At 38.4% G+C, this 72,089-nt stretch overlaps 2 protein-coding genes across 2 annotated transcripts; both read right to left on the bottom strand.

Annotated features, from left to right (window-relative positions):
* Positions 1-25,746: 25,746 nt before the first annotated feature.
* Positions 25,747-34,561, bottom strand: LOC104428608 (squalene synthase). The gene is made up of 15 exons (XM_039307741.1): positions 34,193-34,561; positions 32,690-32,732; positions 31,845-31,933; position 31,749; positions 30,814-30,889; positions 30,415-30,484; positions 29,696-29,839; positions 29,504-29,608; positions 29,166-29,312; positions 28,585-28,660; positions 28,136-28,224; positions 26,329-26,420; positions 26,171-26,216; positions 25,988-26,057; positions 25,747-25,891 (listed from the first exon to the last, which is right to left on the bottom strand). Coding segments are annotated over exons 1-15 (1,245 nt in total). The 5' UTR covers positions 34,388-34,561; the 3' UTR covers positions 25,747-25,889.
* A 17,297-nt stretch (positions 34,562-51,858) lies between these two features.
* Positions 51,859-56,224, bottom strand: LOC120290567 (peptidyl-prolyl cis-trans isomerase FKBP43-like). Its single transcript, XM_039306870.1, has 8 exons — positions 56,089-56,224; positions 55,747-55,814; positions 55,439-55,624; positions 55,007-55,202; positions 53,473-53,806; positions 53,074-53,178; positions 52,247-52,558; positions 51,859-51,967 (listed from the first exon to the last, which is right to left on the bottom strand). Exons 1-8 carry the CDS (start codon positions 56,222-56,224, stop codon positions 51,859-51,861), a joined length of 1,446 nt encoding a protein of 481 aa, XP_039162804.1.
* Positions 56,225-72,089: the final 15,865 nt, after the last annotated feature.

The following is a 72,089-nucleotide window of genomic DNA, read 5'->3' as shown; positions in this document are numbered from 1 at the left end:
ACTCTAGTCCTCGGGATATGGTGTTTGGATCGAGATAAAATGAATTTCTGAATTCTCATTGTTTTGACATGTTGTTCCATTATTGAATCCTTCTAAATTGATGCATGTTTATTACCATTATTATATGTGCTAATTTGGATTGCGTATAATTGGGTAGCAATAAGCTCCATAATATAGTTTAGTAGAACTTTAACTACTAAGTAGTCTTACTCACCCCTCGTGGGGCTAACATATTACAAAGTGATAAAATGCCGTTGCTGCCTGCGTCTTCCGGTACCTTCTATGGCATTCTCATCGATCTGCGATGGGAACAATCGAAGCATCCTGACCCTAATCTAATGGGACTCACTTTCATCCAGATACGGGTGATACTGATGATTGACATCGGCCTCCCCTCGGGTCCTGTGTATCAGGATTTTGTGATCCTGTATGTCTGGAGGGATGGACGTACCATGGGACCCCTGCCGCCACCACCAGAGGACAATGATGGAGGTTTCAGTGGGATAGAGTAGCGGAGAACGGGAAGACAGCGGTGACTTTTTGGACACCAGCACTTGAAGACAAATGGTGTTGTAGATGACTAAAGGAAAAGTCAATCATTTTTGGATATGGCCAATATAGAAAACTTTGGCTTTTGATGTACCAACAAACTTCGTCTCACAAAATATATGTAAATAAAGAGTGCCTGGTTGATATATGTGTATGTATCTAGTGTGCATCATTTCAAAGTTAGGAAAGGAGTTGATGGATCCGCTTCCACGGTAAAGTTGTGCAAGGACCAATGAAAAGCATGATAGACCCCAAACTTGTGGATTCGCAGAAATCCATTGGTATCAAAATAAAGGACATCCAGGATAAGGAAAGAAGTGTGGCGACCCTAACGAATCGGGGGTTGTCAGGGGGTGTCACATGCTCCTAGACTGATAGAGAATGGAGAGGATAAAGCTAAGTGGTTTCTAATTGTTTTACGAGTAGATATTAGGATGCAACTAATACCTCTTAATATAAGGGACTATAAAGAGTTGTATGAGAGAGCCCAAATAGTGGAACGTGAGTTAACCTGAGAGAAAACAAAGGTAGGACAGCAAGTAAAGCCAAGTCACTAAGGTGAACAAGAGAATTTTCATCATGATAAATAGCCATTCAATTTGGAAAATCATCCTGCAACTCCAACAAGAGACAAAACCTTGGAAATTATGGAGGAGCAAGAAGTAATTGAGTAATGTAATGAGGACAGTACTGGAGTAGTTTATGTTGTAAGTGTGGTAAACTATATGATAATGGATAATGTCATGTGTTGACACCTAAATTTTAGCAACCCAACCATTCATTGCAAAGAAAATTAGGAATTAGATTTTAACCTCTAAATAAAAATATTAAGTTAAATTGCATGTAGTTATTAGAAATATATTTCAATTCATTGCATTTGATTAGACCGGTAGTGGATGGACTTAAATGGATTCCTCTAAACTTAATAAAAATTGACGATGCCTATGGTGAAGAAAATTCAGCCAAGCCTATTAAGATCTTCTTGCCGAAATTTTTGAGAATGGTGTTGCCAAGTTGGAAAAATCGACTTTGAGAAAAAAAAAATTGGATAGAGATCTTGAGAATATGGCAAAAAAGGGAATCAAGATGATTCTCTAAGATAATCATATGCGAGAGATATGAGTTTGTTTATTGTTCTCATATATTGACTCTATACAAGGTGTTGTAAGAATAGTCAGCAAAAGAAACAACCTTTTCAATACGCAATAAATGAATTACCCAGGAATATACATTGAATCACAAGCAAACAATGGATGATATGACTTCACAATATTCCAAATACAATCATGAGGAAATTATTCATGTTTCACAATATTAATGTTGATTGTCTTCTCAAAAGTAATGGAATTGCCTTTTGTTTTTTGATGGAGAGAGGAGAAGAGAGAATAGTTTATCAAAACATTTTTATGCCATCAATTATATCGGTTATTTTTCGAGAAGTTATTTATATAACTTCCCTAAAAAATAACTTTCCTCACACCCTTTCAAAAGGTGTCTCTCTATCATATCACATTAAGATGAACCGGTGCATATTAATCGCACCCTATCATAGACGAACCAATGAAATATAACATCTCCCACTCAGATTTGATGGACAATATAAGGCATTCAATATTTATCTTGTCACACCCCAATCCTTGAACGTGTGCCCATCCCTCAGTGGTCGATAAATTTGCAACGTCTCAGGACACGTCACCGACCCATTTATTTTAATGCACATGCGAAAGAGAAACAATTATCTTTGACAACAACCAACACAGGATAGAAAAGCAGGAAACATATTCACAACCAAAACACTTTTATAAATACCCCGATTTATGTACAATACTAGTTTAAAGATAAAAGTCTACTCAAACAGAAAAGCCTACAAGTCCTCTGGGCATTCAAATCCCCAACTAAAAACTCTGAGGTCTCCTGGGGACTTGGGTCCACCACCTGACCGGTAGGAGGGTCAACTGTACCCTTGCCAAGAGCGACGTCTACTACCATAACTGGGACATCATAATCCTGTAGGGGACCCTCTCTGTGTCCATTGAGCCCGCGATGATACCATGCCCTAAATTGATGAGGTACCCTTTAAAGTAAACCCTCATCAATCCAGACGGTGGTCGTCACGAGTTCATAGACCCAGACCCCGTGGCCCCTAGGAACGAAGGAAATGAGTAACCAGCTCGGAAATCCTCTTGGGCTGCCCAAAACGTTTCGGAGGAACCGCCATCCAAGGACCTAAAAAAGATTGAGCCCACGACAAGGTGAGACAATGTCTTAGTAAGTTCACCCCCTAAACTCTGACTATGAAGGAAATATGCCTAGAGGCAGTCTACGCACACCAGTCAAAAGACTTACCTTGTCTCGGTTCCTTCCTACAAGTCAATGCAATTCATAATCTCAACCAATCAATTCAATCTAATCGATACTATCTATCAATTGATACCATCTATCCATTCAATCAATACCATCTATCAATTCATTGATACGATTACTGCTCACACAAGCTGAAATAAATGGTAGCTCGCACAAACTGATATAGATGGTAGCTCGCACAAGCTGATATATAGATGGTAGCTCGCACAAGTTGATATATATTATAGCTCACACAAGCTGATATATAATATTGCTCTAACAAGCTGACGATCATTGCTCACACAAGCTAACGATTATTGCTCTCACAAGCTGACATATCAAAGCTTAGATTCTGGAACATGACCCTCTCTCTAGCCATCTTGAGCATGGTGGTACCATAATCTGTATCGGTGGGGCACCTTTGTGAGTGAGACCCGCATTAACTCAAACCATGGACCTCACTAGCTCATAGGTCCAGCCCCTAGGGCTCCTAGGCAATGGAAAATAAGATGCATGCTTTGTAACACTCTTAGGTTGTCAAAAAGCTCATGAGCGGCCATCTAAGGACCTAGAATATTATCCCACAACGAGGTGAGACAACGTCTCGGTGAGTTCTACCCCCTAAGACTCGATTAAGAAGAAAATATGCCCTAAGGCTGCTAAGCACAAACACGAGTCGAAGGTCTTACCTTTGCCTCTATTCCTTCCTGCAAGTCAGTATATCTCATAGATACACAAATCACATCAACCAATCAAATTAATCAATCGAATCGAACTATCGATCAATCGACTCAGTCAATTACATGTCATCACAACCTTCTCTCGGTCGGCCCAATCAATACTATCTATAAAGTCTGACCACCTTGCGGACAGCTTACTATAAGTTGAAAATAGATAGTAGCTTGCCTCATGGCTAATAAATAGTATATTGTTCCTTCTCTAAGATGACATATAGAGTCATCGAGCTGATATGTATACTATTCCTTCTCTAAGATGACATATGGAGTCGTCGAGCTGATATGCATACAATTCCTTCTCAAGATAACATATGGAGCCATCGAGCTGATATGCATACAATTCCTTCTCAAGATGACATATGGAGCCGTCGAGCTAATATGCATACAATTCCTTCTCAAGATGACATATGGAGCCATCGAGCTAAAATGCATATTATTCCTTCTCAAGATGACATATGGAGTCATCGAGCTGATAAATATACTGACAATGCTTACCAAAGCTATGCAAACCTTACTTTGCTCATTGAAGCTATGCAAATCTTAATGCTCACCGAAGTTGTGCGAATCTTAAGGTATACTACCACTTTAAACTAAGGCATCAAGGCCGCAGGCTGATATGACATACCATTCTAATCAACCAATGATTTCTCAACTTTTATCATACCCAATAAAAATACTCGTGTGTGGGTACATGGTCAACCTTGGCCAAAATACCATAATTTCCTTTCCATAAATCCCACCATTTTATATGGTCCACCAAAATATTTTTGGTGTTGTAAACCGACGCTCGGTTATTTTCCAATAAATTACTTAAATTAAATAAATTTAGGAATAAATTTATAAAATACAAATCACACACAATCAACACAAATTAAAGCTCAATTAAATAAATATATCACACCATTGCAATCACCATAAAATTCCTATCACCAACTATCCCAGTCTAATTTCCTGAAAATAATTAATTAATTACGAAAATTAATTAAATAAAATAATGCCAATAAATACCAAAAATACATACTTAGGCCCGTAAAGCCTATTATATGCCGGAACAGACCCGGAAAAATTCCGAGACTCGTTAAATAAATATTAGAGCCTATCTACTTGCTAATCACGCAAGACTAACCACCTAACATGCATCAGTAATTAACTAATTCACTAAACAATTCTAATTATCCACTAACCGAGCTTAGTCTAAAATAAACAATCCTTAGGCGTCATTAACCTACTAAGCGAGGATTAGTGAGTTAAACTCACTTAATTAATGAACCGCTCGGTTCGAAATGACGGGGACGCCGCGGGGAACGAGAAACTCCAAAGGAGGACCAGCTTTTGGGGCTGAGAACACCTCCAAAACGGGCCAAAGATGCTGCTGGAAACCCACTAATTTTGCTTCTGTTCAGTGGCTAGTTGAAGTCGAAAAGGGCTACTCTTGGGCCGAGACAAGCAGCAAGGTTGGTCACGGGTCTAGGTGGTGGCGGTAGGAGTTCCGGTTGTCGCTCGCGGTGGTGGAGGAGAGCTGGATGGCTCTGGCACAGCTTGAGGCAACAGGGACAAGCGGCTGGACATCGAAGTCGGACGATGAGGTGCGACAATGTGTGCGGCACGCGTGCGGGGTGGAAATAGCGAACGACGGCGGCGTGCAACTCCAATGGGCTGCTGGCTGCTCCAATAGTCTCTCTCTATTTTTCTTAGCTCAAAAATGACACAATAAAGGGGAAGGAAAAAGCTGCACGACCGCTTGAAGGGGTAGAGGGAACCCGTTTGGATGAGGGGGGCCACCTTGGTCCCCTTGACCGGTTTGTCCCCATCTCCTTGGTCTCCCACCACCAGCTGGTCCCTTGGCCACAAATTAGACACCAATGCCCTTCTAGAAGCTCATTTGAAGTGGTCCATAAGTCATGGATGGGGGAGGCCATACGAATTTCAAGGATTTCCCCTCAAATTGGACACTAAAAGCTTCTTGAATCCACTCAATTTGACTTCCATAAATTCCAATATTAATTCCTCGATCAAATTGGTATTTTTCATCACCCACTAATCCTACTTGCGACCCAATTGCGTGATCAAAAATGATCCTAACATTTTCTGAACAAAAAACGGCCCTAGGACGACTTTTTCCCAAAAAGTCTCAGTTTGTAGAAAATTCTTCTGAGACTGAGTTGACGTTCTTAAAATCATTTGTGATATGACAGAACTTTCAATTTCTGAAATCAGATTCAAATTCGCGATTAATTTCACTCTGGCACGTTTTTAGCGTGACCTAGGCTACTGGGTAGCTTTCAGAAATTTTTAGTGCAAATGACTCGTGATTAATTTTCTTCGAGCCACAATGAACCCACTCGACACATTGGCGACTCTTGATTGTCGTGAAAATCTCGAGGATTCAAATACAGACCTATGGTACCAAAACGACAGAAAAATCAGTCTAGTGCCGATTGATGAGAATTTTGCAATTTGGTGGAATCACCCACGTTTAACCACACATTTCAATCGAACCGACCTATTTCTAATCTTTAAGCGATTTTTAACTATGCTGAAATGACCTCTAAAGATGAGCACAGTCAAGTAGTCGATTCCTGATCAAATTCTCAAGTCTATTGCATTAAAATTCCTTAATGGCTTCACCAAATAGTCTAATTATCTCAAGAGTGATCAGCTCTGAAAATAGTCCTATAAGCGCATCGATGAAAGGCCCGATCAATTTAATTGAAAGCATAAGTGGAAAATCCAGGATGTCACTACTCTTCCCCTCTTATAAAAATTTCATCCTCGAAATTTAAACCATTACAATACTTAAGCAAAAGGTGGGAGTACAAACGTCTCATCGACTCTTCGGTCTCCCAGATTGCCCATTTAGTGCCGTGGTGTTGCAAGGCCACTTTGACCAATGGGATGGTCTTTGTATGCAGAATTTGTTCTTTTGGATTCATGATATGAACCGGGCTTTCAACGTACGACACACGATCGTCCATGTCTAATTCCTCGAAATTAGACACGTGGGTCAGGTCAGGCTCATACTTCTTCAACATCGACACGTGAAAGACGTCGTGCACTTACGCCAATCTTGGCAACAATGCAAGACAATACGCTAGGGTCCCAATTCTCTCAATAATTTCAAACGGACCTACGTACCTCAAAGTCGGTTTTCCCTTCTGGACAAAGCGCGAAGTTCCCCTCATTGGTGACACCTTCAGAAAAACGTGATCACCAACTTGGAATTCCAAAGACCTCCGGCGCTTATCTGCATAACTCTTATGTCTACTCTAAACGGTCTTTAATCTACTTTTGATCACTACAACTACATCCATTGACTGCTGAACCAACTCTAGGCTTGTAATCTTTCTTTCCTTGACTTCATCCCAACACACGGGCGTTCTGCACGCTCTGCCATACAACGCTTCTAAAGGAGCCATCTGAATGCTCTGCTGATAACTGTTGTCGTAGGCAAACTCCATGAGATAAAACTGTTCTTCCCAATTTCCCTTAAAATCTAATACACAAGCTCGCAACATATCCTCGAGGTTTTGAATGGTCCTCTCAGACTGGCCATCCGTTTGTGGATGATATGCCGTATTGTATTGTAGCTTCGTACCTAAAGCACTCTGCAAGTTTTTCCAAAACGCGGCGGTAAATCTCGGGTCTCAATCTAAAGTAATAGTAACCGGCACTCCATGCAAACGAACTATCTAGCGTACGTATAACTCAACATGCCTATCCAAATTGAGGTCCTTTTGTACTGCAATGAAGTAGGCCGACTTGGTCAGTCTTCGACCACTACCCAAATAGAATCGTTACCTCTCGACTCCTTGGTAATCTAGTCACGAAATCCATCATGATATGCTCCAATTTCTACTCTAAGATCTCAAGAAGTTGCAGAAGTCCTCCTAGCTTGCAATGCTGAGCTTTGACCTACTGACATGTCAAACACTTGGCGACATGCTTGGCGATATCCGCCTTCATACCAAACCACCGGTAGTGTTGATGCAAATTCTGATACATCTTAGTACTACCAGGATGAATGATGTAACCGCTACGATGAGCTTCTGATAAAATATCCTCTCTAAGCTCAACATCGTCAGGTACAACCAATCGTCCTCGGAACCTCAGTGTTCCATCATCAAAAACCTAAAAGTCAGCTTTCATTTTATCTGTGTCCTCTTATAGAATCTTCTGAATGTCAGGGTCTGTTGGCTGAAGTAATTTGATTCTAATCTGGACATCCGGCTCAATTCTGAGGGTGGCCATAAGATTCGAAAGGTGGCCTACCTCAAACTTGAACACTGAATCTCGAGCTCTCTGGATTAAATTCCACTCCTCCACCAACATATGAGCAACTGAAGACTTTCAACTCAAAGCATCGGCTACCTTATTCGCCTTCCCAGGGTGATATAAGATATCACAGTCGTAATCCTTCAACAATTCCATCCATCGGCACTGTCTCATATTAAACTCCTTCTGAAAGAATAGGTACTTGAGACTTTGATGGTCTGTGAAGATCTGGAATCTTTCTCCACACAAATAGTGTCTCCAAATCTTCAACGCAAAAATAATTGCTACTAAGTCATGCGTCGGGTAATTCTGCTCATGAGGTCTCAACTAATGGGAGGCGTGTGCAACAACCCTGCCATGTTACATCAGCACGCAACCCAATCCTCGGAATGATGCATCACTATAGATCTCGAATCCTCCAGGACCATATGAAATGGTCAACATAGGTGCAGTAATCAGCTTTTGCTTCAGCTCTTGGAAACTACGCTCGCACTTGTCTATCCACACAAATTCCTCTTCTTTCTTCAGGAGTCTTGTCAAAGGCGACACTAATGTTGAAAACCCTTCCACAAATCGTCTGTAATAACCTGCCAAACCCAGAAAACTTCTGATCTTTGTCACAGTAGTCGGTCTTGGCCAATTAATCACTGCTTCAATCTTGAATGGGTCCACAGAGATTCCTTCGCCTGAAATCACATGACCTAGGAAAGCAACACAAGTCAACCAAAACTTACACTTGCTGAACTTGGCGTACAACTGATGAACTCTCAGAGTCTGTAGTACCATTCTCATATGACTCTCATGCTCTTCATCACTTCTTGAATATACCAAAATATCATCGATGAACACAATCACAAACTGATCCAAATATTCCTTGAACACTCGGTTCATCAAATCCATGAAGGTAGCTGGAGCATTCATTAACCCGAATGGCATTACCGTGAACTTGTAATGACCATACCGAGTACAAAATGCTGACTTTGGAATGTCCTCCTTCATGATCCTCAACTGATGATATCATGTACTCAAATCAATCTTTGAAAATATCGACGCTCCTTGTAACTAATCGAACAGATCATTGATCCTCAGGAGTGGATACTTATTCTTGATCGTTACTTGATTGAATTGCCGATAGTCAATGCACAAGTGCTGCGAAGCATCTTTCTTCTTCACGAATAGAACCGGCGCTCCCCAAGGTGATGCACTGGGACAGATAAATCATTTATCCAATAACTCTTGCATCTGCACCTTCAGTTCCTTTAACTTAGATAACATTATCCAGTAAGGAACCTTAGAAATTGGCTCTGTCCCGGGTGCTAACTCGATTACGAACTCAATTTCTCTCTTTGGCGATAATCTCAGCAATTCCTTTGGAAAGACATCTTGAAATTCTTGCACCACAGCAATGTCTTCCATCTTCAGCTCCTCAACTATCGTGTCCATGACAATTGCTAGGTAATCTTGACAACCCTCGTCTAACAAACGGGTTGCCTCTTGCGACGAGATTAGGGAAATGGAGGGTCCTCCTTGGTTCACTACAAACTCGAAGTTCTCACCCTTTAATGGGTTAAACTAAATCGACTTGCGATAGCAGTTCATCTTAGCTCGTTGCTTGGTGAGTCAACCCATGCCAATTATCAAATCAAAGTCATACATTGCTAGGACTAACAGATCTATTTTCCCCTCTTGCTCACCAATCACTAACTTGCAACCAAAACAACCCAAAGCAGACAACACCTTATCCTTCAACGGTATAGATATGCTAACCACTGACTCCATCAACTCATGACTTAATCCTATTAGCTTAACTCTTGGGGTCAAATAAAGCATAAGTAGATGGTCATTTAACGAAACCAATACATGTGAACGAACCTTGAGTGATGGCATACACCGTGCCTTGAACCAAATAAATTATGCGTCTAATCTAACCCAACGGTGGCGGTGGTGGATGGTCCTCTTGGCTTTTAGGACAATTCAGCCAAATGACCCTACTGGCCACATTCAAAATAAGCACCCATTCTTCGAGGGCACGAATTCGACCCTTGTCGCCTTCCGCAAAAGCGACACAATTCATTTTGCATCGGCCATGACTTGCCAACTCCACCCTTCCTGTTGGGCAAAACTTGAAATCTACCTCCAGTCATGGGCCTCTTCCCATGGCAAATCTCTTATTGATGTGAACTAAACCTCGATCCAAACGAGGTGACTTGCTTGCTCAGGCTTCTTTTGAGCACTATGCTCGACGGTAAATTTCTTGATAATCAATCAAATCGAACGGTACCAGTGGCTGCTTTAACTCTTATCGAAGGCCATTCTCGAACCTTCGAGCCTTCTCTTCAAGATCTTCAATCAACCTCGAAGAATACTAAGAAAGCTCCGCTAATTTGACCCCATATTGGTCAACGGTTATTGTCCCCTGACGGAGATGCTCAAACTCTTCCTTTTTCTGCTCTCTAGCGCTCCTCAAGAAATATTGTTCATTGAACACCCTGAGGAATGCGTCCCACAGCAAAACTACTCCTCTCGGAAACATGGTCTCCTTGGCAACTCTCCACCAGGTATTGGCGTTACCCTACAACTGATAGACTGCCAGGGTTACTTTCTTTGCCTCAGTGCACACCAAGAGTGCAAATGCCTTCTCCAGATCTTGGATCCAAAGAGACACGGCCTCGGGGTCTCCAGTACCTGTGAATCTAGGTGGGTTCAACTTCAAGAATTGTTCCACCAACTTGTGTATCAGTCTCTCTCTCTACACTACCACATTCTCAAGCTGAACCCCGGCAGGTGCAGTAACAGGTGTAGCAACGGGTGTGCCTCAGCAGCGCGGCAATGGCAGCAGTAGCAGTGGCAGCAGCAATAGCAGCTTGATTTTGTGCTTGATGTCCTATCACATCTCTCATGACCTCAAGTGCCTACATGATCCCTTCAATTCTGGGATCACCAGGGGCTGTTACCCCGGCACCAACAGGAGGTGGTGCTACGCCACTAGCACTAGCCTATGCTGACGCTCTACCTCGGCCTCTTTGAGTACTGACCCTAGTCGGCATCCTATCTCGAGTTACGACCCTAACGATTCTCTTATTAGGAGTCATCTGCTCCTGATCACTCATGACTCAGATTTCTCTACTGAAACCTATTTCCAATTCCACACCGAATTAGAAACAGAGTGATCTAAACAACAATCAATTCTACCAATCAGCTACCACAGACATGCACCAGCATGAATTTAAAGGCCATTCCTACTACTATCCCATAAACCATCGCACCTTATCACTCCAATCTCTAACATTTTCTCTAATATCACTTAAACGGGGATGTCATACCCCAATCCTGAAGCGCGCGCCCACCCCTCACTGGTCGATTAAATAGTGACGTCCCAAGATGCATCACCGATCCTTTCATTTTAGTAACGTATGCGGAAACATATAAATAATCCCAGACAATAAAAAATGGAATAGAAAGTAGGACCATAAATTTTTGAACCCGAAATAACACACATATATACATTGCACACCATAATGTATATAATACAATACAAACTATTAAAGTCGGGTTCTATTCAAGCCAGTTCAAAAGCAAAGTCTACAAGTGGGGGTAGGGGTTTCCGATCTACTCTGGGTCATCATCATCCTCGATCTCTCCTTCTTCCACGCTCTAGCTGAAGCATTCAGCAGACTACACTGAGGACTCCGGTACTACAATAGTTGGGTCTACTGCATCTACTATTGAACCTTGAGGAGGATCAGTTGTGCCCTTCCCAAAAGCGGCCTCCAGGATGTATAAAGGAATCTCATATTCCTGAATAGGATCCTCTCTCTAGCCATCTTGAGCATGGCGGTACCACGATTTGTATCGGTGGGGCACCTTGTGAGTGAGACCCGCATTAACTCAAACCATGGACCTCACTAGCTCATAGGTCCAGCCCCTAGGGCTCCTAGGCAATGGAAAATATGATGCCTGCTCTGTAACACTCTTGGGTCATCCAAAAACTCATGAGCGGCCATCTAAGGACCTGAAATATTATCCCACAACAGGGTGAGACGACGTCTCAGCAAGTTTTACCTCCTAAGATTCGATTAGGAAGAAAATACACTCTAAGGCTGCCTAAGCACAAACACAACTTGGAGGTCTTACCTTTGCCTCTGTTCCTTCCTGTAAGTCAGTATCTCTCATAGATACACAAATCACATCAACCAATCAATTCAATCAATCAAATCGAACTATCGATCAATCAACTCAGTTGATTACATGTCATCACGACCTTCTCTCAGTCGGCCTCATCAGTACTATCAATGAAGTCCAAACACCTTGCGGACAACTTACGCTAAGCTAAAAATAGATAGTAGCTTGCCTCATGGCTAATAAATAGTATATTGTTTCTTCTCTAAGATAACATATGGAGTCATCGAGCTTATATGTATACTATTCCTTCTCTAAGATGACATATGGAGTCATTGAGCTGATATGTATACTATTCCTTCTCAAGATGACATATGGAGTCATCAAGCTAATATTTACACTATTCCTTCTAAAGATGACATATGAAGTCATCAAGCTAATATGTATACTGACAATGCTCACCGAAGCTGTGCAAACCTTACTTTGCTCACCGAAGCTGAGCAAATCTTAAGGTATACCGTCACTCTAAGCTAAGGTATCAAGCCCATACGCTGGTATGGCACACCATTCTAATCAACCAATGATTTCTCAACTTTTATCATACTTGATAAAAATACTCATGTGTGAGTACACGGTCAGCCTTAGCCAAAATATCATAATTTCCTTTCCATAAATCCCACCATTTTATATGGTCCACCAAAATATTTTTGGCATTGTAAACCAACACTCGGTTATTTTCCAATTAATTACTTAAATTAAATAAATTTAGGAATAAATTTCTAAAATACAAATCACACACAGTCAACACAAATTAAAGCTCAATTAAATAAACAGATTACACCATTGCAATCAGCATAAAATTCTAGTCACCGGCTATCCCGGTCTAATTTCCTAAAAATAATTAATTAATGAAATTAATAAAATAATGCCAATAAATACCAAAAATGCATACTTAGGCCCATAAAGCCTAATTATATGCCGGAACGGGCCGGAAAATTTTGAGACTCGTTAAATAAATATTATAGCCTATCTACTTGCTAATTACGCAAGACTAACCACCTAACATGCATTGATAATTAACTAATTCACTAAACCGTTCTAATTATTCATTAAACCAAGCTTAGTCTAAACTAAACAACCCTCAAGCGTCATTAACCTACTAAGGGAGGATTAGTGAGTTAAACTCACTTGATTAACGAACCGCTCAGTTCGAAACGACGGGGACGCCGTGAGGAACAAGAAACTCCAAAGGAGGATTGGCTTTTGGGACCAAAAACACCTCCAAAATGGGCCAAAGATGCTACTGGAAACCCACTAATTTTGCTTCTATTCGATGGCTAGTTGAAGTCGAAAAGGGCTGCTCTTGGGCCGAGACAAGCAGCAAGGTTGGTCATTGGTCCAGTCGATGACGGTAGGAGTTCCGGTGGTGGCTCACGGCGGCGGAGGCAAGCTAGACAGCTCTAGCATGGCTTGAGGTAGTAGGGACGGGTGGCTGGACATTGGAGTCGCGAGGTGAGGAGTGATGGTGCCCGGGGCACACATGCGAGGTGGAAACGGCGAACGACAGCGGCGTGCAGCACCGATGGGCTACTAGCTGCTCCGGTGGTCTCTCTCTCGTTTTGCTAAGCTCGAAAATGGCACAATGAAGGGGAAGGAAGAAGTTGCACGACCGCTTGAAGGGGGAAAGGGAACCAGCTTGGATGAGGGGGGCCACCTTGGTCCCCTTGACCGGTTTGTCCCCATCTCCTTGGTCTCCCACCACCAGTTGGTCCCTTGGCCACAAATCAGCCACCAATGCCCTTCTAGAAGTTCATTTGAAGTGGTTCATAAGTCATGGATGGGGGGCATACGAATTTCAAGGATTTCCCCTCAAATTGGACACTAAAAGCTTCTTGAATCCACTCAATTTGGCCTCCATAAATTCCAATATCGAGTCCTCTATCAAATTGGTATTTTTCATCGCCAATTGATCCTACTTGCGACCAAATTGCGTGATCAAAACCGATCCCCAACATTTTCTGAACAAAAACACCCCCTAGGACGACTTTTTCCCAAAAAATCTCGGTTTGCAAAAAAATCTTATGAGACTGAGTCGACGTTCCTAAAATGATTTGTGACATGAAAAAACTTTCAATTTCTAAAATCGGATTTAAATTCGCGGTTAATTTCACTCGACGCGCTTTTTACGTTTTTAATCCACTCAATTTGACCAATATCGAGTCCTCTATCAAATTGGCTCGCCAATTGATCCTACTTGAACCAATATCAAAACCGATCCCCAACATTTTCTGAACAAAAACAGCCCCTAAATTTTTCCCAAAAAATCTCGTTTGCAAAAAAAAAATCTTATGAGACTCATTCCTAAAATGATTTGTGACATGACAGAACTTTCAATTTCTAAAATCGGATTTAAATTCGCGGTTAATTTCACTCTGACGCGTTTTTAACGTGACCTAGGCTATTGGATAACTTTCATAAATTTTTAGTGCAAATGACTCGTGGCCAATTTTCTTCGAGCCACAATGAACCCACTTGACACATTGGTGACTCTGAGTTGTCATGAAAATCTCGAGAATTCAAATACGGACACAGGGTACCAAAACGACAAAAAAATTAATCTAGTGTCGATCGATGAGAATTTTGCAATTTGGTGGAATCACCTACGTTTAACCACACATCTCAGTCAAACTGACCTATTTATAATCTCTAAGTGATTTTTAATCGTGCCGTAATGACCTCTAAAGATGAGCACGGTCAAGTAGCCGATTCCTGGTCGAATTCTCAAGTGTATTGCATTAAAATTCCTTAATGGCATTCCTAGATAGTTTAGTTATCTCGAGAGTGATCAACTCTAAGAACAGCCCTATAAGCACATCGGTGAAAGGCCCAATCAATTTAATTGAAAGCAGAAGTGGAAAATCCAGAATGTCACAGACGATGCCTGGTTACGCTAGAAGACCGCCAAACGTCGAGTAGGCCGTGCCCGTTGGGCCGTGATTAAAAATTGGAACGCATGTTGAGTGAAATTGATGCGCCGGATTATGGGACGAAATTGTGTGGCATGGAATGAGACAGGTCATAACGATTTAGTCTTATAATCAGGACATTTGTGTTTATTGAGAGGAAAGTGGTGGCGTTCCAATTGATTAAGTGTAATTATTGTATATGGTTGTGTATTTAAACTGTGCTGACCTGCAAGGAGGATCTGAGACAAGGTAAGTCTTTGTGGTTGTGTGGTTGTGTGGATAGGCGTATTTTCTTCCTAGTCGAAGTTTAGGGGGTGGACTTACTGAGACGTTGTCTCACCCTGTCGTGGGCTCATTCTTTTCAAGTCCTTAGATGGCGGTTCCTCCGAAATATTTTTGGTTAGTCACGAGCTATTACTGAGCGGGGTATAGACGTCCCCGTCCCTGGTAGTCATTGGGTCTACGAGTTGGCTGTGACCACTATATGGGTCGATGAGGGCCTACCTGAGAGGGTACCTCATTGATTTAGGGCGTGATTCCGCCGTGGACTCAATGGATACAGAGTCGATCCCCTCCAGGGTTTTGAGATCTCCGCGTGGTAGTCAAGGCCACTTTTGGCGAGGGTGCAGCTGACCCTCCTGATGGTGCTATGAAGGACCCGACGCCCCCGAAGCCTGTAAAGTCTAAAGGATGAGTGAACGTGTCCGACTAGTGGGTAGTAGGACAGTTTCCTTTTTTAGGGCCGATCTCTTGATAGGCAAACTAGTATTGTATATAAACCTAGTATGTTTATAAAAGTATGTTTTGGTTGTGAATTTGTTATCCTGCTTTTCTATCTCATGTCGTTTATTGTCAGGGGTTTTTTATTTCGCTTCCGCATATGCAATAAAATGAATGGGTTGGTGACGCGTCCTAGGACATTACAATTTTATCGACCACTGAGGGATGTACGCGCACTCGAAATTCGAGGCATAATAATGGGTCACACATAGAACCCTAAACAGACATAAGCTCAGTTCGGGTCTGGCTACACGAGCACCACCGATGCTGCTCAATTAACATAGGTCGCATTAAGGCTATTTCTAATTGAAACTTAGCCACAAACTCCAGTCCCATTACAGGTGTCGATCGTAGGTGATCTCAAGATATTCATGTCTAGTTAAGATGGTAATTAGATAGTCCTCTTAATTATCCCTTGTCTTCTTGAATTTGGATCAACTTAGAGTGAACAATTCTTGGAAGGCAATGAAATTTTCCCCTCCCGCATGCATAGGACAAGGAAGAACTTGTTGGGCAAGTTGTCTTGGAAGACTTGAACCTATCTTAGATTTTTGGAAGATAGCCCTTAAGGGCAATAAGTTGAAACATGTGCTAATATAGGGATATAGGCTTTAATAACCCTAAAGGTGGGACTTGCATAGCTTCTTGAAGATAAGTTAAAAGAGAACTAAAGTTTGGTGGCCATCCAAGAGGGGCTAGACACCACTTTGAAGAAGGAGGGGAGAAGGAACAAGTCTAGTTTGTGTAACTAGATTGGTTACTCTTAAAGCTAAGTAGTAACCGAACCTTGGAAGCTTGAAAGATAAACTTGGCCAAGATGAACCCCTAGAGTGACACTTGAAGGGTTGAGATGCAATCTTGCTCACCAAGCCAAAAACTCATCATTGCAAATTCAATAATTGAGTCTCACATTTAAGGCCTAAGAAACCCATTTCTCTCTCTTCTCTTACTTTTTCCCCAAGCTCATTTTCCCTATAGCTCTCTCCCTGTAACATCCTTGATTCCGGCCCCATAAGGATCGGCCATAAGGTCCTAAAAGGATCGATCATGGGCTATTGGCCATGGATCAATCGGTTCGATCGACAAGGAATCATGGATCGGTCATGGTCCAACCAATGGACTGATCGACCAATCACGAATTGGTCGAGGTATTGGCCCTGAATTTCCTACCAACCATACCGATGGGATAGGATCACTAGCTCATAAGATGACTTTTTTATCACAAGAATTGGTCACGGGATGATTTTGGATTGGCAGATGGTCATGGGTCGATCCGACTGATCGTAATTTCTAGTAGTGGGTGATTCCACCCGGTTATGCACCAATACATGAACAATCTGAATTGATCAAATGTGACCGTCTTCCGACCAAAAATGCATCATTCCCTATTTAATTCTTAGTGATCAGAATGGAATCTTGAATTGATGATATGATGTGGACATCGAGCCATATCAAGGAGGTGGTGCTAGGGACCCATTGTCTATTCCTACTGGTTCGATTACTCGAGCACGGGCCAAGCAATTCAAGTTGTTGACGTCATGGTTCGTGATCTTCGGCGTGGAGATGACCTTGGATCAAATCTTGAAGAATCTTGGAAATCTTGGCACAATTTGATTATCTTGTTTAGGTATATTCTAGAATATGACGCAATAGATTTCTAGGGTTGGTTTTAAGGTTTGTGTGGCAACTAGAAAGTCTATATAAAGGATTTGCCAAATTTCTTTGTGGACAGAGATATATTTTATTTTTGAAGAAAAGAATTGAGAGATTCTCTTTTACTGTTCTTTGAGGACTTGACCTTATCAAGATTCTCTTGTGGCGGTTGATTCGACTTATTGAGTGAGCTAGCAAATTCTTTCGCTCGTGACACTTATAATGTTGGTTGGTTGACACACGTTCGTCAACAGGTCACATTCATGCCGAGATTGCCAATCACAAGTTCAATTGGATCCGGGCCTTTGTAGAACGATCTTTCCGCAACGATTCACATCATGATGTCCGATCATGAATTGGTGAGGCACCGACCATAAACCCTACCAGTGGATCGAGTGCCGATCGGAATGAGCCCTGGGATAGACTTGGCTATTATGTCACTAATTCTAAGGTCCATGAGTGCCTTGACTTAGTGCTAAGCCATAGGTAGCCTTAAGATTGGCCTTGAACCGATCGAAGGACAATCGACCCTATTGACCGACCGATCGTCCAAAGAAACGGTTTGGGCGAATATGTAACGTAATGGCTGAACCTCAGTGTACGTGATTCGACTTTTCAAGATGTGCCTAATGATCCCTTCCTCAGCCTCGGAATCAACTTGGATGATAAAATTCTCTAGCCCACCTTCTTGAGGAAGGAAGACTGCCTTCTTGAGGAAGAAAAGGATAAAGCAAAAGAGAATTCTAGAATCTCTTCATTAAATGAAGGAGGATGAAGTGTCCAAACTAACCTAGGACCTAGTTGGAAACTTGAAAGATAAGGATGTCCAACAATTAATACTTTTTGACCAAGTGGGACGCCTCCTTTTTCCAACTAAGATTGCCACATTTGATTTTCGAAATTTCTGGACCTCTGCTATTTTCCAATTTTAAACAGATTTTTATAGTGCGAATTTAAAGAAACTTCCTTCATTAAATTTTTCTAAACATCTTGATCTAAAACATACTCAAATTTTATATTTTCAGAGGTGAAATGGTATGGAAGAGGGCCCAATCATTCGCTGTCCAGAACCTGTCCCGTGTAGTGAAAACGATGACTAGGTTGCCTTTTCGAATTTTTATAAAATCTTCCTTTTCAAATTTAATCGTTCTTATTTCATGAAATTTTTAAAGGACATCTTTTTTATAACATATATAAATTTCAAAGATTTTTGTGAAAAATTGGATTTCAAAATGAGCCTCTCTCTCCGACTGTTGAATCTGCTCGACGAACGAATTTTTGGGTTGTGTTCAGTAATTTACTGCTCTTTTCACAGAATGATTTGAACTTGACTTCCTTCATAAAAATGTCATTTAAGGCCTTATCTGCAACATATTAAAATTTTATAATTTTTTTAGCCCATTTGATAAGGTATTTGTGCTTATTTCCAAAATTTCTTGAAATTGTTTTCACCCCAGGATAAGAGGGCCATACGCCCAACTTGGAAGGGGAGAGGGTTGCACGTCCAACTTAAGTTGCAAGGATAATCTAGAGTCTTCTTAATTTAGGATAAGGATGCATCAAATCTCTTTGGACTCTAGTTCTTCAATGCCAAGTTGAGGTGTGCCTCAAAGGAATAAGCCATGATGCCTCCCAACCTAAAAACTTGGAGAGCAAGTTTGTGATATGAAGATATCTAGCCTAATGATTACTCAAGATTCAAACATTAAATGGGAGAGGCTTAGTCATTGGCTTAGGTGTCCCCATAGTAAATACTTGTAATTATTCCATAGTGACTCAACCCCTTAGGTGGACCAATGGAAAGTTGAGCAAGTGTCACCCCTAGGAACTAGACTTGCCACCCATCTATTTAGGTTGACACCTCCTCAACCTAGATTGTCCACCTACATGAAGATGATTGGTCCATTTGAAAAGATCATCATGAGGGGTTTGCCTAGAAATAAAGGCCTTCCCTCCCCTCATTTCCACACCACCTCCTCTTCCTTCCTCATTCTCTCGACCTCACCCTCACCATCGCCCTCTCTCTTTCTCATGGCCACACCCTCTTGCTCGTTCGCCAACCTGCAAGTTGTTCGGTCACCCAGGCTGTCCCTTGAAGTGGAATAAGTAGAACTTACTAATATTTGGCTAGGACGTTGTGTTACGCTATTCCGAGCGTGTGACAAGTCCTTGACTGAAGTTGATTGAATTGTTGTTGATTAAGGTTGGGTTGTGTTTGCTTGGATGGGTTTAGACTTTGTTCCTTGATTGAATTCGGTTCTTGTTTGTTGAGCTTGACTCATGCTTTGGCTTGAATTGCTTTGAAAGAAGTCCGATTTGTGTACTTGTTCGATATGCTTCAGTTATGCTTTGACTCAAACCGATTTGAAAAACATTTTTGTGAAATTTTGCTATTTCCTTACAAAACTATTTCCAATCATTTTCACAAGTGTATGTTCTAGTCCACACCCAGAGCTCTGAAAAAGGGTTTTGTCGGCCTTGATGTACGTGGGATCACGACAAATTAGTCCTTTCTTAGTCTTGGTGCGATATCAAGGTGTTCGTTACCAAGCCAACTTTGGTACTAGGTCAGTGAATATGTCACGACGAGCTAGCCCATTCATGGTCTTGGTGCGATATTGAGGCATATCGTTCCCGAGCCAAGTTTGGTACTAAGTCGGTGAACATGTCATGACGGGCCGGTCCTATCATGGTCTTAGTGTGATATCGAGGTATGTCATTCTCAAGCCAAGTTGGGTACTAGATCGATGCTCAAACATGTCAAATCAAGTCACGATCCTTGATTCGTGCTTGGCATGCTTAATGTCTCGATTTTGATAAATCATTTCTCACATTTACACATGGCACACCTTCGGGCCCTTGAACTAAAAGTGAAGATAAAAACCGGATTGTGATGCTTGATATATGGTCACACAATGGACTAATTTATAACCATCGATCGATGGATTTCGGCGACGTTGCCCAACAGACTCATCGTCGGAGGACTGCCGTCACCCTTGGATTAAGGGACATTGTCCGATTAAGTTTGGATGCTCGACGAATGCATAGACGGAGAACCACCATGCCCTTGGATTAGAGGACGTTGCCCAATGGATTTCGGATGCCCAATGGGTTTCGGAAAAGTCGATGGATTTCAACTGTTAATAAATTAACCTCATATGGATGAGTTCCTCACATTATGAAATGGATTTTGGTTATGCTTGCATATGAGTGAGGCATGAGTTCCTCATACTTTGGAATGTATTTTGTTTATGATTGTATAACATTGAGTGAGGCGTGAATTCCTCATGTTGTGGGTGAATATTGGCTTATGCTTACATACTATTGATTGAGGATTCCTCATGTTTCATCCAAGACAAAGCTTTTGTTTTGCTGTTGATCTGTCATCGACTAATGTTTTGGATGAGTTATATGCTTGTTGTTAGGCGAGGCATCCTTCTACCTAGAAATTAGTGGGTTTTACTTACTGAGTCCATGACTCACCCCATTGTTTTTCAAAATTGTAGGCATTGAGGTCTCCCACTAGTGCTAGAGTTGTAGTCTTACTAAAGGAGCTAAGGTTTTCCCGGCCTTTGGAGCATAGAAAATGTAGTGGTTGAAAATATAACGGCCAGTGATAAAAGGGCTTATAAATGTAACTGATATAATTGTATATTTGCAAGTGGTTGTTTTCCTGGCTGCTTATTGTTGTCCGAGTGTTGTTTGTAATGCTTCCGCATGTGCTTAATGAAAAGATAAAAAGAACGGGATGGCGATGTACCTAGGATGTCGCGAAAATAACCCCTACCACTCATGACCCTGGAGATAGAGTTGGGGTCGTGACACTCCCTCTCCCTCACTCTCACGCCTCCCTCTCTCCCCCTTGGTTCACCCCCCACCACCACCTCACATCGTGCCATCACCGCCCCCATGAGCCTCGAGCCATCCGTCATCCAACCCCATTCTTGTCTCAGTTCTACAAGTACATCCCCTAAACATTGGCTAGGCCATTGTGTTGCATAGTTCTGATTTAGGTTAGGTTTTGTTCTTGTGGTTTGATAGAATCAAGCCATCTTAGGTAGACTAGAGTCACGTACTAATTTTGTATGGTTTGCTCATGATTTACTTGGGTTATGAGGTTTGAGAATAAGCGAGACTCGCTATGTGATCGTCAAAGTCACAAGGTTTGTTGTTGTTAGTAGACGCAATTTGTTTATACATTCTTTTCTAGGTTTGATTATATGAAGTCATTGTTGTTATTGAATGAGGTCCGTTTATACGTCATTATCTAAATTTGGTTATAAGGAATTGTTGCCATTATTGGATATGGTTGTTTATGTGTTATCATTTATTATTGGTTGCAAGGTTTGGTTGTTATTTATTGGATGTAGTCCACATATTCGCCATAGTTGATGCTTGAAAACACGCCCTAACCCTCGAAGAGATTCGCATTGGTTTTTGGATATGCATGAAAAAACGCCGGGCCGAATCTCTCTCTTGGTTCGACAATATTAAGGCGTATCGTTTCCGAACCAGATTGAACTTTGGCCAATGCTTGAATGTGGCCGGTCAAGTCACAGTTCTCGTTTCATGCTCTGCATATTTTATCAACGTGGTTTTAGTAAGTCATGACATACACTTTGCTTGGCATGCCTTGACGCATTCATACATTAGACTAAAGAAAAAGATAAGAACTGATTGTGTGCTTAATTCGTGTGGTCATATGAGGGAAACAGTCGTCGATGGATTTTAGGATGATGCCCAATGGATTTCAGGTGACATTCGCAGAGATGGTTACAAAACTATGCCCAATGAATTTCTGATGCTGTGACCAATGGATTTCAAGACGTTGTCATGTCCGATGGGATAGGATAATGCTCAGTGTATTCCGAAAGAACCAATGAATTTCAATTATAAGTGTAATAAGTGGACTTGAAAGTTGTATGATATTATGGAGTGTTATGTGATTCTCAAGCAAAATTACATTTGAGCATCACATGCATACTTTTGAAGTTATTTTATGACACGTACATATTTTATGTGCTATTGTTTATGACGTGAGAGGCACATGCATAATCTATTTATAATTTTTTGTGACATGAGAGGCACGTGGACATTTTAGAAGTCATTATTATAGACTTGAGAGCCACGATAATATTTTAGAAGCTATTATTCGACATGCACGGATTATAGATGCTATTAATTGTGATTTTGTGAGAAACATGTATATTTTATATGTCATTATTTAGGGCTCAAGAAGCACGTGTATATTATAGAAGTTATTGTTCAGCCCATGTAGAATTTTTATGAGATATTTCATAGGTTCTTCAAAGTGCGAGTATTTTAGGTAGTTGAAGACTTCCCTTCATGTGCATAGTTAAGGCAAATAAAAGGTTTTACTATTGATCTTCCATCAACATGTTGACGTTGAGTTTTCGTATGGTTCCGATACGAGACATTCACCTGTATGAGGTTTATGTGATTTACTTATTGAGTTTTCAACTCATTTGTTGTTATTTCACCTTTTTTTAGACCCATAGGTATAAGTCTTCCTCTAATCTGTTATGGTCTTTCTATATAGATAGAGGTTGAGATATTGGACATAGAGGATACAACGACCAACATTATACACAAAAGGCACACCACTATGATGTGGGTGGATGAGCATATAGGGTATTTGGTTCCCCATCTATTTGAGGCATGGTTTGCATGGGTTGACGAGGAGGTCTTTGAGCCCCTCCGTGATTTCGACAATCCACTTAGTGGCCCCGATGGTTCAATGGCAAACCCTCCTGATGGCACTATGGATGACCTCAACTCCGACCCCAACTACAACCCCAAGCCCAAGCCATGAGGAGCTGGCTTCCTGATGGGAACCCTTTTTTTTTTTTTGTAGTCACTCTCATAGTGGAGCTAGACTAATCTTCCCCCTTATCCTTAATCGGAAAGGCCCAACTAAGTGGACTTGTAAATGAAACTTTTCAATGCTAATGAAGCAATATATAAGTTGTGTATTTGTGTACATGTTCTCCTCACTATCCGTTTATTGTTTGTTGATTGGGTGTTACAGTTGCATACTTTCGCATGTGCTTAATTAAAAGATAAAAGTAATGGAACAGCAACTCCTTCTGGAACATCCCAAATTAAATCCCGTGGATGTCGAGTTCCCACGACAGAGAAAAGGTCCAGGGCGTGACAATAGCCACCCAACTCTCCCTCCTCCTCTCTTCTCCTCTGTCAAGTGGCGGAGAAGGTGCGCCAAATGGGGCAGTGGGCGGCAGTGTGGCACCACACGGCCCACCCCCTCCATGCACCAAGGGGATAAGACCTCTTCTCTCTCCCCTCCTTCCTCATTTCCTCCGCCTTCTCTCCTCCTTCCCCCTCTCTTCTTTTTCTTCTTTCCCTTCTTCTTCTTCGGTCCCTCTTCCTCAATGCCTCTCCCCCACCTTGTTTCTTCCCCCCGCGAGCACCACCTCCATCATCCCTCACTCCGGCAACATTTTCTCCATCCACGAGCTCAAGAAGCACAGTGAGGAGCTTCGGAAAGCTAGCCGCACCTCCACCTTCCCTTTTTCTCGATCTGCGTCGCACAGTTTTCCGCCGTTGCGGCAAGTTGAAGTTCTATTGACCTGACGATCCTCTTGCATAGAATGAAAGATAACAAGAACATACTCTTGAAGTTCCTCTATCACACTTTGAAGGGTGAAAGAGGAGGATGATGCAAATCTTGACGGAAAACTTCAATATCATTTGACTGAAAAGAGACACGGGGGGAGATGTAGGAAGTTAGGATTTCCCAGTATACTTTCCTTTCATGTTCCAATGTTCTTGTCATTTTTTGATCTCTATATAACCCATTTATCTTTCTTGGTGGATGAACAACAAAAATCATTCTAAGATAAGTTGACTAATTTTACATTTTATTTGCATTGAATTGCTGGTAATGATTGTGGAAATCATCTTCCCTTGCAGTATATAAATGAGGATCATAGCCTAATTATCTACCAAATATTGTTTTAGGTGTAAATTACGCGTTGCATCCTGGCTCTTTGGCCTTTTGTGTGAGCTTGAAATTAGTCAATCTTCTCCCCTTGTTGCGCCTTCAAAATATGAAGTGTTTAACTCGGAAAAGAAAATAGAAAAAAATAGATATTTAATACGAATGCCTAGATACATCAGACAAAATTCAAAGGCGATTTGAGCAGTGTGGTTTAGCATGATACGGACTTTCTTTTCATACGGGTTTCATTGTATGAGCAGGAGGCTCATGCTAGAGGATTGATTATCTAATACTATTGATTTTTAATTTTTTTTAAACGCGATCATCTACTCACGTCGAATAAAAGCTTAACGATATGAAGAGTGGGACTTTAGTTGAGAAGTCAGGAAACAAGTCATCGTTTCCTGATGCCAAGAAATGCGTTCTTTTCTTCCCCATCCACTGCCGGCAAGAAGATTCTTTCACCAACTAAAGGAGACATATAGCCAAATATACAGTATATTAGTTGAGTGTTGGGTTTACACCCACAGGACATGGACTCAAAATAATTAAGTACAATAAATAAAAATTGTTCTTCCACGTGGCCCGTGCAAGGCCTATGGTTTTTCCGCATATTCATGTCATTTTTGTGGTCATGTTATTCATTGGATTTTGGTGTCTTATTTGATTTACGGGGAAGGGTGATATTTCATATTTAAATCACATCATTACCTGATTTAAGCATTCTCACTCGCCGCTTTTATGGATAACCATATCATTGCCTTGCAAAATGCATATGGGCAAAGTGATTTGTATGCATTTCTAGAGATTAGTCTAACCGAAAGTTCCATAGCCATGAAGGATTGTTAAGAAAAATTTCCAAGTACGTTAGAATGGTATTTCAAGCCATTTTACAAAAGATTGAACGTTCAAATGTGCCAAATACCTAACTCTAGTAATTCCAAGCCCCATGTGATAGCTTAGAGTATACTGAAATTGCGTCAAAATTCTACGAAATTGATAGAATAATTAAATATTAAACTATGCATTTATCTAACAGCTTAAGTTTTTAAAATAGTTGGCAGTAATCTCATACAAATTCTTGCAATGATAGAATAATTAAAGAATAAATCGTGTTTTCATCTAACAACAACTGTTAAATGAAGGCGCGATTTAATGTTTAATTATTTTATCAGAAACACTTAAAGCTGAGAAGAGATTCAGTGTAATATTGATCCTATAGCAGCTTTTATAGCTTAAGAGATATCATCTAATCCTGCATCGGCTCAAAGATGGATCTGCCGGGAGTAAGGGACAATTTGGTAGGTTGGGGCTGAAATAAAATTTTTGAAAAATGAGATGCATTTATTTCCCTTTTTTTGAAGGGGAAAGACAAACGAAATTCCCTTACAAAGAGCAAATTACAATCATATATAAAAGCATAACTCCTCAGTACGTACATGTGCATCTGACACAATCTCTATGACTTGCTGATGTTCCCACAAAGCTCCATCCTGCACAAGAGAAAGCAAAGGAATACTAGTTATAGGACAATGATAAGAGAAGTTCGTAGCAATCATTGGTCGCGTGTTATGCTGAAAGGAACTCACAGTAGTTACTTGATCTACTTCTTAAGAATTGAGCGAGAATTATTGCCAGTATAATGAGCAAAACAACGACCTGCAATTTAGACTCTGATCAGCAAGTGTTCTTTTTCTTTTGTTTGGGTTACTGCCCAGCATATTGGTTTTAGACCAGCCAAATAAATGCAAGATAAATGGCAGTAAACTCACCGGCACGAAACCATATCTGGGTTCACTTGGAAGGATGTAAGATTTCCTGTCAAAATTCATTATAAAAAAAATTCCTGTCAAAATTCATGAAAAGAAGTAATGTTATAGTGGAAAGAACAAATTCAGTATCTATATCACCGAGAGAGAGAGAGAGGAACCTTTTGTTTCGGAGGCCAGCATCTCTGCAAGCCTTCTGCGTAATCTCGATTCTGCTTAATGTTTTTGTAGCATTAGGGTCATTCTTATCAACCTACATGAGCCAAAGGCGTAACATAGTGAGCAATGTTTAAGGCCATATTTAACGAACCATAGTGTGAAAGACATGGAGATAACTGTGAAGAAAAATTTAAGATAAGGGGGCGCTGTCCTGCTCACTACAGATTCGAGATAGCTTTTACAATCTGGTTTGCTGTGTTCATTACCCTTTCTCTGCCCCAATTTAATCACCAAAGATTTTGCAGAGTAATGTTTGTTACAGATATTGCCACAAGAGACAATGTGGTCTCATTGCACAGTAATGTTTGTTACGGATATCATCAACAAGAGAACATGCGGTCTCATTCTTTTCTTGTTCAGACCCGCTAATACCCTCTCTCTCATTCTTTTCTTGTTCAGACCCGCTAATACCCTCTCTCTCTCTCTCTCTCTAAGTACATAATTAGAGCCACCAATGGTAGTTTTCAGAAGTTCTTCCTCATAATCCCTCAACATAGAACAAATTTTATCAATCAGATTTCCTTCTAGTTGCTTAAAGACAAGCATTTTTGCCTCCTTCACTGGCTAAGAGTAACATCCCCAGCATATTCCTGCTTCAAAGTTCCTTCTTGTCCCTCTGTTTCCACCTAGGAAAGCTTATTATCCTAGCTGCATATCTTTTGGCAATCCGTGAAAAAAGTAACCCAAGTAATTCTAATTTTTTGATAGCATTTATGATAATCTGCAAACGTCTTTAAATGGAAATGATGGTTGTATTTATCATGTGAACAATAAATGAACCAAGGACAACCATCCCCATTGCACACAACCTTGACTATTGTTCTGTCATTCTCTATAAAGTTGATTGATATCTCTATGCAGATCAATTGAGTAGTTAGTATCGGCCTCCCAAACTGTTTGAGGCCAAAAAGGTCATACTAATACCGAGCACAACGCAAGGTGATCGTGCACGTGTCGTAAGCGGGGTACCCACTTCTCCTGCTTTTTGCATGATCTCCTTCATCCCCATTACTTCCATGTATAAAGCTCCCACAGTCGCTTGAGTCAAAATACACTGATTCATTGCCACCATTTGCTATTTCTTCCACTAATCTAGATCTTTCCATAAATGTATCTCCTGCAGGTGGAACCAACAAGCAGATGTTTCGCTTTGTTCTCTACCACTCTCACTTCTCTCAACGTTCTTCTTCTGGAATCTCTGAAATATTTTCTGACAGCTGAAAACTCTTCATGTTCATCATCTAAAAGCCACTTTTCTTGAAAGAATTTTACTCCTTCCTCACTATCTGAACCGTCATTAAAATTATTTCTTTTAGCCTCTAAACAGTTTTGACTTACTTCCCCTTCATGCTTCACATGTATGTTGGTACTGCTATCTCTAACGAGAACTCCTAACGTGTCCCTCACACTGCAGTCATTCCCCACCAGTCTAAGACCAGCATTGAGGGGCAGCTTGGATATTAGCCCTTGCCTAGAGCTACATAGGGGAATTAGCCCTCTGAGAAAGAAGTATCTAGAGATACAGGGATTGGAATTGGTCCAATGACAACCCTAAGACATTGGAAAATTCGCCCTTTTAATTGCTGGCCATGTCCTGAGCAGGCCTTCAGCAGTTTGCTTCCAACAAATCAAGTCTAACACAGGTTATAAGGTCTAGTGCATTTTCAAGAAGAAATAACTAAAAATTAAAGATGATAAGTGCACGAGAATAGATTACAAGATGTGCATGCTACTTCTTGACTTTCATACCTTGGACTTCAGCATACAAGAAAAATCATAGAATGCACCATAAACATCAGCCATTGTTCTTGTACGATCGATAACTTTAGCAGTAAGACCTGAAAAGTATAGGTAGAGAAATGGAATCACTAAGGGACCATTATCTTGGAGCATACACAAAAGTAGAGAGAGTCATGGATAGACACTGCCATGACAAATGACCAATTATGAGAACAGGAAGCAAGGCCCTATGAATGGTCTCGAACTAATGAATGGTGAGCCGCACAAGCCATTTCCGTCTTGCCTCGATCTAGTTCTTCAGTAAACCTCATTATTTCCTCGTGTCTAATGGCTCAGTAAAACTATTTTACGAATGCCTAGTGCCATTGAAGTTCTTCAGCATGCCTAATCATTTCATCTAGTCTAGGATAGCTATAGTTTCAATGATGAAAGAAAATATCAGCAAATCATTTTCTTACCTCGCCTTATCTTCACTACGCCTTTGAAAACTTCAATATTGTTGTAGCATAAAGCTAATGTTCCAATTGCCATTATCTAGAAACAGTACAAAAATGTTGGCAAAGTAGCTTCTCCCAGATAATCAAAAGATTAATGGCATAGACAAGAAAATAGCAATCTTAAATACCATGAAAGCAAAACAACCATGTACAGAAAGTCTTAATGAAGAGCAACTTCAGCAAAAATTCATTATGGCAGGAAAAGTTTTCAGAATCAATGTGCGAAACCAATATTAGAGCAACCTTTTTCTTTAATGCAAACTAGTGTAGGATGCACAAACATGTGTGAAAGGGGAGAGAAGGGGACAATTTGTGTGTCTGAGCGCACGCTGTGCGTGCAAATGTGCATGAGAATGTGGGTGGGGAGTAGTGTACACAGTGAGCTCGTAGTATGTTCGTGAGAAAAACTTTCAACGGAGATCTTATTATAGAGCCGAAATTTGAATATCAATAGCTACCTCCTATATTTTTTAAAATATAGGAAGGCAACAACTTTTGGTTGAAGAGAAGCACAATGTTGCCTTGAAGAATTGACCATGTACCTGAGGAATGGCACAAAACCGGAATATAGAAGGATCCCCTAAAGCAGACATGTAGGTCAAACAGTCTTCAACATGTGTCAAAGCATTCGTGACCATATCATTCAAACATCGCACTGCCTTCTCTGAGTTCTCCTCACACTTCAAGTCCTATATAGATGGGGCCAATCACAGAATAGAGAAAATAAGGATGTGCATGCAACATGTTATTCAGCACTATAAGTGAATAATATCTCAATTCACCTACAAACAGGGTGAAGGAAAATCGACTTCATATAGCAAAAGGCTTGAACAATCTACTTAAGCACTTAATAGTCATTAATCATGTTGAAGAGGCACACCTCAAGTTTGTTTACATATTTGCTCCAAATTTGACGAGGCCAAAACATGCGTGACTTTGGAATCTCATTGATATCCTCCAAATAATCTCGAATAATGTTTGTTTTCTGATTTTTGCATTCAAAAACAATGTCAGAAATCCAAAAAATAAAAAGGTGGCAATACACATGAAACTTAGTCGTCTTTTTAACCACCTGTAGAAACAAACCCATCGAATTAGATAGAGAATCTGGTGCCAGATCTTCAGCTCCCGAAGCATGGAAAAGCTTTGACAAACCTAAACCAACAAGTCCTGCCACATAGTGGCAATATTCATCGTAATCATCAATTGTTTCCACCTGCGGTGAGGAAGAAATTAGTGTACTTTTTGTAAAATAAGTAATTGAATGACATATAAACAGATTAATCTCCACTCAAGCAGCTCTTCCGGAAGGTGCAAGACTACAACTAGCATTGAAATGCTTTGTGCAAAAGAACATTGCCAGCTCTTTTGATCAAACTTGTTTCAATCCAACCTGATCAGTTACCATAAAGCAGGCGAATAGTAGTCAATAGTGAGTTAATAAGCCAGTGGACCTTGGAAGATGGAAGAATGGTCATTTAGGCCAAATGATAAACTTCTAGATGCCCGAAGTTTTTTTTTTTTTTTTTTTTTTTTTTTTATAAGTGAACCCCGCAAGGAGTTGTACCAAAGAGCTAAGATCAAACCCTTACTCCAGCACGGTCATAGTAAAAGGCAGGATGGGCTACCCATTGGAGGCAAGGATTCTCCTCATGTGAAGTATATGCACTTGCTCAATATCGAACTAGTCCAAGCGCAACCAAGTACTGTAATCTTTGTAAGAGGCTTGGCTACTTGTTAAGGTAAGGTCTTGGAAAATATCACAAGTGTCACATAGCATAGATCACAAACCTCTTTGCAAATAAAGTTTGCCATTCCTACTCCCATCCTTTTAGTAATATCCTCAATAGCCTCTTGGTAACTGCAAGTATAATCAAAAGCCACGGTCTATAAAGCAAAATAAGTCAATTAACAACCAGCAGAAACAGTTTGCCAAGGTTGTGTTAATTGCAGGAAAATTCTAATTTCAAGTTTGCATTCCCATTGACAGAAAAAAACTGGTTAGAGAAACATCTGGTAGACAATGATATTATCAAGTATCAGTTGTGACATTATGATGTTTAGATATGTTGGTGAAGGAAACACATATGGTTAAGTGAGTGGCTAAAGATCAGCTAGAAGAAGAGAATATTCTGATGTCATAAAAGGCGTTCACATCAAGATTACAAAGAAAAATCGTTAGTTTGTAACCTTTTCCCTAGCTCCAGGAAAGCCATGGAAACATGATGAAATTGGTCCATTAGAACCTTGTATTCCTTTGTACCACCTTAATACGACAACAGAAAATTCAAGTCAGTGAACTCACTAAAGTTCTGGACCACTGAAATAGTCCACTCCAACTTCTTCTCAAATGAGGTAACACAGAGAAGTGGATAAGCACCATCTACAGATTCTCATATACTAAAACAGCAAAAGACTATAACTTACAATAATAAGAATTTCAAGGTAACAACAGTCGCAACTTAAGACAGCTTTGCTAACCAAGTTCTGCATGTCCCAAAATTTGCCAGTTGAGAATTAGTGGCATGATGGAACCTAAAGAGCTTAGAAACAACTTATTTCCCAACTTGACATTAGATATAATTTAGCAATATTTAACCCTATGCGGGGTTGTCCAATATCCCCATATGCTAGAAATATTACAAGAATTTGTCACAGCAAGAGAGCGTCTATCATACTTTAGTATTGGTTCGTAAAAAGTTAGTAAAAGAATGCACAAAAAAAGAAAAGTAGATGATACTATTTGTAGAGCTCCTCATGTAGAATCATAACATAGAGGCAAAATTTTGTTGATATATCTTGTTCTACGAGTGGCGGTGTTAAGAAAATGATTTCAGTCAATTTGAAGTCAATTCAAATAAAGTCACAGACACAACTACTCCTCTATGAAAAACAATGTGGCAAAGATGTACAATTGCTACAGGATATTGTTAAAGATAGAATCTCCAGGTAGCTCCGAAGACCATTCTTAATGCAAAATGTGGAGCACACCAATTATTTACGCATAGAGACACATACTTGTACAAGGAAACCGCTAAGAGATATGAGTCCAACAATATTTTTGTCAATATACATACAATTCATGTTTTCTGAAATTTTTGCAAAAGTTAGCAGAGGGCAGCAACACTTAAGCAAGCATTTAAATACATGAAGACCAGTCTTTAGATTACCAAAAACTTCAACTGGCAAGAAAGAGGTAACTGAATAGCATGTTTACTCACATGAAAATGCCACTCCTTATCATACACGTGCTGATGAAAGGCTTTCAGGATAGGCACTTTGACATCAGTAGGTATGCTTGTGTCATCCTCTGGAAAGGTTACATTAGAAGAAATAAGATTCCAGCACCAAAACACATACTACTGTCATTATGGAGCTGGAAGCGACTATTCAACACGATGTTAAAGAGAATTAGACAGGGGAACTAAGGACTAATCCTCAAAACTGATTTTTTATGGATTATTCAACAGATTAAAACTATAAGTCAATGTTTATCATCCAATAAATCAGCAGGGGCCCTAACAACTAGAGCATTAACATGCTTCACTTCCATTTATGATGGTCAGTGGTGATAAATAAAATGAAATCTAGATATGAATTACTCACTCTGACCAACATCATAATATTTGCATGAACGTTATCAGCATAAAAAGGAAACTCCAAATGCATTCACGCTATGGCTAGTCATTGACAGAAAAAGGACAGCTCGCGCAAAGTAGCCAACCAAAGGTGCTAAAGATAAGTGTTGCAACTTCCCATAGCTAAAAAAATACGGAATTATCGAGATTCACAGAGGAATAGGTTTTCGCCTTTGAAAACACACAGACAAGAAAATGTAGCCTCAAAACCTCCACTTCCTTTTCCTGTTATGTAGAAGTTTGATGGGAAAAGTAGAGCTGCCAACTGGATAGATACATTTGAAATCAATTTGATAAACGACTGCTAAGGTTTACTGTCCCCAAAATGAAATGACAGTAATATAGGACAGATGCACTATATTTGATAGACAGCATAATATCTTGCAAATGCAAGACAAAGAGAATAAATACAGAGTTATGGGACGAACCAACTGTATCAAGTGCTCGCAGGACCAAATAGAATATGCACACCTGCAAAAATGTGAAAGAAATTTAAACAGATAAAACACATTGCAAGAAACTAATATAATAATTCCACTGAAATCTGCATTGGCTACTAGTAGCATTTGCATCAACTAATCTAACAGTTCACAGTTTTGCATTCGGAGTAGCAGACAACAGAAGTTAGTAGGAGAAAGTATAAAAAGAAAACAAGAAGTAACCACATGAATCTATGGATGATGACAGCATTGACTTCAAAACTAATATCACGACATTCCAGCCAACATCATACTTAGATGCGGTTCATGTCATAAGAGCCTATATTACTTCCTATGACTTTTGAATTTCAACAGTTGTCTAGGATAAAGTAACTAGCTTCCATTGACCATGTAAAATTGGTTAGATAATAATATGTACTTCCACAGCTGATATTCTGATTTCTAGGAATAGACAAATATCAGGTCCTGGAGCTGGTTCACTAATACTTGTGTCATCTTCTATGACTAAATTGTTATTATATCCAGTTCATCAGAACTGTTAGATCCAGGTGCCACGTGTGCCACACGCATGCTATCAAACAGTATGAGTAAAGCCAGGGCAGCCAAGAAACATTCCAAACATTGACACATGATATATCCTCCCTGCAGAATCTCTCTTGAGAAAGAAGGAGAGAGAAAAGCCTATAATTTATTTCGCTAGGAATGCAGAAACAATAATACTAAAACAGCAAAACCCTTGGAGGAGGAGGAGGAGGAAGATGGACTCAAGGAACCTCCTCCCATCAACTAAATGCCAAAATCATGGAAACCTTGTGCTTAAGCTGATGAGAGAGAAAAGCGTAAGCTTGGAATACTCCTTCTAACGTCATGGTCTTGCATCAAGATCATGCATTGACCCTCTACTAGAATGCCTCATTAAACTGTTTCGGGGCCTTTTGGTAGGTAAGGGCACGCCGCTCAAGGCACAACATACAGAGAAATGTACCCGAATTCATCTTTGCAGAATATTTATGGTTCACTGACTTTATCTAAGCCGTTGTGCCGGCTGTCTTCGGCAGGTAGTCTAGAATTAGCAATTTTTTTCCTCTCTCATATTGCTCCTCCCATCATGATATGGCAAATTTGCTTACATTTCCTGATCACCGATGCACTGCTCACTGAGCCATAGAAAAATTTCTCTTGGCCCCAACAGATAAAAAAAGAAACAGAAAACAACTTCGTTCCCATTTAGCAGCAAAAGGCGGAGTCAATGCATCCAAAATTCATCACGGCATTGCTGAAACACCACAAACGGACATATTCAGCGATTACGCATCCACAAAAGCTCAAAAATGCTCATCCACCCTGATCCACAATCCTATGCACGTATCATCACCACGTCTCGATCGTCCAAATTTCTCGGAAACGAAAAAACGAAAGAAAGAAAGAAAGAAAGAAAAGAACGGACACCGACCCATCACGAGAACGTGGAGATCGAGAACCGGCGCTCACCGCATCACGGAGCTCGGTGCCGAGCTGTTGGATGACGAGGGCGAAGCTGCGGGAGACCTTGTGGAGCATGGAGTAGCAGAATGCCCAGTGGGGCTGCGGGGGGATCTGCTTCTCGGCATTGCTCGCCGCCATCTTCAGCTTCATCAGCGGGTAGAAATCCCCCGGGTGCCTCAGAATCGCTCCCCAGCTCCCCATTTTCCGTGTCTCTGTTTCTCTCTGTCTCTGTTTCTCTCCCTCTGTTTTTCTCTCGATGAAGTTGGAGATGGGAGAAAACAGAGGTTGATGAATTCCGGTCGGAATGACAATGCGGGGAGGTTATTGTACGGCCATTGGAAGCTGAACGGTCTGTGGAATTGGAACGAGCACTGCCAAATGCCCCCGTAAACGTAGGTGGGGGAGGGGTCGAATCGGAATGGCGACCGTATCATTTGGGGACAAACCAGACGGTTCCTCCGACAATGACTCGCGCCGAAACATGTTTTTTTTTATTTCCTTGTTCCCAAAAGCCTTGAATATGTGTATGGGATCATTGGCGTAAAACTTTTTTGTACCATCAAAATCCTTAAATCATATCTTTCGCAAACACCAATTCTACGTCAGCTCCATTTGCCCGTTTTGTCCACACAAGCCATTCCATCGAACTGGACGGAACTATGGCGAAAGTTCTTTTTTTCTCACGGCTTGTTCGTATAAGTATTGAGGTATTCATGACACGAAAAAAATAGTGGAGCATTGGGTCACGTTAAAGAAAGTTTAGGGTTTTTCATGATAGAGAGAGGATATATTTGTACCCATGAATAAATTTGAGGATCTTTGAATGGTAGACGAATTGTATTCTTGTCGCAAGGTACAAGTTTGGAAATTTCGTTTTCGAGATACTATTGGAGATGCGCCTTTTTTCTGATTGTTCTAATTGTGGACTGATTGATTCAATCAATTCATAAGATCAAATTTACAAATTATAGAATAGGAAAAAGCTATCTTATATATTCTTTCCTACTTTTTGTTTTTTCTTCCATTATAAATGGACTTGTAATATATGTACAAGAAGATACGGGTGGCTACAATTACATTCTTCCTCCAATATTAACAATTCATGGCATGGTGTCAAGAAGTTGCTCGTACAATAAAATATTAAGTTTTCATTCCTGAATTTTTTTTAGGATTGTGTGATCATGGTAAATTATCTAATCAATCGCATGCCAAATCATGTTCTTGAACGATGAAACCCATTTGACATGCTCTTCGAGAATCAACCAGAAATTCATCACCTAAGAGTATTTGGCCACTTATGCTTTATAGCAACTATGGCTTCTCGAAATAAGATGGATCCTTGTGCAATTCCACACATTTTTATTAGATACCTTTCTTTACAAAAAAGATATCAAGTTGTGGAGATATTACGAGGCATTTTTTTGTCAACCAAGATGTTATTTTTTATGAAGATGTATTTCCATTCTAGGAGTTGAAATCTTCATCTCAGTCATCTGTCACAACATCGACTACCGTCCATTCTCATTAGAAGAAGAATTTTTACATATCCCCAATATATCTTTATTGCACCAGAGTATATACCATCTATGCCAGCTATTTCTTCATCTTTGAATCGAGAAATTGGATCACCAATATTATCAAATGAGGGGAATGATTCACCTATTTCATTAGTGGCACCCCCACAACCATCTATTAATGATGCTTGTTTGTCGATTCCTAAACAGACTCATATAGAACCGCCTCGACATTCTAGACACCATGTTGGTCCCCCTACATGAACCAAGGTTTACAAATGTCCCACTTTGAATTCTCCAAGTACTTATTACATTGCATCATCTTATGTCTCATTTACTAGACTATCTCCAGAACACGTGTTATATTATTAGTCACCTATCACAGGAACAAAACCATCTTCCTATAATGAAGTGGCACGTGATCCACAATGGCAATAGACCATAGAAGCTAAGTTGTAGGCACTCATTGAGAATCACACTTGGGATCTTGTACCTCTACTTATCGATTAATTGCAAATGAGTACATAAAATCAACTACAAGGCAGATGGCTTCGAAGAACGTTTCAAGGCTCACTTAGTTGCCGAGGGATTTACAAAAAGGGAATGTTTCAATTACCATGAAACTTTGTCCCTAGTCACCAATGAAGTAATTGTTCGTTCTTTCTTATCCATTGCCGCATCTCATAATTGGCAACTACATCAAATGGGCATTCACAATACTTTTCTTCACGGCAACCTTTATGAGGAAATTTATATAGAACTCCCATAAGGTTTACAAATATTGGGGGAGTCTCAAGTGTGTTGTCTCCGAAAATCCCTATATAGACTGAAGTAGACTTCTCGACAATGACATGCAAAATTTACCATTGCACTCACAAATGCAGGTTTTCAACATTCCAAACATGATTATGTCTTATTTACCTAGACCCAAGTACCTCATCGATTTATCTATTGATATATGTTGATGACATATTTATCATAGGAAATGATGACTTGGCTATTGGAAAATTTAAATAATACCAGCATTCTATTTTCCACATTAAAGATTTGGGCCAAAAATATTTTTTTGGCATTGAGATAACTTGATCCGACAAAGAAATTTGTCTTAGTCAGTGGAAGTTTATTTTGGAAATTGTTTCAGAGGCAGGACTATTGGGATGCAAGCCCGTTGTCATGCCAATTGAGCAAAAAGCCAAACTAACAACACATGAATATAATGTGGGTTCATCATCATCTAATGAAGATGCATTGCTTGAAGATCCATCAAGATATCAGTGACTTGTAGTAAGTTGATTTACCTTACCATGACCAAGCCTGACATATTTTATGCAGTACATATACTTGATCAATCCATGCATGACCCCAAAACAATCTCATATAAATGTGGCATTGAAGGTTGTAAAATATTTTAAAGGATGGCCAAGACTTGATATACTTCTATCTCATAATTGCAACATGAAGATGACAACCTATTGTGATACAAACTACCCCACTTGTCTAATGACTCGTAGATCCATCACTAGTTTTTGCATAAAATTGGGAAAATCCTTGATAGCATGGAAGACAAAGAAACAAGTGACTACCTCATTATCCTCAACCAAGTTGGAATATTGAGCATGGCAAAAGAGTTTATGAAATAGTTTGGATATGGGGTCTACTATTAGATCTTGACAAGCAAGCAGATGGACCAAGTGAATTGTTTTGTGACAATGATGCTACACTTAAATTGATGGCAAATCCAGTACTTCATGAAAGAACAAAATATATAGAGGTTGATTGTCATTTCACTCAAGATAAAATCCAAGAAGGGATGGTAATAACAAAGGAGATTGAAACGATGGAACAACCTGCAGATATTTTAATAAGCCACTATATCGTAGACAACACATATATCTATTAAGCAAGGTAGGCGTCTTTGATATTTCTAAGCCGCCGGCTTAAAAGGGATTGGTGGAGATACTATTGATGATATGTTTTTATTGAGATTGTTCTAATTGGAGACTAATTGATTCAATCAATCCACAATATCATATTTACAAATTTTAGAATAGGAAAATGCTATATTGTATATTTTTTCCTACTTTTTCTTTTTTTGTTTTTCTTCCATTTTAAATGGACTTCTTATACATGTGCAAGAGGATACAATGAATGCAATTACATTCTTCCTCCCATATTATCAATTTGTGTCATTTTGATATTGCGGCAGATATAGTTTAGGGTTTTAGTGATACTTTTTGCTATATTTTTCATTTTCTCATTCTCTCATTTTTTGTCACTTCCCTTATGAGGCCCCTATTTTCATGAATCTTTATTTTTGCATGACCCTTTGTCACTTTCACTACAAACTGGTTTACCAAATGAAAAGAGGGATTTTTCTGGCCATGAAAAAGAATGGGGGATTAAACTTTGGGTTGATATTGAAGTGGCTTTAGCTCTTTGTTCAAATTTCGAGGATTACATGTTACTCAACACTTACTCCAATCTTCAAGTCCATGCGGATCATTATATATCCAGATTCTCAAAATCTTTCCTAAAATTGAAGTATTTCCATTTATTTTGGCAGAAAAGAAATGGGATTTTGGAAGTTTAATGTTAAAGATCTTGTTTGAGATAACCCTCACTTTAACTTCTTTTATTTTGTTTTTTTTTTTTTTCATAGTTTTATGGTTTTACGATTTGGTATTTATTAACGTGGAGCACTGGATAGAATCAATAATATATGACTATACGTAGAAACACACACCATATTCAGGACAAAATTTCATTTCTTTTTAATGGTGTGAATTTATGTTGATATGATATGGCCAGAGCATGACTTCTTTTTCACCTTCGAGAAAAAAACAATTTTTTTTTTTATTTTGGGGTGTAATTCTCGATATTGCGTCCCATCAAACGTGCCAGCAGTCAATTGTTCAACCCGCGAGAGTATGGTGTTGACTTCATTCAAGTAATCACCTTGCTTGTTCTAGCTGACAAAATAAGTCAAAGTTGACCAGAGGAAGTAGTTGGCTTTCAATTTGGAGTTAGGACCATATTCGCATTGGAATTATATGCTCTTTTGTAGTGCGGTTGGTCAAAGCCAGTGCATGGCTCATAGCTTGATGTGACTTAAATGAGGGGGTCTTAAAAAAAGATGCTTTGTATTAGAAAACATAAATTCACTAAATGGGTCAGATATTAACATTTTTAGATGGTCAAAAGCCCATAATAATAAAAAAATCATCTGTTCGTATCCGGCCAACATCGAAATCCTGGAAAACATTTCAAGTCCGATTAACCTCGAATCTTGGTGTCTAGGGAGTTATCAAAGGTTCATACTTGAAAGCCGCCTGAAGCCTGCGAACAAAATTTTTTTACGGAATTCCTTCTTAAGAATATCAAAGTTTGGAAGCCTGAATCTTATTGAGACAAAACTATAATGGCAAGAGAACAACTTATTTATTACTACAAATGAGAGTTAAATTATATATAGTATCTAAAAATGTGTTTGTGCCACGTGGCAAGCCATGGCTCAGAGATTGACTACTATGAATAGGAAGATGAGAGCACAAATTGGGGAAATCTATTATAACTCTCTCATCTTTTCCAAGTATAAAATTCTTTCTACTTATATATTCTCTTCTTCAAACCGCTACCCACTAAATCACTTGGGGATCCGCCTAAGGAAAATCCCAAGAGGCATTCTCGTTTTTGGTGTGTAGAGCCCATCTTGAACAAGATTGAGCTCATTTGAAGGTCATTGCTGATACGCGCATCATCGAGAAGTAAATCACTGTGAAAAAGAATACCTAGCGAAAGAAGAAAACTCAACATGCAAAAGGATGGAAAATTAGTAAACCTCTATCAAATGGCTTGTTTTTATATTTTTATTTTTATTTTTTGGGTAGTAGACTAAGGCTCCGTTTGGTTTAGCATTTCCAATGGGCTTTCGGCCCTGAAAGCCCATTAGGAAAAAATTTAGGTGTTTGATTCAGCATTCGAAGATGTCATTGGCCAAATGCTGGCCTTTGAAATGCAAGTCCACCTCTACTATTCATCTGTTAATTTCTTCTTCTTTTTTTAAACCGATTATCTTCCCCACACCCCAACCGTCGTTGATCGACAACAGAGTTTCATCGGATTTTATTTTTATTTAAAAAAATAAAAACCATTTTGTAAATGTTGGGTTCGCCTTTCTTTTTTTTGTCATTTTTATCTTTTGACAATCAATAGCCTAACTTTTTTATCAATACACTAGAATGATCATTAATTAACAAATATGATTAATACTACAATAATTAAAAAAAAAATATTCAAAGTTGAAAACAAACCTAAAAAAATCTTAGGCCAAAAGTTGAGCTTTGCATTTAATCTATAATCAAATTCTTTTAATATAATTTTTAAATAAATTTACTAATATATATCTTTAACATTACTCTCAGCATGAAAATGTAAAAGGTTATATAGTCATTGTTTCTTTTTTACAATTTTAAAAATACTAAAACTAAAAAACTTAATTTAGTCACACTAAAGGGCTTTTCAAATATATGTTTACCAAACAGTCTTGTATTTCCCTAAAGCACTTTTCAGTTATAATTTACCAAACAGTCTAACATTTCGGAAAACCCCTTTATCTCAAAGGTATTTGCATTCTCTCAATAGCATTTCCCCAAAGTCAAACCAAACAGGCTCTAAATAAATGGTGATGAAAAAATGACAAGGGCGAAGTAGCTGAGGACAAAACGGCTGCGATAGGGGAAGAGAGTTGTTCAAGGAAATAAGGATGGTTAATCGGAGGTTATTAGGACCAGATGGCTTCCTATGCTTGTTCGAACCCTATGATACAGTGGGAATGAGTAGTTTCGGATTTTGTCCAAGATGGAACCTAGGACTTACCCATCTAAATTAGTTTATTATTTTTTAATATAGAACCTACCCGACGTAATGAGTTTTCAAACGATGATAACACATACCTTTTGCATGAGTTTTCGGGTGGAAGAATTTTGCATTTTCGTAACTATGTATTCATTTTCTTGGCAGATCAGTCCTTCTTGGTCAGAGAGCTGACTCAGGCTCAGGTTCCAAGAGAGAACCAAAAGCTGCGCCATAATTTTACCGGGTATAACGGAGGTGGTGCCCAACACCATAGCCACTGAAATGGAGAAAGCAACAGGTGATAAGAGGGTAGAACTTGAAAAGGAGCTAATTGACTTGGTTAAATTCCATTAGTTGGTGGAGAAACATATAGGCAAACCAAGGCAGATCAATGGACTAAAAAGGGCAAATGGGCAAAACTACTGCAATTGATATTCCTGACCATACTGATTCTGGCTGCACCACCTTGACTTAAGAACAGATGCCTCTCTTGGCAACGTCAACAATCAATCAATTACTGCAAACTACAATAAAGTTATACGATCCTGAATTTTCTAATGCTAGTACAGCCTCCCAGAGTCTTGGCCAATCATCCTTCAACAAGAGCACAAGCTGCTCAAACATTATATCTCATCTTGAATATTCTGCTTCGTCACGTCAGGTCTTGCCCTGTTTTAGTGAGGGACGATCCCTTTAAGACTTCTATCTATGGTGACATTAAGATTCTGGGACCCAATTGCTGAAGCTGATACTTCTCCTTAAGTCAGTCCAATCGAGTCTTCCAAATGAAAAGAACAAAAGTAGGATTGAAGGTCAAAGAGATAATCTCCATCAAGCACTTATCTGCCTTAAGGATATGTTAATGATTTATTTGCAGGGCCCTCATTTTGCCCAGCTGCTTGAAGATTTGGTGTCAGTCTGCATAACTGAGTACGGTTTTGATGGTGAAAATACAACCCATGTGATTAATGATCCAAAAATAAAGAACATTGAGATATTCGTCGTGAAGATCCTGAAGCCTCTGTTATCCGAGCTTCTTGCAATTTCATCCTTTCGTGAGGCTGAGGTAAAAAGCAAATTTTCTCTTTCATAAGTCTTTTGCTGATTTCATGTGCTGTTTTTTCTAAGCTATGGCAGTATGTTCTTTTCAGGTCCTTGGTGATATTATGTTGATGATTACTAACAAGTTGCCCTGCCAACTGAGAAACTCTCATGAATCCTGGGCTACACAGATCTGCAAAAGCAATGGAATCAAATATTCCAAGTTGTTAGGAGTCTGGTATTACTAGCCTTTCAACTAAGCTCGCCTCCTGATGATTCGATCTTTGCTCAAGATGTTGCTATAGAGTTGTGCAAAGTTACAGGGTCAGCAATTGATGGTCCCGTGGAGATTTCTGAATTATATCCTGTTGTCGACAAATACACCAGCATTGCAGTAATCATTTGCATTCTGCAATCAGTTGAAGCAGTCATATGCGATGTGGATTGGGCCATTAGAAAACTGAAGGAACTTTCTCTCTCCTCTCAAATTAGAAATAAAACGATTGAAGGAGAACTTGCTCTTGATGTTAAATTGGTACTGGAGGACAATATGTTCTCTATGTCTGAAGCTGTAGTGAGAGTACTATCATCATTTGCTTTGAGATGACCTTGAAGGTTGAAGGGTAAGATTGCACTTCATCAAATTTTATTTTTTTTCGGGGGGTGGGGGGTGAAAGTTGTACCAAGTTATTTTGTTTAACTTTGTTTTTTTGTTGTGATAAATGTGTGCAAACCCTCAAGCAAATCATTTACTCATAATGGTTACAAGATTGTGGAAGCAATTGGCTCAAATAACAAAACTTCATATTGCCCCTAGAAGATCCAAGCAACTTTTGCCAAGCACTAGATTTCAAAAACTTGTTGAATTAACTTGCAAGTGACACAGTCCATAATTCTCTCATGCCCGTGAACCCATGGGAGTGAAGCTTGGGGTTATCAAGTGAAGAGCAAGGGTGCAGAAAGGATGAACACAACTGGTCCGTAAAAGTGTTGTCAGGACGGTTGGTGCTAAGAGTTATAAGATTGTGGCACCCCTCGACGGCCCCCGATCCATTAGGGTCGCCACAGTTCGCTTACCTTTCACTTTCCTTATTAACATGTTACTCCAATACCATTTCAATTGCAGCAAGTCCATGCAGCATAGGAGGTTTACACTTCTTCTTTTTTTTATAGGTCCCTTGCGCAATTCATATACGAAAGCACATCCAACAAACTCCCTTCCCTATATTCAGAAAACGATGCACACCTACTAAACATCTTATATAAGTTAAAGCCGAACACGTTTATTTGCATAAAGCATATGGACATCTTTAGTCAGTACATCAAAATGCCGTAGTCTTCTATACTCGGCTACACTTCAAAGGATGACCGACATCTTCTCCAACAGTCGAATACTTAAAGTCCATTGATCAGTATCGGCGTCCAAAAGTTTTATCCCTTTGCTATCCTCCTCCTTAGAATGTTATCTTTTCTAGTCTGAAATGTTATTCCCCAAAATGGGTGAGTACAACCACTCAACAGGTAAAGGAATCCAATAACCACCCAATGCATCATACAAGTCATACATGCATCTTAGGCATTACTTACCTTGAAGCCAGGCGTATACTATCATGCATCATCACCACAATCATAACACATACATGTGTATCATCATGTCATACTCATATCATCATCATCATGACATTATTATATCACACACATGTCATCATCATCATGACATCATCATATCACACATGTCGTCATCATCATGACATCATCATATCACACATGTCATCATCATCATGACTTCATCATATCACACATGTCGTCATCATCATGACATCATCATACCATACACATATATGCATGTCATCATGCCATATCATATATCATCATCATATCACATCATACATCATCATCATCATGCATATCATCATGCCATGGGTGATCATCACCATATCACATCATACATCATCATCATCATGCATGTCATCATGCCATGGGTGATCATCATCATCATATCACATCATACATCATCATCATCATGCATATCATCATGCCATGGGTGATCATCATCATGCATATCATCATGCCATGGGTGATCATCATCATATCATATCATGCATGGTTCAATTTCCACTTTTAACTTTCAATTTGATCACCACATCACCCTTCCTCGGATCATTAATTTCATCTCATATTTTACACTCGCATCCCATGCGAGAAAACCTCCGGCATTCAGCCATTCCAGGACACCGGGCATCTGCCCCCACATTCTGGGCATCTCGCATCTCAACTGACATCACGAGGCATTCCCCTCGGGCAAAGACCTCCGACGGGGCTTCCGACATTTACACTCCCTGGCCGGGCATCCCGCACCCCTACTGGCATTGCGAGGCATTCCTTTCAGGCAAAGACCTCCAACAAGACTTCCGGAATTATGTACCGACATACCACCAGGCCTCCCCTGGAATTACGTACCGTATACCACCGGGCATCCTGACACTCCCGAGGCCATCCGGCAATGTGTCTCTATACATTCCGGGCATTACCATCCGCCACAACAATCTCCTCATTTAACATTATTCATGTTCACCAATTTCGGTCTCAATTTAGCATGGCATAAGATGCAATGGCAACCAAAAATCATGTTCAACATTGAATTCACACCTGCATTTCAATTCATTGTCATGCATACATCAAGACCTCATCATACATGCAACATGGTACAATCATTCATGAAATATAATTTATGGAATTTATGCCAATTAAAATAATCCATTTATCATGCCCTTTTTACGTTTATTTAAATTCCAGCTTATGCCACTTTCAAAGATATTTAATTTAAATATCTATATGATTCTCAAAAATCATAAAATTTAGGGCAAGTGATAAACAAGACAATAGGATAATGATTTTGTGCAAAATACATGGCCAAATAGAATTCCACACAAATCCATAATTCACACAAAACAGCATATAATTTTCGGATGAAATCAGAATGCACAGTTTCCGAAACAATTTGATTAAAATATCCATACGACCTCCAAAAATTACTAAATTTTACCAAGTTATAGCCAGGACACTAAAGTACATTTTTTATGAAGACTTCCAAGTCAAATTTTTTTTATATTAATTTCTACAGTCTCACGAAGCTTCTGAATCTAACACCGAATCGTCCAGTGCATGCTTCTCCGAAATACTGAGTCTTCACCTACCTATTCTTATTATTTTCCTCTGAAATTTGGATATGTTTTACTTCAAGATGTTCTCTACAAGTTTCATGAAGAGATCCAAGTCAAATTTCCAAAGAAAAGTCACCATATGGGTCCATGAAGTCTCGGGTGTCCAGTACCACGTCTCCAGTCTTCAAGAATAAGTCGATTTCCTAGGCTATACTTGTTCATTTTACTTCAAATTTGAGTATGTTGTATTTTAAGATGTTACCTACAACTTTAATGAATAAATAGAAGAGATATTCTTAGTTCAAATCAACATGCAACCACAAATCCACCGAAAGGTCAGTGAAATCGTTCCAGATCTGGTGTCTCCGTAGGATGAGAGTTTAACCCCTTAAATCTCCATAATTTTCCACCAAATTTTATTATGTTGTATTTTAAGATGTTAGCTACAACTTTTATGAAGAAATAGAAGCCAAAATCGGACTCTAAACATGCATGCAAGCTCACACAACATTCTGACTCAAACTGTTCAAGCGAAAACAGCAACACCACTCAAGAACAAGCCATCCAAGCTTCGGTTTTTCTCTCCTAATCACCCAAAATTCGACATACATGTAACACACACACACGTGCAAGAGCAGCTAGAGGACTCCAACTTGCCTCTAGACCGAACGGACGACGGCACACGGCGGCAAGCACGGCGGACGGACGGCGACTCCTCCTCTTCCTCTCGGCTTCTCCTCTCTCGGCCACTCTCTCCCTCTCTCTCGCACGGTACCTCTCTCTCCCTTGGGCGAATGGCTAACCGGCCATTCTCTCTCCTCTCTTCCCTTTTTATCTCCCCCAAACCCCATCATTTGCAATCATGAGATTGCCTCACCAATGGCCAATGCATGCCATCTTCCTTTGTGCCACTTCTCACCACACATGCAAGATGGGCTTTGAACTTGGGCTTGGGCTTGGGCTTGGGCCTTCCTCTTGGGCCTCCTTTGTGGCCGACGGCCACACCTCCTTGGGCCTCAATGGGCCGGTCGACAGCCCCACCGTGGGCTCCTATTGGGCCGACTAGCTTGGCCCACTAAAGCTTAGGCCAATGGGCCTAAGGCCCATCCTAATAAAATTTAAATTTTCCCCATTTCATAATTTCTTCTATAAATTTTAAATTTTAAATTCCACATGGCCAAAGTCTTGTGACATTTTATTTAATTCATAAGGTGCATGGCCAAGCATAGATTATCATTATTAATCTATCAAATTTAAAATCTCATGAACATAAGCACAAATCACCTAATCTTAAAAAGACTAATGGCTAAAGCATTAAACCATAGGTAATCTCATTACCTAATTAGAGGCTTTAACACACCTTATAACTTGACTTTGAATTTTGGGATGCCACAAAGATAGAAGGATAATATTACTTAGGAGCTTTAAAAGCGGGATCAGCCTCCCGTGCACAAATTGGTCGGGAGTTGATGTCGCTTTCCTAATGAGGCTATGGTAGGCCAAAGCCGATTGTTGAGTCTAAAGAGGGGTCTCGCTCGATGGACTAGATGCCTGAGACAAGCTAGACGTGGTACGATCTCATACGAAAAGAGCTATTCGTCGTATTGTTCATTGGAACAACCATAGAAAGAAGGCTGGCTTGGTGAATTCCGTTCGCCAGGTGACGCACGGGTTAATTCGCGGCCAAGGAAATTATCGACCTATGACAAATGGTATCAGAACGGGGATCTCTCCAGTAGGTGGGTGATTTTGGGAAAAGCATGTGGTTTTCCCAGTCCTATGAGGGCAAAGAGTGATTGCGAGGCCAAAGGGGCTCAGATAACGTGCGGCTCTTGTCTAGCTTCTGAGATGGCAATGGGGGCATAGGAAGGAATTGAATTACTCGCTGAAGGGGAATAACGTTCCTGGATCAATGGGCAAGAAAAGGTCTACGATCACGTTTCCACCAAGAGGATCATCTGTTGGCTTGCAGAAATCAGGAGGAGCTTAGTAGGCGAAAAAAAGTGCTGCCATAGGGGTGTAGTTGGCTAGAGGTGCCACACTTGTCAGGGAGTACAAGTGATTGGAGATTCGCGAACAGCTTTGATTGGGAGAAGGAAGCAATGGAGTGCTGTGACTTATTCTGTTTGACAAGCGTTGCCATCTACGTAATTCCCAAGAAGTGGCACTGAAGGTTAGGGAAACGTAGGGAAGCGACAATACAGCCCGCAACGAGGGCGTTGCAGAATTGGATGGGGGAGTTTGACACGGTCCGTGATTCTCTCGTACCCGCGAATCCTTGAGAGTGAAGTTTGAGGTTATCGAGTGAAGACCGAGGGCACAGAAAGGATTAACACAACTGGGCCACGGGAGTATCATTAGGACAGTTGGCGTTAAGAGTTTTAGGATAGAAAGATAATATTACTTATGAGCTCTGAAGGCGAAGTTGGCCTCCCGTGCACAAACTGGTCTGGAGTTAATGCCATTCTCCTTATGAGGCTATGGTAAGCCGAAACCAAATGTTGAGCTTAAAGAGGGCTGCTGTCTCGCTCAATGGATTAGACGCCTGAGCCAAGCTGGGTATGATACAATCTCATATAAAAAGAAATATTTGTCGTATTGTTCATTGGAACAACTATAAAAGGAAGGCTGGTCTGGTGAATTCCGTTCACCAGACGCCGCATAGGTTAATCTGCAGTCAAGGAAACTATCGACCCATGACACAAGCATCTCACTTTTCAACTCTATAATTTTGTTGCTGAAATGCAGAAGGTGAGTACTCTATGTATTGCCACCCTATCCAGTCTCAAGCTCCAGTCATCATTTGCATTTCCTTCTCTTCTTTTTGAATGTTTTCTTTGTGTTTGAGTGATTTATGTGATGACTTAAGAGGCAGGAACAGCAAGAAAACACTAATAGAAGGAGAATTGTGGGAAAGATCAAAAGGGAAAATCGCTGCATCCCCGAGCTGATCTTTCTTATAGAAGATTATGAGAAGTATTAAATCCGACTTAGCAAGGTCACTAAAGCGAATTTGCTGAGGCATGCTAAGCACAGCACTTCCCGGGAGGCCACCAGTATAGTTGGGGAAGAAGACAATCCTGACCACGAACCTGGCTGTTCTCGTTCTGCAGCACATGAAAACGAATCATGCGATGCTTCTGATGAAGATGGAGGAGAGGAAAATGCCATGTCTCCGGAGTCGGGCTCTCATTTGTCTGCGGATGAATCTGTTTCTGACGAGAAAGGTAATTCTCTTCCCCTAGTCAAGAGGATGAGGAAAAATGATGAAGATTAGCTATGCTCTGTCAGAAATATACTGGGATAGAATGGCACATATTTGGCAGATCATTTTGTATGAAGTAGAGGATAGCGAGAGAAACAGAAGGTAAATTTATCAACTTCGCTCAAATACTATGTCAATAATTTCTTAGCACTTCAACAAGTCAATCTCGAGCTATGTTGGAGATCAACTTTTGCTTAGTATTAATATGGAGTCTAGTTTTTCTACCATTCTCAACTTTAGGTTTTTATCCATTCATTCATAGATATAGATACAGAAGATGCATACGACGTCAATATGACCGCATAAGCCTCTATTGCAATAATTACACTTTACCACAACTGATTCAGTTCATACACAATAGAGAACATTACCATTTACTGTATTTTAGACATCATATAATACCTAGTGGAGTAACCTGTGCTTGCACGGGTGGAATCTTTCTTTATTTGTTAAATGAGATCAAACATTAATTTTTTTAATTTGTTTGGAAATGGTTGGGTATATACACTTTTTGGCACCTTTTTCTTCAACTATTAATTCTTTACATTATGTAACTATACCATCACATGAAGGAGTGAAATTGAGTCAAGCTACTCAGTAGTAACTGGGGCTTAATTTCGTGATTACCTGAGGTCGACTAATATGATTTCTGGTCAAGTGAGCTTCTTTGAACGTCTTGTTGAGTCAAGCTCAAGCTCACTATACTTAGGTCAATAGGTTTGTGAACCTAATCAAATTTCTAGTATTCTTTTTAAAATATATGTTATTAGCAAAAGAAATAGACACATATATCTTCAAAATTACATAACATAACAGGATGATTGGGCTTGAGTTATTTATTGCTTGATATAATAGCGCCAGGCTGAGTGCAACTATTTTTATTAGTTTAAGTTTTTTATCTCAATATCTTTTGTCTATTTTTTTAGGTAATACTGCTTTTTTTAAAAAATTTAGCTTTTACTTCTGGTAGATTTTTTGTTTAACATTTAAATTGTTGATAATAATATAGTTAATTTATTAATTTCACACGAACTTTTTTTACGTGGTAGTGCTAAATTTTAGGCTTTCTTTTGAATAACCTTCTGTTTGATATCTACTTTTTCCTAATTATGTGATTAATTTATTTAACTTTCTAAAATTTAATTTCGTAAAGGATTTTTGATTTGATATTTTTAAAATGAAGTGTTGTTCATTTTTCTGTTTTCCCATTTAATATTATTTTGCTCTTTTCCTCAATCGGGGGGGTCTGGGGTTTTTATTGGCCACATTTTGTAGTTGTGCCCTAGACATATTGCCAAGTGGCAAAATTGAGTGAAAAGCCCACGAACCTTCAAAATACTATTTTCTTATAGATAGATAGATAATGTCTCATGTTTCATGGTGTATGATGCAGTTTGTTATTCTTTTCTTACAAAATAAGCTAAAGTTTGTAACCTAAGAATTAAAAGAAACCATCGATGAATTTGTATCTTTGCATTAAATATTGCACCTGGACAAAAACAAAATTATTCCTACCAAAATCTAATGTCCGGTAATCGTTAATATATACTCAGAAATTAAAAGATCTTTACTTAGTACTATTAACTCCAAATATTTTATTGATCATAAAAATAGCCGCTATTGCATAATCAATCTGGTCTATTCAAGTGGACAATAATCCGACAGGAGAACTTGTTTCAACCTAGGATAATAACCTCATGACTTGGTCTTAGTCAAGTATTGAAGAATAGAATGTGATATGATGACATAAAATACCATATCAACAATTTGATTTTGGAAGCTTTTATATTCTTGTGTTGTCGGTGCTCAATAATTGAAATTGGTAACCTTAAATTAAACGGTTGTCTCAATCTGGGCGCTTTTGTCAGCATTGTGCTTGTTAAATTGATTAAATATTTGTAGCCGAAAAGATAATTTATAACTTTTGTTATAATTTGTGTTTATTAATATTCATATAAAAAATGTAATTTATAAACCGAAAGAAATTTTGCCCCAATGAGGAATGTTGTTACAACTAGGTTCAGTATTCAGTTTACTAATAAAAGGAAAGTTACATTAGTAGCAATTACCATTCACTCAGTTTACTAATATTAACATAGATTATTAACCTATAAAGTGAAAATTAACTGCAAATTAAATTATTTACTATAGGGTAAATTACTTCCTCTTAGGTTATGTTACTACTTTGAAGATAAGTTTCTCTTATATGATATAGACAACTACTTGTAATTGTCGCAATGTCAATTACACCTATAATTAGTAATTTGCGTTTATGAACAAAAAATTCACCAAGGAGTAATTAACCGATACCATAGTAAATTACATTAAAGGTTCTCTTCCAACCAACTGACATTATTTACAATCTCACTCCTATCAAGAATTACTACATCTACCAACATGTGAAGATATTTAGAAGATTCTTGAAGCTTCAAGAAGGCTAAGGAACGTACCTCAAGCTAAGTTAGTCCACGTAAGATACCAACTCATTGAGATAGTGGCCTACGTGTTTGTGTCCAAGTGGTGATGATGTATCATGAATGGAACCTCTTCATGATTGTCCACGGATTACCCGCAATTCGGTCAAATGTGCTCATCTATGAGATATGCTATTGACATTACCATCTAAAGCATCTAGGAACAAATAATAATCTTTGGTTATTATCTAGTAGAACAACTTTGTATTCTATATTCATCGCAAAAACATTTCCTACTCTTACGATGAGTTTGAATTTAGACATATCACAAGTTTTCTCAAACTCTAATACAGGAATAACTTTAGTTCATATACATAGTTAAATTTAAAAAAAAAAAATCTATGGTTTTTACAGAATCTAATAACACCAGCCATGTATCACATCATCACATGGAACATATATAAGAATAATAATGACGAATATGTAGTCCAAAATCCTCAAAATTCATCTCGCAACTATAAGCTGATATCAAGTAAAAAGTTCAAATTTAACGGTGACTTTGGTTTCACAAACAAATCACAAGAAAGAGCGGTTGTTTCTTTCCCATCGTCTTTCTCTAGGGATGGAGATAGAGAGATTTCACGTTCTTTTTTCTTTCCCATTTGCCACGTTGTTCTTCCTTTTCTTCTTTTTGGATTTCTTGCGATTCTCTCCGCTTGGAACTTGCTCAACTTCAACGGCAGAACTCCTGTTCATCACAGAGAAGGAAATCCCAAATTTAGAGAAGGTGCATCGAGTACATTTTTTTCTCGTCATAAGGATTGTTTAACCACCTTCATGAGTGTCGATCCAACCAACCGGTGCTTGACAAGAGAATTAATACAAATCCGTTCATAAAAGCAAGCAGAAAGGTCATTGCTCAACAATTATTCTTTGGGCATGCACACTTAACTATCTGCATTGAGAAGCCATAACAATTACAGTTCCAAGATCCTTTCTATTTCTTTTCCAAAAAACCTAGAAGAGGCCAAGGGTAAATATGTCTGAGCAATGACCATTTTAAAATGTATCAATTGTGTTCGAAGCGGTGTTTATAAAGACTCAAGGGGTCTTTTCAGACATATTACTCAAAAAGAAAAATTATGAACTTTTCCTGAGGGCTTTAAAAGCAAAATCATATTATGAGAATGCTAGTAGAGTCTTTCAAAATATAAATATGTGCGGAGTCATTGCTAGTAGAGTCCTACAAACGGACGTTTTTCATTATTTCAAGTGGAGTCCAAACTCTGGTTGCTACATCACGTCTGAGATTACACCTAGGACACCCAGCTACATGATCAATGCATTCAACCAAATACCATTATATATATGTGAGTTTGGATTATGAAAAGCCAATAAGAACATGAAAACATAAAGCTACTCACTTCTGAGTTGGATCGTCGGCTTTTGGTTCTTTATCTTCCTGACATGCTTGATTTTGCATCTCTTCCTCCATGAACTGCAATTTCCTCTTTATTTTATTTGCAGAGCTGATTCCAATGTAACAAAATGTTAGATCAAATCATATGCTTCCTTGTCTATAGAAGGCCTTTTACTTTTGTTGAATAACTAAAACAAAAGTTTCATGTCTCACTATAGTCAAGAGTCCAGTCCTTAACTACTTATCTATGGTTTTTTGAGACGGTACATGACCTTTCAAACTGAAGTGGGTGTCAAGCTGAAGCATTTCCAGCATATAAATGACTTCCCTTATTGTGAAAAAAGTAAAATAGGTAACATATTGTTAAGTCTCAAATTCAGTCAATTACCTTCCAGGTTTGCCGTCAACAGCAGGAGACAAACTTTCAGAACATTTCACGGCAGTGTTTCCATCTTGCTTTTGCTTCTTCCTGGCAACATCTAGCGGTGTGTCCATGACTACATCTGGGATCTGAGTCTCCGAGTCCTTCGCAGAAGACATTTTCTTAAGTAGAGAAGATACGAAGAAATCTTCACCATCAGGTTCTGACGACCGGGCTCCAGGATTCTGATGGGGCAAGCTATTGTCCTTCCTTTTCTTTTTTTTGGACTTCTTGCAATTCTCTCTACTTAGAGCTTGCTTAATTTCAACAGCAGATCTCCTATTCATCACAGATAAGAAAATCCCTGGTAAAGTTCTATTTTTCCTTGTTATGAGGATCGTTTAATCACTTTCATTACTGTCTAGGCAACTGACCAGTGCTTGCCATGAGACTTCGTTTGCAAATGCAAGTAGAAAGGTCATCGGTCCACATTTACTATTGAAGTATTCATGCTTAGCTATCTGCACTAACAAGCCATAACAATAAGAGTTTTGCTCGGAGGCATCAAGCACAATCATTTTGAAAATTTTCTAGTACTTCAATCTTTCATCATATACATATGTGTGGGGTCACTGAAATTAATAAAAGGTAGGAAGTGGGGGACCTACAAATGGAGGTCTTTCATTATTTCAAGATGGGTCAAACTTTTGTTGCTACATCATGTCAAAGATTACATGTGGAATGAACCCTAGGACACCCAGCTATAGGATCAATGCTTTCAACCAAGCATCGTTATATATGTGAGTGTGGATAATGAGAGGTCAACAAGAACGTGAGGACATAAAGGTACTCACTCCTTACTCGGATCCTCAGCTTTTGGTTCCTTATCTTCCTGCCATGCTTGATTCTGCATCTCTCCCTCCACAATACGCAATTTACTCTTCATTTTCATTGCAGTGCTGGTTCCAATGTATCAACGTGTTAGATGAAATCATGTGCATCCATGTGTATCTGATTTTATAATATTTATAGGCAGGCCTTCTGCTTTAGATGAGTAACTAAAACATAAGTTCCTGTCTCACAATAGTCAAGAGTCCATTCCTTAACCACTTATCTTCAGTTGGACATTACACAAGCTATTCAAGTTGAGATAAGTGCGAAGACGAAGCATTTCCAGCAAATCAATGAATTCTCTTATCGTGGAAAAAGTAAAATAAGTAACAAATTGTTAAGTCTCTAATTTAATAAATTACCTTCCAGGTTCAATGCCAACAACAGGAGGCAAAGGTTCAGATGATTTCATGGTGGTGCTTCCATCTTGCTTTCCCTTCTTCTTGACAACATCTAAAGGAGATTCAATGACTACAACTGGGACATTTATTTCTGAGTCCTTCGCATAAGACTTTTTCTTAAGTAGAGAGGATACAAAGAAATCTTCCTCATCGGATTCTAACAACAGGCCCTCAGAATTCTGTTGTGGCAAGCTATTGACCTTATTAGATTCACTTTTTTCATGCTTTTTCCTAAGTCGTCGACGACGGTCTTTTCCCTTTCTTCCTTTCTTGTGGTTTGGTTTCTCCTCCTCTGCTGTTAAAAATTCACATTGCAAACACGCCATATAAACTTTCTCCTAAATTGAAGATGCAAAACTGAGCATAATGAGAGCAACCAACATATCTGTACTTGTCCATGTAATGCCATCATACGAATATAAGAAGGAAAATCAACTTGAAATTTCAAAATAAAGAATGCTAACAACTATAAAATAAAATCTGGCATGGTGCGAGATCCTACAACATTAATGAATTCATAAGAAACAGAATAATAATACAATATGACAAATCTATCACGGTGAAGGCCAAAGGAAAAAAACACCAATGACATCACATGAATATGAGAAGGAGAAGCAATTTCACATTTTAAAGTGAAGAATAATATTAGTTATATAAGATTATCTGGCAAGCACAAAAATAAAAGCAGAATCCTCCCACATCATATTCTTTCTCTATGGTCACATAATCATACAAATTGCTCAAACATCATAATCTTTCTCTATGGCACCACAGTTAAGTATATTTTGTTTGTGATAGTTGATACCATATTATTGATAAATAAATAAAATTGCCGACAGCAATTTTTTAAAGAAGGTCAATTTCTTCATACTACATCATTAATAATCTTTCTTTCTAAAATATAAAAGCAACAAGTTATAGGATATTGCCTTTGCCTCCAGAAACAAGAGTTACTAGAGGGTTTTCACTGGTCCTACTTTGATGCAGGATGCAAGCAACTCTGATGCAACAATCTTGAGCACTTAAGATAGAAAAGAATGAGCTCCAAATTTCATTTTACAAATGCATGGCTGGACAACTGGTACTTAGTTACACAAAATGGAAATTATTTAATGATTTATATTTCATTGAATCTGAAAAATGTGAAAGATTAGTTGCATATGTTGTTGTAATTGCTTCTCGGTGTCACTAATATCAAGCAAAAAGAATTCAAGCAATGTCGAGAATTGAACAAAGCAACCAACTCCAAGGACTTTAGATGCGTAACTCAACAAAGCAAAATGGTCTATTGTGTTGTTATGATATCGACATCTAATCACGATAGATTCCAAATTGTTCTTTATATAAAATCCAATTGATTTCTCAAAATTGAGCTTTTTTTCTTCCCTTTAGATATAAAGATTGAAGAGCTGTGCATACATAATTTTCAAAGTAGAAGCTCATCAACAAATGCCTTATGAGAAATAAGAAAAGAACATTGTTAAACTACGAGCACCTGATTTATTCAGCATAGGAGAAGGTGGAAGGAATTCAACACCACCATCATTGATAAAGCTATCTTCATACTTGTCGTCGTCCTCAGAAATATCTGTCTCAGTGTCTGCAATATCTTCTCCGTAGGACTCTCTAATAATCATTATAAAGGAACGGAACTCTAGAATGAAGCTTCTATATTTAGTGTATGAAACAGTCTAGAAAGTGAAGTCCGTAAGGACACTGATTAGTATCTCTCGACCTTTTAGCTCACCCCAACGTGTACCAATGTCTGCATGGTTAAAATGATGTAATGGTACCAATCGATCATCTTATACAATTAGAAAACAAAAATATATGAGAAATGAGATAACAGTAAGAAGGAATAATACAACATAACTCAACCAAGGATACGAGTCATCATCAAATTCTCGACCCTTTCGCACGTAGTAACCTGTGAGGTGAACACTGCGAACACCGAGAACAGAAAAATGACTTGCTGGGCTTCCTCGAATTCCAAATTTATCTGAGCAGATTCTTCTTTTCCCGGAAGCAAGGAGCATATAAATACAGGAGTCGCATTGCCCACATTGCATTGCACCGTGCTCTTGGTGGTGGCAACACCAGTCCCGAGTGTCCCCTGCCCAAAATTATGCACATCCAATTTAAGGTAATACCAATAAAATAAAATAAAAAACTGATGAAATCTGGACTTTTCAATGTTGCAATGAACCAAAATCAAAGAACAGAGAAGCGTTTTACCTGGGAGATGCGAAGCCTCGACCCATTTGGCTTCTGAGTATAAGGCTTGCCGGGTTTCACTTCAATCCCTACTCACTCAGTGGAAAAACAGAGCAAACGATATCATCACTCTCATGAAATAAAATCACAAACAAGAACAACCGATCGAAACATAAAAGGGTCGTATCAAATTCACAGGCAAAAGAATGTGCGAAGGAGAATCGGAACCGACCCCAAAACACCATTTTCTTGTTACGAAAAAAGAGGAACAAGCTAGACAAACTGAATCAGAACGGACTGAATGGATTTTAAGAGAGGAAGAGAGAGAGGGGACGCAATGATGCTTCGTCCACAAGTTCCAACCTGTGCGTGCTAAGCGAGGACCATCAACCATTTGAGAAGGGAAAGCATGATTCTTGAAAATTGCGGAGCATTTAATCTCCTCCGCAGCATCCCGATTCTCTTCGCGCTTCTTCTCTTGAACAAGAAAGAGCGCCATTTGAAGTCGTGACTCTTCGTTGGACGGACTATTTTAGAAAATGAAAATCCATATTGCCCGCCCTGTATTTCTCACAAATTCCCCAAACTCCCCCTATAATATTTTTGATCGCAAATAGCCTCCCCCCATGAGCATAATTTTGAGAGAGGCACGTACCCGCCCAGAAGACCCGAAACCAATCTTAGCTGATCCGAATGGACTATTAAAAGAACAATATCCATATTTGAAATAAACAAATTCCAAAGAAATTGAATTTTTTGGTTATTCAAATTCGACTCAACTAATCCGAAGAGAATCAAATGTGTTTTTTTGCTATTCATCTACAGGACCAGACTGACCAAAAAAGAAAAAAAATCTACAGGACCATATATGAATCATTGCACAAATAATCACATTTTGGTAATTATTTTATGGCGAACTTAACCATGCTTGCGTGCTCGTGAGAGGGAAATTTTTTACGGGGAACTTTCCAAATATAAACATCAATTACAGAATGTGGTAAAATTGGAAAATCTTATCTAATATGTTGCCCTATTAGTGGCTTGTCAAATAGATATAAGATAGGATTAGACAAAAAAAAAATGAGGACCTAACCTCGTAATTGATATGTTAATCTCAAAAAATTAATATATTTCGATTTTAAAATAGAAAATGAAAGCATCTCGAAGACTTCTTATGCATTGAATTAAATTTTAAGCTACAATGTACAATTTAAATTTAAAATTCTTGAGTATTCTCTTAGTTGCTTGACTCACACTTTGTGTGGGCTACTCGTCATATCTACTGATTGAATATTTTAATGTACATAACTAAAACAGTACCCAAAAAAATAAATTTAAAAATCGAGACGGTCTAAAGAGAGTAAATAATTATGGTTATTTCATCCTTGTATTTTATGGTACCAAATTTTTTGTTTTATTGTGCTTTGCTTTTATAGTGATAACTTTCTAACTTTCACTTCTTGGACATTAGAAAGTTTCTAAGAAATTACATTTTTCACTAAAATGATATCTGCATACTTTCATTAAATAATTATGGTTAAATCTTCAATTAAAAGCAAAACTAGTTTTCTTACCCGGGCTTTGCACGGCCTACATTTTTAATTTTTTTTCATATATAGAAGAGGTTACGTTTGAAGAAACAAATCTACAGACTCCACTTATTATAATAGTCATAAAATGCAATTAAAATTTTCTACTATTACATCATCATATGTCTATTACCTTGCTGGTTTACCAATCTTGTTTCTCTACCTTTCCTTGACTTACATTAAAAGAGAAAAACTTGGCAAACATTTCAAATATGGTGCACACGGAGAGCGCCATATGGTTAAGAGAGAGCTTTATACATTAATTGTGAAGACCCACTTTTTATAATTTGAGTAAGAAATAATTGTTAGAAGAATCTGACTAAAAATTCAGATCTATGTGTTTATAAAAGAAGCTTAAATAAACAGATATAAAGAAAGAGTAATTAATAACTAACAGATCGAAGCTCATGCTATTTTCACCTCTTGTAAGTTTTAGACACACTCTAAAATTTAATATGTCCAAAATTAGTCGTCATCAAGACTAAGATTGATGAAAGAGAAAAGATATATCTTTAACATAGATCAATCAATCTAATAATTTGTATCAATCTTTCCTAATTTGTTGTTTCTTCTTCTTTTGTGTTCAAAATGAAGAAGCCTGTGTTCATTGTTTTTTGTTTTTTTTTTTTCACAAGAATCGTCTAAGATTAGAGTACATTGATAAATTTAATGATTGAGATTCAAACTTAAAAGTATATTAACAGAGTACATTTCTTTTTATGAAAAAGGGCTAAAGCCGAACAAAAAAGTGTTACTATTGAGATCTTACTATCCCTAATCTATCCCATAAAATAACTCTCAAGTAAGTAGTACAAAGATTAAGGATATAAACGCTTGATGATCTTGAGATTAGCATATTTACAATGTCTCTCTAAAGTTCAATATGAAAAAATCCTTATAATATACAATGCTTTATTTAATTGTTTTTCAAGAGAATTCTTTAATTAAAGTTGTGAACTCTTTAGGATTATAATTTATATTTATTTATATACTAATTAACAAAGATCACCAACAAGGCGTAAACTCATTACAAAATATCTTGATAGAAAGCAACACGAGGACATTAGTAAGTAGAAGAAAAGAAATGAAGTCTATATGGACATGAATGAAATAACATAAGATGGTGGAATAAAACATATTTTTTATTTAAGTACGCTCTTATATTTTTATGATAATAGCTGCCTTTTGAATTTGTAATAAATAGCAGCTTTTACCCTTCCGGGAGTATTAATTAGTTCTCTTAATGTTATTTTCGTCAATTCAATAAATCCGGGAGTATTATATCCATTTAAAGGGTGTAAATAGCGTAAGCCCAATTTAAAAGAATTTTTTTTAAATGTAAGTGTTAGTTGCAAATTAAAATAAAATCAATGGTTTTTTTCCTGTATATTTGCTCTGAGTTGACTAAAAATATTAATTTGTATGCTACAAGACTGTCAATGAATGATCAATACGTGTATATAATGCGATTCCTTATTTAAATAAATTAGACATCATTTCCAAATTGGAGGAATCTTATTATAAAACTTCGTTTGAAACGATGTGGTAGAAATTAAGATGCAACTTAAAGGACATGATAAGTTGTGGATTCTTACACCCATCCTTTTTATGTTATTATATCGTAATGGAATAAAGGTACTCTTGACTCGATATCCTTCGTTTTGTTCCATTTGAACCCTCATTTTTTTCTTGGGTTGTAGTGTAAATAGTATGTGATGTAACTCAAGTAAAAAGTATTGATTCATTTCTCAAGGCAAAGATCTAGGGTTAGTGCCAATTAATAAATTGGAATAACTTCATAAGTATATTTGATTCATGATTTTTAAATTGATAGGATCCGGTTCAAGGAAGTTTCAAATCCAAAAAAGGAAAATTTGTTATAATTAGTGGAAACTCTTTTGATCAAAAGTGTATCGTGCAAGAATCAACCATTAGAAAAAGAAGCATGTTGCTACAACTTTGAAATGAGTAAAAATTACTGAAGTAATGTCTAAACCCAATAATTCAAGGCAAAGATAAAATATCTTGGGACAATGAAATATTTCATATTTGAATAACCCTCGTAGTCTTAAAAATGTAGGTCTTTTAGCTATGAGCCTAACAAAAGAAAATTTAGGATAAGATTCTATAGGATCTTCCCTCTTCAAAATTCGACGTGAAAGCCTCGTATCATTCGGCTCAATTAGTTACATAAAATAAGGTATATACGATCTATAAGAATAGGAAACAAGTTATGATATTTCAATTTAAGGAATTGGAAAAAAAAACAAAAGGAAAGTGATAAAGATTATATAGAAGTGGAAGATGAAAATGGTCTAAGCTTACAATGATGAGAATATACATGAAAATTTTGGGGTGTGGACACCGAAAGTGTCAAAACTTGGCACAAGATGACACTTGCCAAAAGTTCTAAAAGGTAAACTTAAATATCAAAATCGGAGAAAAATGGAACACTTAAGTGCCAATAGTGAGAAATTCCAACCAAGGTGCTAACTTGGCATTTTCCAACAACTTTATTTACTGAGGTGGCAATTCTTTAAAAAAAATTATTTACGTGGCAAATTTTTTTTTTTAAATTGTCTACATCACACTATAAGCCCCCAAAATTAATTTTAAATATAAAGATTAAATTATTCATGCAGACACTAAGACTACGTACTTAAGTGTTCACTTTTTATATAACTTGGTACTTAAATGTTCATTTTTAACCACGAGTGGCACATAAGTGATCACTTACAGCATAACTTAACACTTAAATGATCATTTTTTAACCACGGCTAGCACTTAAGTGAATATGGAAGACAACGTTGTTTTAGACAAGGATTGGTGAGTTGGCTTTCTAACGAGTCACATAGACCACTTATATTATTAAAAATATGCCACATCAAATTTTTGGCTACTCTATCGGACTTGGCACTTAATTGTCCAAATTTTTCAAAAAAATGATACTTAAGTATACCTTTTTGAAAATTTTGGTACTAAAGTGTTTACCTATGCCAAGATGTGATACTCCCGATGTATTTTCCCATGAAAATTTGCATCAATTTCCCTAATGAATTAGCGACATTTGCCACGTACCTTTTTTCGAAACCTAGCATCGAAAATGAAAAGGCACTACAAATCATTAATGTGATTTATAATACGAGCAAGGGAACTAGGGATGGAACAATCATCTACTTGAAGATAATTAGCCAAGACTATTGAACTAGACTAAAAAATTAATTACGGTAATGGATCCTCATAACCCATTTTTATATGCATATGAGATATTCATTAATTTATTTGACATCATTAATGCACATTTTTCTCATAATTATAACAGTGGTGTTATGATAATTATGATAATATGTAGAAGAAAATGCTAATCAATAATAGATATAAGAAAATCCTTTTTGATAGCAATAATAGACATTAGATATACGCTGTCTTTATAATAAAAATACCAATAGTAATGATTACAAATTCTAACAACAACAACAATAATAATAGATATAAGAACATACTCAATTGATAAACACTAATTACCAAAAAATCTCATTATTAATGGACAAAAACCCATAACATGTATGTTTAACCAAATAAAAATAACAATCAATTAGCTAAAGTACAACCAATTGACATCAATGGATCATCAATGCAGTGTAATTAATACACGATACAAGTTTATAAATTTATATCGATATATATTAAAGACGTCACGGAAAGAAAGCATAATATGACATGAATTTCCATTGCTATGAGTTGCACATACACTATGAATATACCTAACTATATACGGACAAAATCATCATTTACGATAATGAAGATGATAGGGAGGTAATCAATTAATACCTTACTTTAATATATTTGAATACAAAATAATTGCCTAGTATTTAGTATATCGATCATCTTTTCTTACAACAATTTAAATTTTGATGAAAGAGGCTAAACTCTCTAGTCGCATGTACGAAAGAAATTGACATTGGAAATTTTTTTAAAATAAAGATTATTTTGCATGAGTAAACATGACATGTAGCAAAAATTCGATTTTGCTATGCTTCTTGCCTTTTTTTATTGTACTTTATCTTTTAATTTGTAATTTTTTAGCGTTCAACATTAAATGCTACAAACTTTTAGCAAATTATACAATGTTCTAATAATTTAAAATAATTCGAAATGCTTTTACATGCTTAATTCGTTAGAGATATTAATCATAGGACAAGCCCGACGAAAGATTTATGTAGTCAATTATACTATAAACATTATATGCAACATGAAACAATTTGTTCAACATTTTAAATCTACTCAGCTGACCATTTCGGCAAGCCGCTCACCAATGTTCTTCCATAGTTCCACGACTGTCACATTAGGTATAGTTTGAGAAAACTTTATCAATTGTGCTTATGAATCATGGGCGCAAGAACGATGCAATCCTGCAAGTGCATTTCACCTATTTGTCCTTAAAATAAACAATCAAATTGTCATAACATCTGATTTTTACTGATTTTCGTCAAGTTGATTTTTTCTACGAATTACTAATTCTCCTCATGGATTATCAAATTAATCTTAGATAAGCTTCAGAGAAATTGTCGAATCTGCCCAACCAATGCATTCATATATACTTATAATTTTAGCGTAGAATTATTTAGTGAGTATCTAGCAGGGGTTATTATGAATCTTCGTTCTCGCTTGGATATAACTCTTCAACGCTGTTCTCCCTTTTTCTTGCTTGTCAATAGTAAATATTCTGTGTAGACTCCTAGAAAAGCGCCTCGTCTGTCCGCATTTAATTTTAATTCTCTCTCGCTTTCAATGGAGGTAAACGAGGAGTCACCCATGAGCACGGGAGGATTTGACCTGTCGAATTTATTTTTGTTTGCATCAGTCGAGGATGTGAGGATTCCCCATGCATTGGAAAGCTGTGTAGTCATTGCATTTTAACGAAGCGTTAAGGATCTTCCTCATTTTGGGGTTTCTTTTTCCTTCTGTTGATGTCGGACATGGAAGATTGCTGCAATCTCCAGTTGCGCATACACAAATCTTTTCCACGTTCAATCTAGAGATGGCGGTGTGCAACCATGGATTCTTCATGATGGCTCCGAACCGTTGGATTCCTTCCACCAATACGTTGCAGCGGCCTCTCCGTCTTGCGGATCTGTCCTCTTCCGTTGAGGTGTCCATTTTGCAGCCTCCCGGTCCCAACAGGACATTGTTGCTCGTCCGAGTTCATCGCGCTCGACGCCTCTCCTCCCAAGAGACAGCAAGCGATTTTGTTACTCTCTCTCTCTCTCTCACTCTGTCTGTGCGCACGAAGTACATACAAACTGGTGACGCAAAAGGATGGATATATATTATTGCAGGAGCAAGTGATTCGGATGTTAAGGTTGTCCGAAAGAGACGAGCAGAACGTGAAGTTCTTCCATGAAGTGCATCCAGCAAAGGATAGAGGATCCGGTCGAGTTTTTCGTTCTACTAAGCTCTTCAAAGATGTGGTCAAATCCGTAGTCCTTTGCAACTGCCGGTTAAGTACTGAAGTCAAGTTCTCTTCATGTGCAAAATAAGTAGGACAAAAAAGATGATGACCTGAATAAGAAACCCCATAACTGTAATTGAGTAAATAATCTACTTTTATAAGAAATATATAAGCAGAAAATTTAGGTAAGAAAAGCAAGACAAAGCGGGGTACCTCGGCGTGGATATGCGAAGAAGACGAAAGAGGGGTTGCAAGAGAGAGGGTGGTCCTTCTTGCACCGCTGGATTTTCCTTGCTTTTACTCTATGATGGACGTGTTACGGACTGTCTATTCCACTGTCCATACATCCACACAAATACGGCAATGCCAGAAAAAAGTAATTTATAATTATAAAGTGGTATATTTTTCACAACCCTATTTAGATGAATTTTCCCCTTTAAATTGATGGGTTCTAACCATAAACACCTCATATTTATATTTAGTTCATTTTGCCCGTGAGCAGTCTCCGCGATTCGCAATTCGCCAATCGAAAAAGTGATTGGAAGCCAACATGGTCATTTTAAAAAATCGCAAGCTATTGCAATGTGCGCCTATTATCCCACAGGCTTCTATCATATTCTGAGGACCAATTTTTCCGGTTGTAGAATAAAGTACATGGTTAATAAAACAGCGGTAACATTTTTTTCTTATTATACACATGCTAAATATAAAGACGGAATTCAAATCTTGTGTCATATGCACAATGAACATGTAAAATGAAAGAAAGCTCCACTTTACAATATTTAATTCTTTCATTGAGAGAACTCATATAACATTGAAAGCTACAATATTCAATTCTTTCACCGTAAGAACTCATATAACGTTGAAAGCATCAAGCCGTTGCAGTTTTAATCAATTTGGACCAGTCCGTGTTCTATTGTTATAGCTTCAAGACTTACCAAGACATGCTATATATGTCCTCTCGGTGGCAATTGTACCACTATGCCACGTCTAAGGCACCATCGACTTCATTTTCGACGATGCAGCCATCGTCTTCCAAAATTGCAACATCTTCATCAGATAGCTTACTGGGCCAACATGGTGAGGCTTGGGGTCGAGAAAGGAGGAGGATGACACGGGGATTTTGATCCAGATGTCGCGGAACACCTTGTCCCCAACTTTGTGTCAGTCAAGGGCTCGTTCAAGAGCTACCTAGGCTGGCCTTGGAAGGAGTACTTGAGGATGGTGATCATGAAAATTGATATCAACGAGTTCATAGACCTGAAGGGATGGAATGAGTGGGCCAACGATTTCCTTGAGACCCTATTTTATGGGGAGTACCCAAACTTGGGCCCTGAAGTGGCGATGGTGAGGAGGGTGAATTTGATAGGTTTCCACGTCCTTAAGAGTTCTCAGGAGACCGAGTTATTTTTTATGAGAAGATTTGCACAATGAGATTTATAGACAATTAAGATCGGAGTACCGTTTTCACTCAATATATTAAAAATGGTGAAACTCATGAATTTCAATGTGATAAACTTTATTATGAAAAAATAAGGATTGAGCTTTGAATAATGTAATTTCTGTATCAATGCGAAACATCACTGTCGAAAGAATCAAACACAGGACTGCCACGCAATTCCGGGGAATGACCGAAGAGACGGCGCATTTCGCAAGTAAATTAGGCGTGTAAAAAAACGGGAGAAAGGAAAAGTGAACAAACTCCCACGTACCAGCTATAGTCAAACGATGGCGCAGGAGCCTGGTCCTTCACACGTGATCTTCCCTTCTCATTTCACACGGGAGAAACTCAATGAATCGGGCAAAAAGAAGAAAAAGCCATTTGAGACGATGCAAACAAAACTTCGATCATCTAAGCGTAGTGAATTTCGATTTCTTTGCGACTTTAGAGCGCTTTCAACAATTTTCCAACTGCATTTCAGGCACAAAGAGCTAGGGTTGATGCGCCGCTCCATCTGTGGCCGAGGGCCCGTAGCCCTAACCTCGCATGGTAGCGAGTGAACTATTATTGTGACTAGGGAATAGGGATGAGGATCGCCGGTGCTTGATAATGGGCAAGATGTGTCGAGGGTCCATCTAGTCATGATCAACATCTCGATGAAAATTTGATTATCTCTCTCTACCTCCCTCCCACCCTCCTTTTGAACATTTTGGTTGTGCTAATGTGACGCCTACACGACGCCACGTGAGTACCATCTGTCACCATGCTAGCTGAAATTGCCACATGAATGGCCGCTTATAGCTCTTTTTGTTCTTTTTTCTTTTTTGCTGGAAATTTGATTGCAAAATAGTCAAAATGCATAGTTGAGAAGAAATGAAAGGTTCAACCTAGAAAGTAACTGAAATCAAAGTCCAGCAATCCAAATATATAATGCAACCAAAGTTTTGTGAGCAACCATAACATATATCTTTTTTCCTACATGTCGCAAATTGCTTATCTCGTATTAAACCCTTAATTTATGTAGCGTCATCGATCCTCCTAAACGAATTTGAGGGCTCCATCACTGTGCCCATGATATCAAGAAAGCACGTGATATGACTTGTCTTGTGCCATACATTTTTACAAAATTGCATAGCGTAATATATACACTTGCAGTCCCATTGGGAACTACCAGAAAGGGAGGTAATATAAGCAAACAAGTCCAAGTCATCTATGGACGTCGAACCTAGATGCATATCGCGAGATGTGACAAATAGAATGAAAGATCTCGACATGTGCTCATCACTAAATCTAATACTCGACTGCTGAACATTCCTGTAATTAAATTTGTTCTTGAGAGATGAGAGTATGATTCTAGTTGCAGATATTTTGATGTGCGTCCCCAACTTTTGCTTTACTCTATAGTTGCTAGGCTTGAAAGCCTTTTATGTACCTCTCAAGTATCATTCTGATTAATGAATGTAACTTTCTTTTGACAAAACAAAATTGCTAATAATCTGGTATTATTAATTCATATAATTTAGATAACCAAGATTTTTAGAACATAATATTCTTAAATTCTCTTCACTTTTTAAAATCTAGAAAATAGCAAGAAATTCTTATATTTTCAAATGAAAAATGGAGTGTAGAGTGTAGCTTCGATTTGGAACCTATCTTGGAGTGCACCTGAGACAACAACAACAAGAGCCTTGACGGCGAGATTGAGACCAAATAGAGATAGAGAGGGTGAGACCACAAGGTTTTTAATTTTGTAATGATAAGTTTCCATTTGATTAGAAGGAGTGGACCTATTACTATTTGAAGTTGTTGGCGTTTTACAATACTTATAGAAAAAAATCAATTATAGGCTCCGGACCAATTTTTATTATGGAATCAACCAGGTTAATTCTCACATAGAATAAGTTAGTTCCTTAAGGCTCAACCTCGGAAACCGAACCAAACCTAATTGGTTCCCAAATTTTCAACCTACGAACTTTTTTTTAAGGAATCGACATTGAACCAAACTTGTAAAGCCCGTTCGGGCTAAATCTTTAGGTTGTTTCCCAAATTCTTCATTTCTATTTGTAATCATTTTGATTTTTGTGTCATTGGAAAGATATCATGTGACATTACTATTCATAATACGGATAGACCCTAATGCCAATACAAATGGATATTATATTCCGAAGGTGATTATATGTTGACTAGCTTGACCAGCTAGCTTTCGAACTCAAAGACTCCTAACGTTCAAATGGCTTGTCTAAATCAAGCATCATTTGTCAGTGATGTGAAGTATTTGCTCATGTCATAGGAGCTGCCAGAGTTTCACCGGAGCATCACTGGCAAAGGCAGAATGAAGGGTTGTTAGGAAATAGTGTTTTAATTTAGAAACTTGAAATTTTTTGCAAGTTTGAGAACAAAAAGAAAATCTACCACGATTTGAACATTTAATGAAGAAAAAACCTCTCGAGCGAGCATCCGACCTCCGCATTGACTGCGCCCTTCCTTTTTTCCTTGGTTTAGGTGGAAAGGCCAATAGTAATCCTTGATAAAATTAGATTGGACCTACTATGAGCACGACGAAGTTCCCTCGTCATTTCCTCTTTCCCTATATGTTGAGAATGTCTTACTCAAATTTAATTGTTCCGTTCTCTCCAATATAGAAAGCTGTTACAGCCTAATGGGCACGACTGAAATTCTTAACGAGTTAATGAAGTGTTGTCCGTAAAAGAAAAATGAAATGTCGGAAGGAAACGAAATCTATATAAAACTCTATATTATAATGTGACAAGAGAGAAAAAATATGATTTAGCAAAAATAGAATATGGATTTATCAATAAAAGATGAGTTTAAGAGATTTTACTATCTTCATTGAGGTAAGAAATCTCATAAAGATAGTTAATCTTGGAGACATTGGAAGTGCAGAGTTTAAGAGGAGGATTAAGAGAAACATGAGCATTTACAGTGAATGGTGTAGAAATTTCTAAAGATTCAGTCATAGTGTGAAAATTCTCTCCCTTTCTTCAAACTAGAATCTCCTTTTATTCCATATTAATATTTTCTTAGAGTTTCATTTTTAAATCGTAGTATATTAGTCGATTTGACTCGACAATTACTCCATACTATATCAATATGTGAGATGGAGATAAAAGCAGCAAAGACAATTTCAAAAGAGTTTTCCAGTGCCCATCCATTTTTGACTAATGAGCTGAATTCACCTCGTAATAATATTAATGGGAAACTGAGAGTGCGTTTGTTTGCGTTTGCTTAAAAATTATTCCAAGGAATGAAATAGAAACAAATGTTTCTGTTCCGGGAATAATTTTTGAACAAAAACGCGTTTGGTAAACTTGTTCCAGGAATAAAAAATAAACAAAAACACGTTTGATAAATTTGTATAATTTTTTATTTTTTCTATTTTTTCCTTTTTTTTTTTTTTTATTTTTTATTTTTTATTTTTTTTTTCTTTTGGCCAGTCGCCGGCCTCGGCCATGGCTGGCGACCGCCGACGAGGGCCGGCGGCCTCGCCCGCCACACGGCGAGGCTCCTCGGCCCCGGCAAGGCCGAGCCTCGCCGTGTCTAGGCGAGGCTCGGCCACCTGGCTAGGCGAGCTCGAGCTCGCCTAGATCCGGCAAGGCGCGGCCTCGTCGGGCCACCGCCGGCGACGCCGACTCGCCCGCATCCGGTGAGGCCAAGCCTCGCCGACCGTTGGGCGAGCTCGGCCTCGCCGGATCCGGGCGAGATCGAGCTCGCCCCGGCCGGCGCGAGGTTGGCCTCGCCCAGCTACGGCGAGCCTCGGCCTCGCCGAGAGACGGCGAGGGGGCCGGCGAGCCTTGCCGTGGCTGGGCGAGGCCACCAGCCCTCGTCGGCCGGTTGCCGGCCATGTGTTTAAGAAGAAAATAAGAACAAAATAGAAAGTGTTTCTCAGATGTGTTTTTTATTTCTGTTTCTTTTTTGTTTTAAACAAAAGAACCAAAAACAGAAAAAGTGTTTAAAAACAAAAAAAGAAACACAAACAAACAGGGGCGAGTGGTTCAGAACGGAATAAGAAGAAGAAAAACATTTTTAGCCTCATAACACTGAAAAAACACAAAAGAAAGAAGAAAAGAAAACACGATCGCAAGGTACGAGAGACAAGACGGACAGACATCCCTTCGTGTCGTGTCGCTCGTCTCTTTCCTTTCATCCATCACTTTCCAGAAGAACACTTTCGTTCACCTCGTAAAATTTAAATCTTTCTTTCAAGTTTCGAGGACTTCAGGACAGGTTACTGAGAAAGGGAGTGAGCTCTGACAAGGCAACTCACCTCGATTTGTGTCTTCGTTTGGTCTTGTTCTGCAGAAAATCTTTTGGCACAAAAAATAGGTTGATTCCCTGAAAAGTTTGATTCTTTTAATAAATGTCCTGCATCTGTCTTCCATTTTTAATAATGCCCCGCAAGTGAATTCACGGATCTTCAATTAATTCTCTTGAAAATACCGTTGGTTAATGCTTTATTCAAAAGGATTATTTTCTAATTTTTTTAATTAATATATTTATAATATTTTTTAAAAATTAATTTTTAGATTATCAAAAAATTTAAACTAGTACATCTACCCAAATTAATATACTCGTAACAGTTTACTATTCATTAATTTTCATTAAATTTTACTATCAAATTACTAATTTAGATAACACGTGACGGTAGACTAGTTTGGAGTTTATAGTGTTATTTTTGTGATATTTTGTATTATTAATCCAATTTAATATATAATATATTTGTTACATATATATATACTAATTTTGAGTTTGTGGTAGTTTGTTTTTTTGGAGTTTGCAATTGTTGAATAAATTGATTTTTGGATAAATTTGTCACAAATATATCAACAAGATTTTTTATGGTCATTTAAGGTAAATTTATCACAAATGTATCAGTTTAGGGTTTTTCATAATCAAAAAACTAGTTTAAAGTAAATTTATTACAAATATATTAATTTGAAATTTTTAGGATATTAACTTTTATTAAAATCATATTTAATCTTTTTATGTTTTTTTTTTTTAATTATCATAATTATTGATGGACTTCATCTCAGCTGTTGCAAAAACTTTTTGTTGAGCTCATTTCATGAGCCTTTTAGATAACACTTGAAAAAGTCTTTAAATTAATTTCTTTATGGTGGATTGAATATGGGAAAAATCAATTAGTTACAAAAGATTATCAATGATTATTAATATAATTTCCTCTTGACTTGTTTTATTTCCTTAGATATTGTAAATTAGGTTAGGCTTCATAATGAGTAAACATCAATTAGGTTAGGCTTCTCTTCTTACTTAACACATCTTCTTCACCATGGTAATTACTTCGCTCCATTTTGTCGATCCTTTGTTCATCGGAAGTAAACGCTAAAGAGCCCTTCGATTTTCCGGAGCAATTAAATGAAAACGGCTGGCAATCAATTAATTCGTTTTTGTTTCAAGAAATTGGAAAAAAAAACTGCCCTTTTTTTTTGGACATTTCGTTATTAAAATATTTACATTATAAAATTTTAGGGAAAAAGCCGGTCTGGAGGATGAGACTTTGGTACGACTTGACCTCTTTCCTACGCTACTGCTACTGTTACTTAGAAAGTGACTTCTTTGCCTGTTTTGCTTGCTTCACCTTCCAATTGATATTTGCATCAGGATTCTGTACAATTTCGACACTCGGATGTCGGAATAGATCTCTATGCCAAAAAAAAAATGATGGAAAGAAATAAATCTTCAATTTCTAAGACTAGTGATTAAAAAGCTCCCAAGTTTTAAAGCTCCCGCCTCTCTTTCATTAGACTAACTAAAATTTGTTTATTTATTTTTTATTTGGCAGAGTAATATTAGGTAGCGCATGCAAACGTTTCTGTTTCTCATGGTTTCTGTTCTTTTGTTCCCCGGAACAAAAAAAGAACAGAAACCTGTTTGCTAACGCCACATTGTTTTTTTGTTCCCTGGAACAAAAACTTAGCCCGGGAATGGTTTGGGAACAGAAACAAGAAGCAAAAAAAAGTTGCTTCTTGTTCCTGAACAGTGTCTAGAAATAAGCTGATTTTCTTTTTTAATTTTCTTTTATTTTCTTTTCTTGCCGCGACCACCGTCAACCGCCCGGAGCCACCGCTGCCGCCGCCGGTCGCCGGCCGCCGCCGCCGCCGTCTCTGGCCTTCGGTCGCTGCTGCCGCCTGCCGTCGCCGCCGCCTCCGTCCGCCTGATCGCGGAGCGAAATAGAAAAGAACCATTTCTGAAAAAAAAAAAAAAAAAAAAAAAAAAAAAAAAACTCTTCCCCGGAACATAAACGTTTGCATGCGCTACCTTAGTGGTTGATTTGCAAGTCGGACCATTGTTCCAGATTGGTATTTCCTTGTCTATTGCCACGCAGGGACTTTTAAGTAATTTGATTTGAAGACGATATAGTCAATTTATTCCGATGGAATGGCCAAAAATCCTGACGTTGGAGGTGTGACTGATATCCTATCTAGTCTATTTTGTTGTACTTTTCATTCTTGATCATGACTCGGGCTTTTTATTTTCGTTTCGTAATAAACACCCAACATTAAACTGAGTTTTTACTTGGAATTACTCATTTCAATATTGATATTTTGCATTATTTCTGCCTCAAAAATATCGGCCTATGTCCTGGCAGTGATCGTTAGTATAATCACGGTGAACATCAATCGTTCGAAGAATAAGAAATGATGCCTTCGGGATCATATTTCACCTCCATACATTTTAATGTACTTTTTTTTTGTGCTTTAATCCGTCGGATCTACCTAGGTGACAGACAGGATATTGGGAAGAAGCCTTCTAAGCATGTCCATAAACACTTTGACAACCAAAGCTTCATTTCGCTTTTTATTTTCATAAAGGTCAGAAAGGTTGGTCTGAATAGTTCAGAGGTACCCATCACGCATGGCATTCCCCTTTCGATGATTTATTATTATTGTTTTTATTTTTATGGGAAGTTGGACAGCTAGAAGTATTAGAGTTTGTGTTGATCATCACATATTGATTCCGCAGACCGGCATCACATTAGTGATTCAGACAAAGATAAGTTTCTTCTTCCATTTGTCTTCGAAGAATATAAAGAAGCACTCTTTACTCGTGTTAAAGGTCATACCATTCTTACGAAATTCGATCATTCAACTCGCCTTCGTCACTCTAAATCTTCACAAATTCCAACTTATCCGACTCCTTCCCAATATTCACATCATTGCTATCCGTTTCAATTTCCTTCAAAGAAGTGTGAACGACATTGTCTTCGACCTTTTCAAGACCAGCCAGTCCTCCAAATCAATAAAGCTCAAAAAATTTAAAAGCTCAATTCATTCAGTTGGAGGATCAAACTAGAAAATCACAAAAAGTTCAGAGGATAAAATAGCACTTAGACCAGAAAACAGAAGCTAATCGGCGTTATCCTGTCAGGAGCCAAATTTGGACAATGTTTGCACATGGGATCAGCGATGAAACTTTTGCTGCATGTCTCTTCACAATCATCAACATATGAATTATTTGTTTCTGAAATTAATGATTTGCCAGCAGCTCTATCACCACTCGTTCGTTCATTAGAGAGATTACTAGCATATTCAGATAGGTAAAGCATGTCGTTGGCAATTAGATGTCCTGTATGCTGCAAGTGAACTCTTACCTACACCACGGCAGATTGAACAGAGCAGAGAGGAAGAGGATTAAATATCGAAGAGTTAAAACCAAATGATAAGGAAAGAAAATATACCTAAAAGCCCGTTATATCTATTATTTCAATGAAGGCTTAAAACTGTTTGGCAGAAATAAGAAAAGATGGATGACACGTGGGCCTCTTAATATGAACATAGCTCAAAATAGAAAATGTTAACCAAAGAGATCAGAAAAATGAAAATAAAGTAAAATAAAAATCATA

Source organism: Eucalyptus grandis, chromosome 2 (assembly GCF_016545825.1).
Source record: "Eucalyptus grandis isolate ANBG69807.140 chromosome 2, ASM1654582v1, whole genome shotgun sequence".
In the NCBI taxonomy this organism is placed as follows: Eukaryota; Viridiplantae; Streptophyta; class Magnoliopsida; order Myrtales; family Myrtaceae; genus Eucalyptus; species Eucalyptus grandis.
Note: the sequence above shows the minus strand (reverse complement) of the source record. Positions and strands in the feature narration are given on the sequence as shown.

Excerpts from the sequence above, each read along its gene's own strand:
- LOC120290567 (XM_039306870.1), bottom strand. The coding sequence starts at position 56,224 with ATGGCGCTCTTTCTTGTTCAAGAGAAGAAGCGCGAAGAGAATCGGGAT. Across the intron at positions 52,559-53,073 it reads GCTGAGGATCCGAGTAAGGA|GAGATCTGCTGTTGAAATTA; the intron begins GTGAGTACCTTT and ends TGTGATGAATAG. Across the intron at positions 51,968-52,246 it reads GTTGACGGCAAACCTGGAAG|CTCTGCAAATAAAATAAAGA; the intron begins GTAATTGACTGA and ends CATTGGAATCAG.
- LOC104428608 (XM_039307741.1), bottom strand. The coding sequence starts at position 34,387 with ATGGGGAGCTGGGGAGCGATTCTGAGGCACCCGGGGGATTTCTACCCG. Across the intron at positions 28,225-28,584 it reads CGTAGTGAAGATAAGGCGAG|GTCTTACTGCTAAAGTTATC; the intron begins GTAAGAAAATGA and ends TATACTTTTCAG. Across the intron at positions 26,058-26,170 it reads CCAGATATGGTTTCGTGCCG|GTCGTTGTTTTGCTCATTAT; the intron begins GTGAGTTTACTG and ends TCTAAATTGCAG.